At 31.2% G+C, this 72089-nt stretch overlaps 1 protein-coding gene and 1 long non-coding RNA gene across 2 annotated transcripts; one reads left to right on the forward strand and one right to left on the reverse strand.

Annotated features, from left to right (window-relative positions):
• Positions 1-10093: 10093 nt before the first annotated feature.
• LOC132736325 (uncharacterized) lies at positions 10094-10950 on the forward strand. The gene is made up of 2 exons (XR_009626566.1): positions 10094-10496; positions 10740-10950. It is a non-coding gene; the product is annotated as an uncharacterized LOC132736325 (long non-coding RNA).
• A 10027-nt stretch (positions 10951-20977) lies between these two features.
• LOC132736326 (myogenic factor 6-like) lies at positions 20978-41334 on the reverse strand. Its single transcript, XM_060723436.1, has 3 exons — positions 39921-41334; positions 32340-32421; positions 20978-23843 (listed from the first exon to the last, which is right to left on the reverse strand). The coding sequence occupies exons 1-3, from the start codon at positions 40794-40796 to the stop codon at positions 23671-23673; spliced, it is 1131 nt and encodes a 376-aa protein (XP_060579419.1). The 5' UTR covers positions 40797-41334; the 3' UTR covers positions 20978-23670.
• Between the last annotated feature and the right edge of the window lie 30755 nt (positions 41335-72089).

The following is a 72089-nucleotide window of genomic DNA, read 5'->3' on the forward strand; positions in this document are numbered from 1 at the left end:
AGACTTGCAAATATGTATAGTCTTACCAGTTTCAGAATTGTCGGCTGCTCAAGTTAAATCTTATTTTTCTTGCAGCCCACCACGTTACCTTTTTATTTCAAGTAAAATAAGTCGAATATAGGAATAATATGCGTACTTTGGTAAAAATGGTCCCAGGTTAATTGTTAATATTTGAAAACAAAGTGTAAAAATTAATATACCTTCAATATTTAATGCATGTAAAACGTTTTTGAAACGTCGTGTTTTGCAAAATTAAAATAATTCTGTCATATACAGAGAAAGAAAAGTAGAAAAATCTTAAAACTCAAAATTTTCCAAGAAATCATATATGATATTTTGTAAAATTTAAAGGACTTAAAAGGAATAAAACTGATACCCCGCTTGGTTTGCGTAACCGTTGTCGTATATTAACCAATTCAAGACATATCTTTTAGAATTAGCCTCCTTATTAATATCAATAAGGCAATGGCAAAATTTTAAAGTATATCCTTTGTGTAAAGGGGCGGACAACTCTTTGTCCCCTTCTCGTAAGAGGAGGGGAATCCTGTGATGCGTGTATGTGGTCGCACGGTCACTTTCCTTATATGTCCTCGATGCATGTATATGGTCGCATGGTCGGAAAACTAAAGAAAAACAACGATTTCAAAGGTATTGAACCTTTCTGAACAACATATTGAGCGCATGTGCGTTGTCATATGCCAGTTCAATATTTCATACTTCCAGTCGTGTTCTTGTTTGAGATATGCTTTAACATCAATGATCAATGTATAGATTATTTACATATTGAAAGCTAAAGAAAAAGTAGTAAACAGCAGAAAGAATAAATGTTGTACACCAATCTTGCGCCAAAAATGTTACTTGGCGATGAACATGTATATGTTTTTTCCAAAAAAATATTTGACTTTGAAAAAAAAAATGTCCTCAATAATAATAAAATAATGATCAACACATTTAAGGGGTCATGCCTATAATTTAACGTATGGAAAAAATAAAAACATATACGCTGTACATGAACTGAAAGTATAACACTCTGTGAACAAAAATAGAGACACTTTGCCAATTTAAATATTATAATGTTGCTACCATATACAACAGGTCTGTTTTAACGACTTTTTGATGGCATTTATGTTAAACAACAAGTACGCAGAGGACTTTGAAAAAGGGATTCTTACACTTTAAAAAACGTAGATTATACCATGTCAAAAAAATCAAATCTTATCACTGACTTTGTGGTAGACATTTACTATTTAAAGGGTGGCTACTCTAGCAGACTTCTATTCATTGACTCAATATTTGTTTCCCCTTACACTGTATAAGACTTCAGACATTTTAGAAGCGCAAAAAAATCTGAACTATTTACTTTATTTACATATACAGATATATTCTGATTCTGTTTCTTCGGTGCCATCCGTTGACAGCTTGACAAGTAATAATTTACGCCAACCAGCAGATGTCTTTTGGTATTCTGCGTTCTTCTAAAACTTCAAGTATAAAAAACTTCGAGCAAATCATAAATAGCTTCGAACAAGTCATTGTGCCCATGATTTTACATTTATAAAATTAAGTAAATGCATATTCATAAATACACGTGAAAATACCTTTGCATATCTTCTAGGGATATGTATCATTGTATGTTATGACAGATTAATGGTGTGCGATTCAATCTGCTAGAAAATGGTACATACATTAAGATAGTATCGTATTTTTGACACATTTACTAGCCCAATATTTACACTTCTGTTTCTCTCATGTATCACACACGACGATTTTTTTCTCAGAATTATTAACCCCTACCCTGTGTAATGGATTTACCCAATATTAAAAATAGAACAGTCCACACAAAATTGAAATATTCCAATTGTTAAAATACAAATATTGAGCTACTAACACTAATGTGCTTTGTCATTCTGCACGGATGTTGCAGGTTGGCCTGGGAGTGTCGATTTTAGTATTTTGGGGATTAACATACACCATTTGACGTCTGATAATGGGAGGTTGCTTGCTTTTTACAGAAGTAAGAACTGGTTATATAGTGTGCGTCTTCAAACCGTCACGATAAAAAAGTGTAGTGACAGTAACTGCATTTCTATTTTCAAATAAATGTCTTAGCTCTGATGTGACTAAAGTTTGTAGCTTATTCGAACTACTACTGTGACACTCTTCCTGTAACTAACCAGTACTAGTGTCGTATGAGGAAACATAATGGTAACCCATATAGACTGGCGCTCAAACCGACGATTAGTACGGAAGCCTGTTTGGGGCTCCGGCAGGAAGAGATATTTGCAGCAGCCGATCACTAGAATGAGAGGCTTGCGTCCAATCCACTAGGCCTCCGCTCAAAATTTATGTTAAACAATAAGGAAACTTATAAGCAATAACATTCTGAAACAATGTATCCAGACGACAATTTTCCAGCCGACTTTAGAAATGTCAGATAATATGACTCATGTTTTATGACGTATGACACGTGGTGGAACTAAAGTGACAGGATAAGTGATGCTTATTTTACCAGCGAATCAATTTAGCACCATTATCTTCACAAACTTACGTTAATATATTTGATAGCCAGAAAGAAATGATTAATAAACATACATTTTGTATTTATTTAGTACGTAATATATATATTTTATGTGTTTTTTTTTAATTCATAATCTTATTTATTATCAATGTGTTTGTTTAAGCACTACATGTATACAGAAATAATACTGATCTATTTTATTTTTTTACTTTATGGTTTATCAGAGAAATGAAAATATATCTTGCCAGCAGACGATACAGTACACTTCCGTTTGAAGCAGACGGTATTTGAAAAATCAAGAACAAAGGTGAATTATATTTTATTTAGGGATCCCGACATCTCTAACCCCATAGAAAGACATTATGGTTTTATTTTATTTCGAAATCCAGTGAATGCTTTCCCCTCAGTCCTCATTACTATTTTACGACATCGAGAGCACCGATAGTCTACGACTAAATGCCATAAACTAGTCGTAACAATCTCCCGCAAAACGATAACACTTCATGATTATCTTATGATAACATCTACAGATTTTCCTATAGATACACTCTTAACATAAATTTACTGAATTTCTTTGTATCCGATAATGTTCTTGTTTTATTTTCTAAGATAGCGATCTGGACTCTAGGGGGACGCTTTGGCTCCGTAATTCCCCTTCAAGCCCGCCAGAAAAAACCGACAAACACCAAACACAGTTCTGACAGTGATAATTATATTCTGACAAATCACTTTTATTTCTTTAGTTTTTGTTCTGTTTATCTTGTAGACTGATTCTTAGAGGTTATGTGAAAATACTGCATTATGATATAGTCAACATTGCTATTTCCTGCCTCAGTAATTTCTTAATTGTACAAACGAAAATTCAGCTAACCAATCAATTAACAGCAAATGTTGCACAGAAATCTTTCTCCATGTAATGATTCTGTTTTGTCGCAGGATTGGTAATGTACACAAAATAATATTTATAAGACGTTATGACAAGAATAAGAATGACAACGATTTCTCGAAAGCTTTTTAATTTTGTTTACTTTGAAAATTATTATCCAAAAAGTTACCCAGTGGTCATTTACCTTAACCATCTTTTTCATGTGTTGCTTTTTGGCAATAAGTACAATTATAGTGTATAAGTATTTTGTATGGAAGTCAAAATACTACTTTGTTTACATTTTGCTACTTTTATGACAAATTATTTCACATTTATCGCCACTTTCTTCAGATAACAAACTTCTAACATTTGTATAACCATTACTTAAACATACAAGTTTGCCCTTTCTGAAGAAGTAAAAGTAATTTGTTTCTGAGGCATAATGTGCGGCCTATAAACTTCAAATGGACTGTTCCAAGTATGATTATTCATATTTTTTTTACAAGTTAAGAAGTCTTAATGGTGAAGGTTTACCACAAAAATGTTAACCAGTCATTTGAAACTTTAGTCACAGTCGAAAAACAAAACAAAATGAACGATTACTTTCGATAGCGTTTCCTGCTCTCTGCAAACATGATGAAGCTTGACACAGGGGAGATAAGCGTGTCATATAAATGCGAACAACATAATGAGCAGTGATAGAAGAGTAATATTCTAGATGAGGTATCTACGATGCCATGTCATTCTCCAAATTGACGGGCCTCTCAAATCTCCACACTATCTATATTGTCGTTAACACAATGTGTCTGAATTATAATTATGTAATTAATCATTACCCTGTTATAATTCTGTAATGGAATCGCCCAGCTTTGAATTTCGGATCAGTCTATTCATAGTTTTAGAGTGGCAATGTTAAAATACTAAAATTGAGCTTACAACAGTATTGAGCCTGGTCAGACTGCGTGGATGTGCAGGGTGGTCTGGCTCTATACTGGTGGCAGAAGCAAATCACATTTGGTTACGGTAGGTGATGATATTATTTTTTGTGAAAATTTTGTATTACAAGTTTTGGAGTTTAGGGAGTGTTGAATTTAAATATCATCTTTGAGTTCGTAAAATTTAGCATACACTTTAACATTCGTTCATATTTCATTTTCACTTTTAAAGTTGTGTTACCATCTGAGCCTTAACGTTTGGCAACAAGAATTTCTTAAAACTGCATTTTTTGTAAAATAAAAAATACTCATACATATATATAATCAAACTCATGTGAAATCAAATGTTTTACACCTGGTCAAAATCAATATGGAATGGAAATGTAATTGATCAAATACTTGCCATTTTACTCACTTATTTCAACTTATTTAAACTGCTTTTTCATGGCTAAAATAATTGTTTTAACAATTCATCAGTAACTTATTTTCTTCGATCTTTACGGCAAAATAAATATGGACAGATTTGGAGAGCAGGTAATATTGAGAGGATGGGGAAAGTCGTTTAGATATGGAAGCCCATTGGAAGCTGAGTTATTTGACGTTTATTGATAATTAATTAATTGATGATGTGCAATTAGTGAAGCTGGACTCACCGCTTCTGCTATGTGTGCAATGCAACCGCGTGTCATTTTCTTGACCACTGAAACAGATTTACACGTGATTTACGTGCTTTCTAGATTAACTGGTTACTATATTGGCATCGTTTATAATTTTGGAATGGGTGTATATAAATAGATACATTGTACATTGATTGTCAATATGATATATAAAACAGTGTCCAGTTTTAAAGGCCAGTTATGCCCGAAATGCTTTCATTCTTATATTTCAAAAGCTTACTTATCGGAAAATTATCTTAACCATCTTTTGCTTCTTTTTTTTTTTTTTTTTTTTTTTTTTTTTTTTGCAATTAGAACATTTACAGTGATTTAGTATTTTGTATGGAAGTCAAAACACTACTTTGTTTACATTTTGCTACTTTAATGACAAGTAATTTAAGATAAAAAACCATTATTTAATGTTTATAAAACTCATATCATCATTTCTAATTAAGGAAAGATTTATTCGTTTCTAAGGCTTATTGTAGCTTTAACCTTAACAGCAGGCTGACAACAGACAAACATTATACTGCCAATAGATTGATACTATACTGACAATGTACTGATTTTGAACTGACAACAGACGAACATTATACTGACAACAGACGAACATTATACTGACAACAGACAAACATTATACTGACAACAGACAAACATTATACTGACAACAGACGAACATTATACTGACAACAGACGAACATTATACTGACAACAGACTGACATTATACTGACAACAGACAAACATTATACTGACAACAGACGAACATTATACTGACAATGGACTGACATTATACTGACAACAGACGAACATTATACGGACAATGGACTGACATTATACTGACAACAGACAAACATTATACTGACAAACAGACTGACATTATACTGACTGACATACGAACATTATACTGACAACAGACAAACATTATACTGACAATGGACGACATTATACTGACAACAGACGAACATTATACGGACAACAGGCAAACATTATACTGACAACAGACAAACATTATACTGACAACAGACAAACATTATACTGACAACAGACGAACATTATACTGACAACAGACAGAAACATTATACGGACAAAAGACTGACATTATACTGACAACAGACAAACATTATACTGACAACAGACGAACATTATACGGACAATGAACTGACTTTATACTGACAACAGACGAACATTATACTTACAATGAACTGACTTTATACTGACAACAGACGAACATTATACGGACAATGAACTGACTTTATACTGACAAAAGACGAACATTATACTGACAACAGACGAACATTATACTGACAATGAACTGACATTATACTGACAACAGACGAACATTATACTGACAACAGACGAACATTATACTGACAACAGATTGATACTATACTGACAACAGACGAACATTATACTGACAACAGACGAACATTATACTGACAACAGACGAACATTATACTGACAACAGACTGACATTATACTGACATTATACTGACAATGAACTGACTTTATACTGACAACAGACGAACATTATACTGACAATGAACTGACTTTATACTGACAACAGACGAACATTAATACTGACAACAGACGAAAATTATGCTGACAAAACAGACGAACATTTATACTGACAACATACAAACATTATACGGACAATGGACTAAAATTATACTGCCAACAGACAAACATTATACTGACAATGGACTGACATTATACTGACAACAGACAAACATTATACTGACAATGGACTGACATTATACTGACAACAGACAAACATTATACGGACAATAGACTGACATTATACTGACAACAGACAAACATTATACTGACAATCGACTGACATTATACTGACAACAGACAAACATTATACTGACAATAAACTGACATTATACTGACAACATACGAACATAATACTGACAACAGACGAACATTATACTGACAATGGACTGACATTATACTGACAACAGACAAACATTATACTGACAATGGACTGACATTATACTGACAACATACGAACATTATACTGACAACAAACGAACATTATACTAACAATGAACTGACTTTATACAGACAACAGACAGATATCATACTGACAATTGACTGAATCATAAATCAGCTACTAAAGGTCATGTACGTTTTAAATCTCACTGAAAGAACACTTTTGTCATTGCGTGTATATGTGAACTTTTATTTTTTCGTCAAGTTCCATATTGATACTTAAGTTCTATTTTTTAGATGATAATTATTTACATGAACTCGAAAAATGTTTACCACATATAGTTTATCTCATTTTAGCTCAAGAACACATTAAATATGGCGGGACAGATTCATTTCTTCTTTTCTTATAGCGGCAATCTATCTCATGTTATGTGTCTTTTTCAAATCTTATCCTGAACATTCATCACGTGTAAATCTCGATATAACGCGTGATTTATTGTCTGATTTATCTATTTCCGTATCTATCATTGTTCCAGCGCTATTTTTTATTGTCTACTACAAGAAATGTAGAAAATAAAACGGTGAATGATATTCATCGTATGGCGACTGATATCCGTACTTTCCTAGATTAATTGCAATACCGGTGTTACCCTTAAAATCTCCCACTTTACGACGTCATGATTTACTTTACATTCTGCGATGCAAAACACGACGTCGTGCGTGAAAAACGTACATGTTCTATTTTGAAGGGGAACAAATAATTATTTAAATGTCGAAATGATAGTTTGTTTATCAGATTGTAGACAGTTAGCTCGCATGATGATATTCTTGTATGAGGAACGATTGACGTATATACAGCCCTTTGAAAGGGTCAAACTGTTGGTGTGGGGGTGTTGTTGGTCTTTTTTTCGGTCGTAGACCGGTCTGTTTTCAGTTTGTCTTCCTGTTAAATTTACAGGGAAGAACTGAATTTATGTAAAAAATTTATTGATTATCTTAAAATAACAATCTGAAATCTCGGAATCTGATTTACTATTGTCAAATTAGTAAAATGAAATAAAGGATTTTTTTCTGACATGGTATACGCGTCTACTATCTACTTTCATAAGTTCTTTTAGTATCAAGTTAAATTTAAGATACTTAAGTTCTATGTAACCATGCCTTCTCCTACACATTATAAGTTCTATATTGCCATACATCCTGCAGATTATTTTACGCTGTTTTAAAGAGTTATAAATTTTGTCAAACATAAATGAAACCTCCAAGAACGTCCACTTTCCCGTTTACTCATGTGCATGAAAAGAGCGAAAAGCACACTACAAAACGAACTTATCTGGTATTATCAGTTATATACAAAGTTTACAATTTTCATATATTTTACATATTCATGAAGTATCTATTTAACGGCTAACAAATGAATTGTTTGTTTATAATAAATGTTTGTCAAACTATTTTAAATAAAAACACTGATTTGTCTGTTCTGTGTTGAATTTTATGGCATTGATATGACATTTATTGATTTTAATTTTATTCTTAAACCATGCTATCTAAAAAGTGTATGGTCTTTGCCAAAATAAGTTCAAAAAATATTTCTAAAAAAGAACAACTTAAAAAAGCAATGTTGAAAATATAAGTAAGAAAAAAAACATGGACATACGCGGTCTCATCTAACAATACGTGGGGTTCTCAGAAGTTTGCCCTATTGCGCTATAACGGTCAGTATAACATTTTCATAGAAACAAATAAAATTTAATCAAATGTTACTGCATACATCTCACAAAATTTACCGAACATATACCGTAGGTGCATTGATCGTGTAATCAGTATGCAATTGACAGGTTAATAAAATTAAACCATACTAACCTTCAAACACAAAATAAATACTCACAAATAGTTGTAGCAAACCAAATATTTCAGTTGTACAAGTGACTGTGTCTTATAATGAATCTATATATGAGCCTCGTCACGACAAAACCAACATAGTGCGTTTGCGACCAGCATGGATCCAGACCAGCCTGCGCATCCGCGCAGTCTGATCAGGATCCATGCTGTTCGCTATCAGTTTCTCTACTTGTATAAGGGTTGGTAAGCGAACAGCATGGATCCTGATCAGACTGCGCGGATGCTGGTCGCAAACGCACTATGTTGGTTTTGTCGTGACGCGGCTCATATATTTAGTAAAATTTTTTATCTTTTTTTCCTTTTTTAAAATCTATTGAAGAAAGGGCCCCAAAAAGGGCCCAAACCCTTTTTTTTTTTCCGTTCTTCCCTTTTTCACTGTGCTGTCCTTTTCTCATCTTTTGAATATAAAAGCCCTTTTGGGTTTTTTTAATTTTTACTTCTAAATTTTAAAATTTTTTTTTTTAAATTTTTAATTTTTTTTTCCACTTTTTTAAAAAAAAAACCCAACTGCATTTCTAGTTTATTTTTTTTTTTAAAAAAAAGGGATGTTACATTTAAAAAAAAAACAAATTTTTAAAACACAGCGGAAATTTGGAAATTAAAATTTGAAAAATGGATCAAAAATATAAAGCACTTTCCCTTTCATTAAATTTCCCGGGTTAAAAACTTTTCCTGAATGTTTTGTCGTTTTCCCCAAAACTTAACATAACTGCATATCAACCTGTGTACAAAAATATTCTATCTCATGCATCTGAAACAAAACTGGTCAAAACATAAAACTCTCAAACGTTATGGTACGAGTATCTAAATACACGAAACGACACTGACAAAGACGCTCTGCCTTTTTGCGCTATCAAGGCACATGAAAATATGACGTTTTACTTTGTGTTTTTCATTTATTAGGCAACAGTCTGCTTTACCTATTTTTTCGCATTGTTATTAATTTTTATGTAAACATAGGCTCAAGTTATTCTCCTGAGACAGTACCTTAGCAAAAATGCCCCCAGGTTAATATTTGAAAACAACGTGTGAAATATATCTCCAATATTTAATGCATATAGAACGTTTTTGAAACGTTTATGTTTTGCAAAATTAAAATAATTCTGTTATATATATAGAATGAAAAGTTGAAAAAAACTTTAAACTCAAAATTTTCCTAAAAGTTATATATTATCTTTTTTAAATTTCATAGCGGACTTAAAAAGACGTATCCTAATAGCCCGCTTGGTTTGCATAACTATTGTTGTATATAAACCAATTCAAGACATATCTGTGAAAATTAGCCTCCTTATCAATAAAATAAGGTAATGGCATATTTTTAAGTCTGCCCTTTAATAAAAGGGCGGACAACTCTTTGTCCCTTTCTCGTAAGAGAAGGGGAATCTTGTGATGCGTGTATGTGGTCGCACGGTCACTTTCTTTCAAACATGTCCTCGATGCATGTATGTGGTCGCATGGTCGAAAATCTCTAATATAATGACAACGTTAACAAAGGCGTTTTGGTCCAGATTTTAAAATCCTAAGTAGGAGAAATAAAATATTATTAGGAGTTGAGAAATAAAATCTTATTTAGGAGGAGCTTCAAAAGACTAAATACAGAGAAAAACGTTCTTAAAACTTTTTACATGCAAATCCTGCAAAGTTCTTTTGAACTCTTACAGCATTTGCAATGTTATCAGGGGAGGTCACTCTAATCAACTCTTTTTTTAGTGCAACAGTTATCTCCCTTTTATTCATTACGCCATTTGCAATGACATCAGAGGAGGTCACTCTAAACAACCATTTTTTTGCGCAACAGTTACCTCCCTTTTGAACCCTTACGCCATTTGCAATGTTTTCAGGGGAGGTAACCAACTCTTTTTTAAACGAACGCAGCAGTAACCTCCCTTTTTGAACCATAACCCCATTTGCAATGTTTTCAGGGGAGGTCACTCTAATCGACTCTTTTTAGTGCAACAGTTACCTCCCTTTGAACCTTCACACCATTTGCAATGTTTTCAGGGGAAATCATTCTAACAAACTCTGTTTTTAAACGAACGCAACAGTAACCTCCCATTAGAAACCTTACGCCATTTGCAATGTTATCAGGAGAAGTTACTCTAATCGACTCTTTTTTATGTGTAACAGTTACCTCCCTTTGAACCTTCACACCATTTGCAATGTTTTCAGGGGAGGTCATTCTAACAAACTCTTTTTTTAACGAACGCAACAGTTACATCCCTTTAGGACCCTTAAGTCATTTGCAATGTTATTAAAGGAGGTAACTCTAACCGACTCTTTTTTAACACAACAGATACCTCCCTTTTGAACCATTACGCCATTTGCAATGTTATAAGGGGAGGTCACACTAATCGACTCTTTTGTAGTGCAACAGTAACCTCCCTTTGAACCCTCACCATTTGCAATGTTTTCAGGGGAGGTCATTCTAACACTCTCTTTTTTAACGAATGCAACAGTAACCTCCCTTTTGAACCCTTACTCCATTTGCAATGTTTGCAGGTGAGGTCATTCTAACACTTTTTTTAACGAATGCAACATTAACCTTCCTTTTGAACCCATTACTCTTGTTTCAATGTTTTCAGGGGAGGTCAATCTAATGTACTTTTTAAGCACAACATTCACCTCCCTTTTGAACCCTTACTCCATTTGCAATGTTTTCAGATGAGACCACTCTAACCGACTCGATTTTTAGCGCAGTCTGGAAACGAAATATCTACATTCATAAGCTCTTTGACTATCACTATGCTTAAAGTTTATATAAGATTTTTTATAATATTGCTACAAAGTATCATTGTATATATAAAATAAACACGTTCTGACTCGCACAAAGTGGATGTGTCATGTTTAAACACTATAGGTGGGCACAATATTAATATATAGAGTCATTAAAAAACTGGCAGTTTTTTTTTAAGAAAGGACCAACTTGACTTGTCGTATTAGAAAACATAGTTTATTAATTCTTTTATTCAAATTAGACAAATTCAATAATTTTTTTATTGGTTTCAATAAATTTCTGGGATTATAATATTTTACTCAAGGATGACCTAAGTACATCTTTAAATTTCAGATAGTTAAGTTCAGTTTAACCATGCCTTTTCTTACACATTATAGATTCTATATTGTCATGTATCCTACAGATTATTTATCGCTTTTTTAACGATCGAGTTATAGATTTTGTCAAATATTAGTGAAAAAACACCACTTTCAACTTCGTCCACTTTCCCGTTTACTCATGTGCATGAAAAAACCGAAAAGCACACAAGAAAACGAACTTATATACAAAGATGAAAATTTTTATGTATTTTACATATTTATGAAGTATTTATTCAACCCCTAACGATTGAATGGTTTGTTTATAATAAATGTTTGCCAGAGTATTTTAGAAAAGAAGGCTATCTTTCGGTTCTTTTTAGGTTAGGTTTCTTTCGTTATTTCCAAACGTGTTGCAAATCCGTTGATTCTGGTATTTCGTATCAACAAAACGTTTTCATTTATAAACTTTCAATTCAAATTTCGATTGCATTACACTTCGATAACTTAAATGTTTTTCTTTGAGCTAAATCGACATTCACAATTATAGAAAGTAAAGAATTTCATGACGGTAAAAATGAACTGAGTACGAAAAAATTGAGTACGAAATAAATTGTTTTGTTTGTAGTTCTTATTTACTTCTTTGCTTTTAAAGGATTTACTTCAGACTTAAGATTTTATTTCTATTAAAATACTTTGTATTTGCCAAAATATGCACATGATTTTAGTATTTCAAAAATTTAAACGTAAAATTCAATACTAGGCTCAACATCATATTTTTTATGATTCTTTTTCCATGTTTTCTAAGATACGATATGCAAATAATCAGTTTTAATTCGGCCGAGTATCTTTTTCAAAGATACTTCTTGTTTTGGTTATTTTTGTTGTTGTTGTTTTTCATCGACTACAAAAAGAATGTACTTTGACCTATGGTATCGACCTGCCAGATTAATTCACGTGATATCCTAGCAGCTGAATTAAAGAGAATATGATGCGCAGTCCTCGTTGATATCTCTGGGCCTCTGTTGACTTGAATTATGTGTTTGTAAACTGTAACAGTATTTATTTGTTTGTTTGTTTGTTTGTTTGTTTGTGTTTTTAATGCAAAAAAATGTGAATAATAATAATAACCTTCTTTATTACATGCTATGGATAGATTCGTATCGGGTTCGTATTGGTAAATTCGTATTGTTTGTTTGTGTTTTAATGCAAAAAGGTGAATAATATTAATTTTCTCTACATTTTTGTATTTTCTGATCGCAAGATCAGTAAATACATAGCTAACATCCACGGTCTAACACAAAATTTCCTCACAGACCTAACAACGCAAAGTAGTTCTCACTCAAAACTGCTTAAAAACCAGCAATTTAAAAGAAAGAATTATTTTTGATGTAGGCATTAAACGAATTACAGTGCATTTAAAGAATTAGTCAATAGAAATATGAGGTTACAATCACAAATTTCGCGGATGAATATCTTTTTTACCCAATGAAAAATGTTCGGCTATTTCCGTAAAGCTTAATCAATGAAAATGCTTTTTTTTAACTATGTCGATTACCGAATACTCCAGAGCGTAGTACACAAATAAATCTGACTGTCGAGTAATGGAATATATACATGTCGGACTGTTTTGGCGAGAAGATTTTCGCTAAATTATTTTCATCAGTGTTTAACAACAGGTTTATCGTGAACAAAATACCTCGAAATTAATAAGGATTACAAATACGAAATGTAAATTCTCAATTTTAGAATTACAATATATTTGTTTTTATTCACGCTACATACGTATTACTTCACTGTGGTGCAGAGGTAGCGCGCTCGTTTAGGGTGTGAGAGGCCTAAGGTTAAAATCCTTGTCGAGGCAACATTTTTTTGAAGTGTTTTTTTTTTAAGGAAGTAGCCACGATATGCAAGGATAAAGTGTGGCTGTAATAAAAAATGAAAAATGATTTTTGATGCACCTCTAGGCATGCAAAATTCCATATGTATCAATCACAAACTGTTAAACGCAGTCGCTGCGTAAGATGAATAATAGTATATAAAAATAAACTTATACAGGACAGATCAGAAAATATCACAGAGCATGCAGCCCTTTGATTTAATATTCGTATTGTGCTCATCTTTGTAAAATGTGTCCCACTTGTGTCAAATGTCTAGAAGTTTGTACTCTATCAGAATAAATTATAACCACTTAAATCTATAATCGATATTGATAAATCTAAACCGAGTGAAACTACGTCATTTGATATAAAGTATATTACCACAATCTACAAGGTTTCAAATTATTTATCACTTTACCATTTTACAATATCTTAGATATTAAAACTTAATATACGCAAAATGCATTTTTTATCTATCAAGATAATGGTCCTTTGATTTTAAAACAACAATAATTCAATCATAATACAAATATGATAGTTAAAGTTTCGCGAAACAATTTAAAAATCGCGATAAACCGATTCGTAGTGTTAATTGCAAGTTGTTTGAAAATTGTATAGACGGTTTCTCCTTTGAATCTTATCTTGGAATGATCTTATCTTTGAAAATATTTGGCTCTAAAGGAATCTTTAAATATCAGCCTCAAGGGTGAGGCAAAGTCATTTATACTACCCATTTATAAAAGTCATAAAGATTTTCTTGCTCGATATCTCACGCCATTTTTATGGGAGTCGGTATGAGAAAGTCAAACAAGTTTGGTGTTGTATCCATTTAACAACAAAGGATTTTCACTAGCAAGGGAGTGGATTTATAAAAACATGTGGGTTAAAAGTCAATATGTACTCGTTTGCAATGTATGAACGTTACATTTCATATGATTTTTATTCATTTTTGTGTGTTTTTTCTCTCCCAAAGCTACTATGTACCTTCACGTAAAAATTGCGCGGAGAATATTCGCGTCTCGAACTTTTGTCTTAGAAAACATAGCAAAAATGACAACATTGTAAAATATTATAACATGTAAAATCAACATTTTAATCAGGACAAAAACATGTCATATATGACAATATAACAGATATTAATATAACATATATATGACAATATAAATATATAAATAATTTGCTATCTGTTGCAAAAGGTGAAAAAGAACTTAATCAAAAATTCTTGACAGTTGGTATGTGAGTTTAGGTCTTTATGCAACTAAGATACCAGTGTAAGATTGTTACAATACGGTGTAAGATTGTTACAATACGGTGTAAGATTGTAACAATACGGTGTAAGATTGTTACAATACGCATAAGCATTAAACAAATTACATTTTTACAGTCAAGAATGCTGTGAGAAAATTACAATTATTTAACATTTTCTGAAGAAATCAAACTGTGATAAAACGAAAAATGTTTCTTGTAAAATATTTAAGTTTTAGAAAAACTGTTTAAGGGGTTCATGAACGGTTTTTGTATTTTCTGATCGCAAGATCAGTAAATACAAAGCTAACACCCACGGTCTAACACAAAATTTCCTAACAGACCTAACAACGCAAAGTAGTTCTCACTCAAAACTGCGTAAAAGCAGCAGTTTAAAAGAAAGAATAATTTTTAATGTAGGCATTTAACGAATTACAGTGCATTAAAAGTTTAGATTAGTCAATAGAAATATGAGGTTACAATCACAAATTTCGCGGATAAATATCTTTTTTACCCAATGAAAAATGTTCGGCTATTTCCGTAAAGCTTAATCAATGAAAATGCTATTTTTAGCTATGTCGATTACCGAATACTCCAGAGCGTAGTACACAAATAAATCTGACTGTCGGGGGGTAGTGGAATATATACATGTCGGACTCTTTTGGCGAGAAGATTTTCGCTAAATTATTTTCATCAGTGTTAAACAACAGGTTTATCGTCAACAAAATACCTCGAAATTAATAAGGATTACAAACACGAAATGGAAATTCTTAATTTAGAATTACAATGTATTTGTTTTTATTCAAGCTGCATACGTATTACTTCACCGTGGTGCAGAGGTAGCGCGCTCGTTTAGGCTGTGAGAGGCCTAAGGTTCAAATCCTAGTCGAGGCAACTTTTTTTTGAAGTGTCTTTTTTAAGGAAGTAGCCACGATATGCAAGGATAACGTGTGGCTGTCATAAAAAATGAAAAATGATTTTTTGATGCAACTCTAGTCATGCAAAATTCCATATGTATCAATCTCAAACTGTTATAGAAAAAAATCTAAACGCAGTCGCTGCGTAATATGAATTATTGTATATAAAAATAAACTTATACAGGAAAATACATACAGATAGTCAGTATGATTTACATTGCAAAGATCAGAAAATACCACAGAGCTTGCAGCCCTTTGATTACAATACGCAATCTTGAACATATAATTTTATCTCTGAATATGATGGAATCTAGTTAATCCAAATCCAAATTTAAAAGCACATCATGCCTTAGAAACAAATAATTTTTTTATTCTTTAGAAAGTGCAAATATGAATTTTATAAGGTTTAAATAATGGGTTTAGAGGAATGTTAAATACTTGTTTCCTTAATATAATTTCCATACAAAATACTTATTCACTATAACTGTACTTATTGCCAAAAAATCCAAACGTAAAAATATTGTTCCGGTAATTGGCCAAGGAGTTGCTTTTTGTATACTATAAAAGTATACCAAAATTGAAAAGCTTTTGAAAAATAAATAAAAGGATTTCTGAGGCAAAATGGGCCTTTAAATATCTAAACAAAAACACTGTGGTAATTGGCAACAATCATGAGTATGGTCTTTGTCGTATACATGTGAGACTTATTTTGACTGGTACTGTATAATATAATATATATGTTTTACTATACATGTTTTACATAATACATGTATATCCCTTCATGACTAATGAATACTATAGATTAATATTATATGAAATACGAAATAGGTTTTTGAAAAGCATTTAATGAAATAATAAACCATGTTGTTTAATAACTGCTAGACATTATTAGGTACTTTATTAAGATATTATCAACTACGTTTTTTTAATAACTAAAACATCATTACCTATATAGTTGGTTGCAAAACTGAAAAATTAACACACGAATATACAAATGTTATCTAACAATTAATCTATACTACTTTCAATCGTAGATAAATGTTTGTGTGTAAAGGAAATGAATGTAAACCCCTCTACTCGCACACTTAAATATTTCTTTGAATTGTTAAATCCGCATAATCGCGAAATCTTTCATTCTAACGGCACTGATTAGATTTGAAATTGGTCTCCTGCAGGGCTGGGTTGTAGATGTGCAATTTCTCCCTCTTGTATCAAAGCGATTTGTTCTTTGAATTCACTCTTCAAAACGCAACAAACAGCTAGCTTCTACTGGGATTCTTGTGAACACGTTGATTGATTTATTACCTGATTACTAGGTCGTAACACGTCTTTGAAACGCAACATCATAGCTCCAAGATTAGTCTTTCTTTATAGTAGATTAAAAAACATGTACATGTATGTCAACAAAAACTCTGTATGATAATGTATTTTAATATATTTTCTTTTACATTTTGATCATTTCTATACGAGCTGTTTTGGCCCTAGAAATCTTTGAAAGTTAAGTGTTCGTTATTAAATGATATTGGAAAAAAAATGCAAGGACATTTCAAGATTTGTTTCATTATATCAGCCAAATAATGTTCTTATCTAAAATTAACTGTTTCACAGACAGTTCAATTCAAAAAATGAATATCAAAAATATGAATATCAAAACATGAATATCAAAATGTTTTGATATGAATATCAAAATGTGGATATCAAAATTTGAATATCAAATTGTGAATATCAAAATGTTATGACATTAATATCAAATGTGAATATCAAAATGTTTTCGTATGAATATCAAAATGTGAATATCAAAATGTTTTGATATGAATATCAAAATGTTAATATTAAAATGTAAATATCAAAATGTGGATATTAAAATATGAATATCAAAATGTAAACATCAAGATATGATTTTTATGTGTATGTGTATTAACATTAAAGAAACCACACAACTAGCTGTCCATCTAGCTTTCAGATTTGTGGTTCTCCTCCTGTAGATCTGCTCATGCTCCTTTTGTGCCGGAAATCATGCACAGAGGAGCACGCAAGATCTATGATGCTGTAAAGTCACCATATGCAAAATGTCGATGCGACCCCAAATCAGCTACAACAACGACTAAAGAAACAGATATGGAGCGTATGTCCTACATATATTTTAGGTCATATTTGTTATCTTTATTGCTGTGTGACACCAAATACCATCATATATATCATTTAAGACTTTAGACAGGAATGACCTTATGTTAACTAGGTGAAATAAATGTAATACATAGCCGGATTCCAACTCAACACCGTCAGTGGCAAAATGATTTGAATTCGGCTACCTTTACCAGTCGGTATCTTATGGAGGACCCACAGGCATTACTTTCAGACACACATCATTACATCAATAAGTAAACTTGTTGATATTACGTTTGTTTTTCCAAAACCTTGATTTTTTGTTTGATTGGCATTATTCATAAAATATTACTTATCTTTCCTATAGCGACAACGTACTTTTGCATCAAATATCATTCATTCATTCATTCATTCATTCATTCATTCATTCATTCATTCATTCACTCACTCACTCATTTATTTATTTATTTATTTATTTATTTATCTATTTTTTATTTATTTATCTATCTATTTATATATTTGTTTATTGTGTAAAATTAAATTTGATCAATAACACTCTATGTCTGACAGATCTATCACCAGATATACCCTGAAAATAGGTATAACCATAATATGCTACAGAAACATAAAACGGGTTGTTTAATTCATCTTTTTAAAACTGTGGTTTTTATATAAAACTATTTTCCACATAATTTTCTAATCATAAGTAGGGTGAGTCGGTGCAACTATGAGACATATATGCAACGTCAGTTCTGATGTATCATTAACCTCATTTCATGTGTTGTTTTAATTTTCTGTGTTGCAGTAATGTTGTATTGCCTTCATTACTTACCTCTGCTGTCGATATGAAGTATTTACATCTTTTTACTTGTGTTGTTTTAATTTCTTGTTTTGCAATGGTGTAGTTTTGCCTTCGTTACCTACCTCATCTGTGGATATGTAGTATTTAAATCTTCTTACATAATAATGTTATATTTACATCTTCTAACTTGTTTTTTTTTTTTTTTTTTCATTTTCTGTGTTGCAATAATGTAGTATTGCAATCAATATTTTCCTCTGCTATCGGTATGTAGTAACTACATCTTCTAACTTGTGATGTTTTAATTTTCTGTGTTGCAGTGATGTAGTATTGTCTTCGTTACTTAACTCTGCTGTCTATATGCCGTATTTACATCTTCTTACGTGTGTTACTTTAATTTTCTGTGATGCAATAATGTAGTATTGTCTACATTACTTATTACAGTTGTCGATTTGTAGTATTTACATCTTCTTACTTGTGTTATTTTAATTTTCTGTGTTGCAATGATGTAATATTGTCTTATATGGTCCCTGAGAGTGCATTATTGCAGCAATCTTTTATATCTAGACATTTCATTTATCTTTTAGCTCAAGGTTCATTATTTCTGCTGTGATATTCAGATAAATTGTTTAATGCTAGCATATTCTTCTTTTATAATGTGAGTTTATTTTTGATCATTTAATCTAAATAAAATCCATTCTTAAGGATAAAGATTTGAGACAATGATTTTTGATCACATAATAGAATGTTTAATACTTTTCTAGTATGTGTAATACTTTTGATCATGACTTTTATTCGTTGTCCATATTGGAACTAAGTTACCATGGTAATAGAACATGTTTCATCCATGGCTTTGCTCGTTTCTTTGGAATTCGTTAAGAAATCGGCGTGAATAACGTTTTTTTTTTATTTAAACATTTCTTCAAAAATTACTCAGAATCCACGATGGTGAAAAGTCGAAAATACGATGACGAAAAGTCATAAGTACTATGGTGAAATTCAAAATAACAATACAACGAAATTTCACCATCGTGTTTTCGTTATATTGACATTTCACCATTTTACTTACGACTTTTCATCATCGTACCTACGACTTTTCATAATCGTACCTTCGACTTTTCACCATTTCAAATTTTCACCTTCGTAATTTCGTGGTATCGTTGTTTCGAGTTACATGTGTGCCGCGATGGCCCTTTCGGAACACCGTAGTAAATCAATTCGGACAAAGATTTTGATATACAGAATAACATTTATCTCGGCTGGGTGTCAAATCTGATGGATATATTCCCACTACTTTCGTTTTTAATCAGCTGATTTATATGAAGCCGTGTGGAAAGCTTTTGAAGGTTCCTAGATCTTATATGCTAGAAGCGTTTGATAAGAACCGCGAAGAATGATGTTTATTTCGGTTTTATAAAACTTACACGAGCCATCTGCGGTCAGCATCAACTTTTGCATTTTATATTACGCAATGCACGTATATACGTAAAGAGTATTTCAGTTAACTGTGCCTACCGGGACTTTACCGAGGACTTGCCAAAAGATAATAAAAGTTTGATTTTTTAATTACGAATAAAAATTAAATTTATTTCACTATTCATTTCTATGTAATTGTCATTAAGTTAAGTCACTATGTAAATGTACGTAGCGTCTGTTGTAAACTCGGTTTTATTGAAAGTTAATCATTTATATTGAATATGATTTATTTTGAATTTGCCATGAATTTTCAATACGCTATATAATGGGGGGGGGGCATGATTGGTTAGGTCAGGGACAGACGAGTAACTAACTCATCATGGAACTTGCTACTGCTCTAACAATTGAGTACAATACTGTTTCCTTCTTACACTCCAAGTAAATCATTTCTTCTGTATTTCAGGCGTGACGCTTAAAGTATATTATTTTTCTGTCATTTACATGTGACATCTCCAAGAATATTATTTCTCCTGTTATTTATAAAGGTACCGTTAAAAGCACATTATTTCTTCTGTGTTTTACATCGTACCATTCAAACCCCATTATTTCTTCTACCTTTCAGATGTGACCGCTCATAGCGCATTACTTCTACTATTTTCCAGTTATGATTGCTAAACGTACGTTGTTTCTTCTTCTCAGAACGCATAGTTTTATCTGTCCTGCAAGATCCTTTTTTATAATTATTAAAGTATTTAAAATATACAACTGAACATTTATTTTAGTGCTTTACTTTTTTTCCATAAATAACAGTTTACATAATAATATTACAATATGTATATACAAAATGTAAATATTTTTCAAAATATCAGTTTGAACATTAAAACATTTATATACAGAACAAATCAGTGATAAATCTGGCTAAATAAATACAATTGACGATGTTATTTAAATGCAAATATTGAAGAAAAAAACGTGGCGCTATGTATTTGCTAAAACGCTAAAACACCATAGCATTTAACAATACAATCCCAGGGTTACAGCTATGATCGGCGAAAATTATATGCACACTATACTTTATAAATTTAAAAAAAACAAACCGCTGGGAACATATTCTTTCATATTCTTATATGCTCATACCTAGAGAAAGTATAAACAATAACATGTCTCTGTTGTTAAACGCTTATTGTTTATCTAAGAAAACAGAGTAAAACGTTCCATAACAAAAATTCTATTCGGGCATGCGCAATCCGCTTAAACCCCTGTTGCCGTTTGGCATCGATGCTTCTCTTTACATTTAAATATAGATATTAATTTCATCACTAGAAGTAATAATATTTCTTAAAGGCACATTATGCCTAAAAACAATTAAAATTTTACTTCTTTAAAAAGGGGAAAAATGACTACTTTTATAATGTTTAAATAATGGTTTCAGATTATGTTAGATTCTTAATACCTGATGAAAGTACCAATAAATGTGAAATAATTTGTCATAAAAGTATCAAAATGTTAACAAAGGAGTATTTCAATTTCCATACAAAATACGAATTCACTAAAACTGTACTATAAGTATATCTGTACGTATTGCCAAAAAGCAACAGATGCTTCACGTAATTGACCAATGAGTAACTTTTGGATGACATAACAGTACACCAAAATTAAAACGCTTTTAAGAAATGTAAATAAAAAGCATTTCTGGGGCTTATTGGCCTTTAACAATATTAAGGAAAATAATAATGTGTAAGTAAGTGGGATATAATAGCACGTGTATTATTATCTAACGTGTTATACACGTGCACAAACAACCTGACCATCTTCTGCAACTTGCAACTGGTACTCGCGCTGACCGCTGACATTACATAAAGACTGGAATTTATTATGCCCATCAACTGCTTCACTGCTTCATGAACAGAAGAATGTTATAAGAAATGACAATTGATGATAGAGATATTGACATGTATAATAACAAACATAATTTACGTCTGCATCGGTACCATTTTATCCAGAAATGTCAGATTGCGTTTGTTTTCTGATATTCTAGAAAACAATAATCGAACACAAACATATTACATAACGTTTACAACAATGGGGTCATTTCTCTGACAGCGTGAATTTTAAACTCCATTAAGATGAATAGCTCAACAAATTATCAGTCATAATATTTTGGTCGTACAGAAAGATTTTTTAGCATATCCAAATATGTCATGTGACCTAACATGTTCAAGCAAGTTGCCTTCTATTAGCTGTTGCATAATTAAATATTTAATAATACTATTCTATAATAATAATGTTCTTGAATAATAATGTTCTTGACAAATAATGTTCCTGAATAAAAATATTCTTTAATAATAATGTTCTTGAATAATAATGTTTTTGAATGATAATGTTCTTGAAAAATAATGTTCTTGAATAATAATGTTCTTGAAAAAAATGTTCTTCAATAAAAATGTGCTTGAAAAAAAATGTTCTTGAATAATAATGTTCTTGAAAAAAAAAAAAGTTCTTGAATAATAATGTTCTTGAATAATCATATTCTATAATCATCATGTTCTAAAATATTCACATTATACATGTATAATCATTATATTCCTGAATAATTATGTTATAGACTATATTCATGTTCTAGAAAATCATTGGTCTAGAATAATCACATGCTAAAAAAACCATATTCTAAGATATGCATGTTTAAGATAAATCGCGCTGTAGAAAATGTACTATAAATGTTCTAAAATATTCTTAAATCACGATTAATTGTATTACCATGATTTACAAAATAAATAAAAAAAAGAAAAAGAAATTAAAGTTTGGCATAAAGTTATATGATTCATTAATAAATATCTCTGTTCAGCAATGAACTGTTTCAAATATAAATTTGATGACCGGAAACGGAATAAAACCTCACTTCCGGTTATATAAAAGTTTCAAGTACAACATTACGCCATATGTTGATGTCATACATATACATAATGTGTCCATTGTAGTTACATGTATAACAATGTTGAATGACATCATGTTATTTATATTTGCATTAAAACGGTTCACTTATTATAAATATATGTAGCTAACACATCTCAAAGTAATTTAAGTAAGTAATTTAATACCACAGTCAACATTCACTCAGCATCTGTCAAAAGACGTTGACAGTACGCACCTATTAAAGTCCTCTTTTGTATCATTTCAATAAATGTAGCTCCTTTGCGAGAAACGTTTTCTATTTTCACAATTCCGGGATATGGTTAGGGTCAGGATCAAAATTCATATTCAAGAGTTCAATATTCCATCCTGATGTTTTCTTTTTGAACAAAAACCGGAAGTATGATTCTTGAGAATCAAAGCGTCGCTGAAACTTCTTTTTTTTCTTGCACTGCAGCAACATCCGAGTTTCAACTTTGTGTTGTTTTTATTTTTAGTGTATAATAGTAATACACACTAACATATATCCACTTATTACATGATGAGGGAATCACACTATAGAGGGCGCTCGCCAGGTGCCATTGTGCTCATCATCGGAGAGCCTGTAGTGGGGCTTATACTTTCTACAATCAATGACAAACAATCCAAACTGCTGACGTTTGTGTGTTGTTGTGATTGTTGTTGTTGCTGCTGTTGTTGAGGATGATGATGACTGTGATCCATGTAGCCTGGAAGTAGATAATATGTAGATGTTAGAAACAATGTAAATTGTAAATACATGTATGTGAGGAAAAAATGTAGACTTTATTTTAAAAACAATATAAACCATTCTTTTATATTAGAAACGCTCAAGGTCATATGTGTATGAAAAAGTGTTAACAATATGTGTTAGAAACGATGTAAACTAACATGCGTTAGAAATGTTGTAAACTATAAATGTTAGAAACCTTGTAAACTATATATGTTTTGAAACCTTATTAACAATTTGTGTTAGAAACGTTGTTAACTATTAAGTGTCAGAAACTTTTAGACTTTATGTGTGAGAAACATGTTAAACTAAACTGGTCTATGTTAGAAACAATGTAAACTATATGTGTAAGAAATGTTGTAAACTCTACTCTTGTATTTTAAAAGCATTGTAAACACTATATGTGAGAAACAATGCATCAAAATTAACATATATTTGTTATAACGTAATAACAAGATGCGTTTAAAGTGTATCCTACGCTACTATAATTCCGTACAAGAAAAGTGGAATTTACAACAAAAATACAGACTTTTAAAATATGATAATTTTAGAATATGTTGAAATTATTTAAAACAAGTAAAAATAAAATGTTTATTTAACAAGATGCCCCATGGATAACCAAAACCAGATGTTTCAAATCCGTAATGCAATCAAAACGGTATTACAACGGGGGTATAAAATTTCACGCCAATTTCGTTTTATCGCCTTTTATCAACTAAAGGTCAGGTAGCCCAGCGCGTGCAACTGCACACGTGCATTATGTAACCTATTAAGATAAGACTCATTGTGATGGGTCGGTTATTTATCATCTTTATATCTAATTAATACTAATAATTGTCGGTGAATTAAGCGGTGGGGGACTATGGACGGGCCACCTTTTACCAAATGTTTCGGCAAACAATATTACTTTGAAATTTAAGACGATGATACGTCTTGCGATTAGAATTGCATCGGGCGAAATATGTTGGCAGTCTGAGGCCGTTTATGATCACGAAGTTCATCTAATAGATGAACAATTCTGCGCTAACCCTTCTTGTGTCTTTATTTTCAATATGGACTCGTCCTTCTTTGGATTTGAGACTGTCCATTGTTACTATGAGGGATTTCATGTTAAAAATGCAAAAAAATAAGCAGACGACAGTAAAAAAAGTCACGTTAAACAGCACGGAAGTCAAGGCTGGTATTATTCTATATGCATATGGCAACAACAAGGCAGTATTGCCGCTGGCAAATACGAGTTAAAGACCTAATAAAATTAATAAATTCATAATATTGTATTCAATTTTATGTATCTCAAAATTAATTAGAAAAAAATGAGTTAATTAGATTTCCAAAACACATCTTATAATTTCTTTTTAGAAATGAAAAAAATGACAACATTATTCATGAAAATATAATTGAAATAATTAAATGAATAATGTCTTTCATCATTATCTCTATTGAAATGATAAATTATAGTCTGATTTTTTTGTCTAAATTGATTCAGTATTACTTTGCAAAAGTTAGCGCTGAGTAGGTAGCTTTGCAACTTTCAAAGAATAGTATTTGTGAAATAACAAAACATCAAGATGTTTTGTGTCACAATATATTATAAACCAGATAAAACGTCGAAAACGGCAAAACCAGCATTTTACGAATTATTCTTAGTGATGATGACGTCATCGCGTTAAATACGAATACATACATACATATAAAGAAAATCGTAATACATATAGTTACATTACACTGAAAACGCCATGAGTTAAATAAATTCCATGCAGAGTATTGACAAGTCACTCGAAGAATTTTAGTGAGAAATAAATATGAGCCGTGTCATGACAAAACCAACATAATGCATCCGCGCAGTCTGATCAGGATCCATGCTGTTCGCTATCAGTTTCTCTACTTGTAATAGAGTTGGTAAGCGAACAGCATGGATCCTGACGGTCTGGATCCATGCTGGTCGCAAACGCATTACGTTGGTTTTGTCGTGACGCGGCTCAGATGTACGACAGCTTTCTCTCGTAATTATGGAGTCGCACGGTGCATTATTATAAAAACATATATTTTATTCTTCTACATATTGTGTTTTAAGAAGGAGAGAGAAAAAAACATTCATTACAAATGATCTTTTTTTTCTTGTAATATTGAATAATGACAAAGTGTTATTACAGAACTGAGACTGGAAATACTATTGTCATATCTGGTCGTTTATTGGGGAATAAGAGGGCGCTAATAGCAAGTGTAATAAACATGTAGACGCTTGAAGGGTTCGTCTGAGAGTATAGTACCGTACCGTAGTTGTTACCATCGCATTCAGTGCATTGTAGGAATTATCATACTGTAATATATGTTAATCGACACACTGGATGAGCTTATAAATCCCTTATTTCATGTAATGGACTTCTCATGTTTTGAATTTGGGTAGGTCGATTGTTATGACCAGGGATTTTAGGATAATTTTTTTTAAATTCTGAGTCTTGTCAGGCTAAACGAAAGAAGATCGTTGTTGTTTTCATTTAATGAACTTTTAATTATTTAATTTATAATATAGATCTTGTAGATTGTGTTTTTTATTTGACACTACAATATGTCCTTGAACCCGTAACCGCTGTTACCAAAAGTGATAAGCCTTTTTGTCACCATTATATGTCAGACCAGCCTGCAGATCCGTGCCACTTTTGACAAATCTCTTTCATCTTAACAGCTCAATTTTTAAGATTTTGATATTGAAATCCCTTAAATTTGAATGGACTGTTCCAAGTTCAAAGCAGGGCAAATCCATTACATAATTTCAGCAGGTTTAGGGACTAAAAGAAAATAATTTGTAAGTAGTGCGCTAAGTGTAACAAAGTTTTGTCCTGAAGTGTAGTATAACATATTAATCATACGCTAGATAATTACATACATTAACATTTTATACTCGTGTTTTTATGCCATACTCGCACATATGTACTGCACCTAAATCAAGAGAAAAACGGATTATAATACGGGCTGTAGTACGGGTTTTATTGGTATTGGGCAACATTAATGACAGTGTACGTAAGTAGTTTGCCCATGCCGATGTATGCAGTCACGTTCTGAACAACACCCGGATATCATGTTATCAAATTCCTGTATAATTCATAGACACTTCAACACATTCTTTGTTCTAATAACTAGTCAGCATCAACAATATACCGCTTACAAAGACAGTAGAATGTATGCAATTAGTGTATTCTGTTCGTGACAAAAATAAATAGATGTTGCTTGTTGGTTGTTTTTTTTAAATGATTCAAATGTGTAGATTTTGGAACTGGGCGTTTGTCAAGCAACGATTTTTAAGCTTAGCTGCGTTTTACAACAATAATAATAATAATAATAAAAATAATAATAAAATATTTCTGAAAGATCTATAAAAGAAGAAGTAACACATCGCACAAAAGTAGCATCTTAATTTAAATGTGGTCTCCTAAACAATCTATAATAAGAAAAACAACAACAACAACACGAAAAACATCCATTACATGGAATCAATCAAAAGTTGGTCCTAAAACAAACCTAATTTGATTGATTTGACAAACATTTCTTTTTTAATATTTAATTTATTTTTCAATATCATTCAAACACTTTTCATTTATAAATAATTTGACAGATATACATGTACTTGCATAAAAGACATGATAACATTATGAACGCATTAACTCTTATCTTCAGTAGCTTTTGCGTCTTGCCAGGAACCAAAACTGATTGACCATTCATTCTTTATTTTTTCATTTCGAGAAAATATTGATTAAATTAAGAATAAAAAAAGCAGACGATATTATGATTAGACTTCAATATTGCCAGCATGCAAAAATGTAATAATAATAATAATAATAATAATAATAATAATAATAATAATAATAAATATAAAAATAATAATAATAATAACAATAATAATATTAATGATGATGATGATGGTGATGATGATGATGATGATGATGATGATGATGATGATAGTAATAATAATTATAATAATAGAAAGACTACAAAATGGGTTTTATATACTTTAAAATAAATAATTGTTGCCTTAATTAATAGTATGTTGGTTTTTTTTACTAATTTTCGGCTAAGTCAAAGAAATAACTTAAATTTTGCATAACCATTCTTGGTTATAATGTTGGTTTGGCATGGAATATGTAAACACACCGATACATCAAACCATACATGTCTGCCCAACAAACAAACAAAACATCAACGAAACAACAAAAATAAACGACAAACTTTGTCTCTAAATAACAAACAAATCTTAAAACAAATGGGAGCAATTCTTTTCTTTTTTTCAGCAAAAATAAAACAACAACAGCAAAAAAACGTTTGACGTGCAAAGCAGACGATATATAGCTGTAAGGAGCAGATGTGTTGTTTCTGCCCTCTTCAGGAGCTGATTATTGTCCTGTCTTTCAGCACATAGATGCCTAATTTGTGCGGAAATATATCGTACATGTGTGCCGCGCGAAAACTTCGTACATGTAGCAGACGATAAACTATTCCATAATACGGTTTACATTCCGCGCAATATTATTTCAAACATAAAAATAAAACAACACGAAAAGTAAGTTTGAAAACTTTTGAAAAATTGGATGAAATTAAAAACATTTTGTTTATTAATCAAATTAGTCGCTATATGAATATATATGAAGTTGTAATTTTAATTAAGTTAAAAATGAAAGACATATAAAAATCTAAAAAGACATCGGATTTCAAGGTTAACCTAACCTGTCTGATGCCTTTAATTTAGAATAGCCTTTTCAAAGTGTCAGGGAATTTCAATATTCAAAATAAAATAATAAATTAGCTACAAACAGTATAGAGGCTGGACAGATCAGCTCGGACCTAAAGGCTGACATGGGCGCCACACAAGTGACAAAGGCTAATAACTTTTGGTTCCAGCATGCTAATGGTTAGATTTATGGACTTCTTTGTTTTTGACATATAAAAAAGTTTGCTCATGAAAAAAACTTTGCCTGTTAATTCGTTGTTATGAATATCTGTTTGTATTTATTTATTTTTTACAAAAATCTTGCTTCAAAAGAAGATAAATATAACGAGTCTACAATTTTACTTTTTCAATCTATTAGAGTAGCAATTGGTCTATGAAATGTGTATTTTGTTGATATTGCTTCATAAAATTGTATATTTTGAGAGAATCTTCACTGCCCAATTAAAAAGATTATAATGTTTACATAATGAAACAAAAATAGGCAATAACTTTAGGTTTAATACAGATGAGATTGAACATTTTAATGGCGTATTTTCTTTGCAGACGAGAAAATCTTGAAAAACGCGGGTATTTATCAGAATGAACTGAAACTAAAGAAAATGCCCTAAGAAAAAGGGATAGTAATCAAACGAAATGTCCTTAAATTGGAGAGATAAGTTAACGTTCTACTGGTGTGAACTCTAGATAGGAAATCAGCGTAGAGATAATTGGCTGTATAAAAACCTATCTATAGCTAGTCTCTTACAGTTAAAGAAATGATATAGATGCCGGCGCTGAAGAACTACTTTTTTTTAGGTGCAAGGAATCTTCACAAAGTTCAAATATTTCTCACATCTCATTTCCTGCAATTTGTTGGGTGTTTTTTTTTCTATCGTAGTTTTACAGTGTAATGAGGCAAATTAATATTGTAAGTTTTATATAAGTCAGTGTATTATATGGTGTACCAACAAGACCCTTAGCCGGCATTTTTTTTTCAAAACAATTTGAAACTAATCTTATCAATTTAATCACACTACCAAATGATATCAGTAGTAAAAAACAAGGAACAAAAATCATCAGAATTTAAAGTTGATTAAATGATAAATGTTGCTTAAGTCGGTGCTAGGGGGAGTGGACGGTAGTTTGTATCTATTACTATTGTCCATGAACAGTGTCAATCAAACCGACCCTGCATCTTCACATCTTCGTTTTTGGGATTCTTTAGAAACCCCGTTTTTTTCTGTTTTTAATCGCTTCAAGAATGATTCTCGTAAAGAAACAATGCTTCTTTTGTACTTATATTTTATGAGAGAAAAAAAGAAACAAAAATAAATGTTCATCAGCAATGGTCAACACTTCACAAGGCACAAATTTCCAAAAAAACTGAGATCTTGCATAAAAAATAGGTCAATTAAGAGACATAAATTTGTGCACATTTCATAGTAATGTTTCAATTTCAGCAGCAAGTAATCTCTTCAGGTTTTGTTGAAAACTCTTGCATTTATCATATGTATCTACAGATGTGGAAGTATTTATTCTTAAGAAGTTACACCATTATGTTTAATAGTCCCTTCAGGTGATACATACGCTTGTTTCTATATAACTAGTTATGTAAGCACGTCGGGAATAAAAGTTCATGCGTTAGATCTAGTTAAATTATTTGACTGTATTGTTTTCTATTCAAAACGTACATTTTCAAAAATTATCAGGCGTTTTCATTTTGAATATTTCTTCATTATCTATTATTGTTATCTTTATCATCTTAATTATTATTATTATTTTATTATTATTATTATTATTATTATTATTATTATTATTATTATTATTATTATTTTATTATTATTATTATTATTATTATTATTATTATTATTATTATTTGTTGTTTGTTGTTGTTGTTGTTGTTGTTGTTGTTGTTGTGTTGTTGTGGTGGTGGTGGTGGTGAAAGTATTTATGTTTATTTAGCGTTGTTATTTGTTAATTTCAAAAACGTTATAACAGAAAAACGTTTATTACATGCTTTTCGGTGGTTTATAGAAATATATCAGTGATATAAAACTGGTAATTTCACTGTTTGAAACAGTGAAATTACCACTTTGATAATTTCACTGTTTTGAATTTAAGCCCCTTACGTTGTTTCAGTGAAATACCAGCGTGCACAGTACTGGGTACCAACTTAATGACGTCACGTCGTAAATGACGTCACGTTGTATTATTATTTGGCGCGCTTTTCATTCAGTTATAGGTTTAATTTCTTTTTAAAACGTTTCTGTGCATGTAATAAAAAGAAAATTTGTTTAGTTTAGTGTAAGATTGAAATATATTTCACCTTGTGAACACCAAAAGTTCAAATTTCACTCGTGGCTGCGCCACTCGTGAAATATACCTTTTGGTGCTCACTCCGTGAAATATATTCAGATCTTACACTGAACTAAACAAATATCCTCTATTTGTTGGTGAGGAAGATCAAACTTTAAAAATAATAAATAGTGTCAACGTTTGATTCTTTCGAACGTCAAATTCGTTTTAAGGTGTGAGTTTGCAATTTTATTTCATATAACCTAAACCTCAAGTTAGATAAAAAACGAACGAATATATAACTAAATTCATTTATGACAAGTAAATTATAGTTTTAAAAAATTATCTTACATTACTGTGCTACAACTTCTGGTAATAATAGATTGCCCAGAGATAACAGCCATGTACCGTGACATAACAAATACCAAAAACTTTAGAGAGCGCGTATCGTCATACATAAGATAATAAAATTGCCATGGTACCTTCGAAAACCCGGAAATACACTTGAAATTCTTTTGATTCTCTAGAGTAGAGTTCATTTCCCCATTATTAACTCTCCAGTTTCCACTGGGATCATATTACATTCAATTAGAAACATGCAAAAATTCTTGATTGCTCGTTTTCAACCCCTGTTGATGTAATAATTATACCACTAAGGGGGGATTTTTTTCTTGAAAATAATTTATCAAGCGCGTTTTCTTATTCGTTGATATATTATTTAATTTTTTTCTACTTCGATGGTAAAACTTAAGAATATTTTGTTAATTTTCTAGTTGATACCGTTTCGTGAACAGTAAAAAACAGTTATGCATTAATACAAGTGATGTGAAAGAAAAAAAGGAAAAAGAAAAGTCTGGAAAAAAATATGGAAAGGAGAAGAACAATGGAAAAAAAGAATATGTAAGACGAAAACGAAAAAAAGAAATGAAAAAAGGAGAAAAAGAAGACAAAAATACTGAAGAAGAAAGAAAAAGAATAACTAGAAGAATCAAAAGACGATGATGAAGATGAAGAAGAAGAAGAAATAAAAGGGCAAATCAAGAAGAAAGAAAAGAAGAAGAAGAAAATTGGAAAAAGGTAGCAGAAACAGTAATAGGAATCTAGGAGGACGAGAACTTTGTCTTATGTTTGAGATGGACAAAACTTTTTAAAAGGGAAATGAGTGCAGCGGGAGTATGAAATCCGTTTTTCATGGTTAATTTAACACGAATCGATGTGGCGAAAGTGATATCTTCAAAAGCATATGCATATTTGGTAGTTATAAATATGTAAATATGTATTTTAATCTATATGAACCTATTTTATTTTTGTTGTTGTTGTTGTTGTTGTTCTCAACGTTAACATATTTGTCATCATCATCATCATCATCATCATCATCATCATCATCATCATCATCATCATCATCATCATCATCATCGTGATCGTCATCATCACTATCATCGTGTTGTGTTATGGTTAGACAAATAAATATATACATACCATTTGGATGTGTTTGGTAACCATTGGTCATATCCGCCATATGATGAAGTTTATCCGGATAAAAATGTGGACTGTTCACTGTCTGAAACACGAAAAGGTAATAAATTAACGAAAAGTTCTAATGAAGTTAAAAAGCAAATTTTAAAGTGGTATAGTGAAAATGTCTACATCAAGGAGCCAGGCGTTGATGAGGACAATTCAAAGTTTTTAATACCATTTTTTATTTAATTTTCGTGATCCCTTTATTCTGTGATGTCATAATTAAAGACTAAGTGTTTTTTATCTTTATACAGACTATGTGTGTAACAAATTGTAACTGGTAAATGTTCCAGAAGAAACGTGGGGTAGAAAGAGACGAAGTGTGTTTTAAACAAGTACTTGCTTATTACTACGGATTATTATTGCAATAAAATTCATTATTTTTATGTTTTACACACAACAGAAATACAGAAATGTCTGCAAAAACAACAAAGATTCGGCACTAATTATGATGAAATAAAGCGTCTAAGATTATCATCAAATAAAGCGTCTAGATGCTCTTAGACTGGTTTCGTTTCTCACTGAAAACTCATTATCGTCTACATCAAAAAGAACTGCAACCAGTCCGTAATGATTTTAACATAATTTGAAAGATGTTCATCTAATTAAATTTTCGGCTGCAAAATTGTGAAATGTGAAATGTTGTGTTAAGTCCTAAGCGACGAAATGAAGTAAAAGTTTTGAAAAATGGTGAAGAATCCTGTGTTATTTATGACCGTCTCGTTTGTTTTCATTCCACAGAGTTTCCGTTAAAAATTTAATTTTCACTTTCAGGTCAAAGGTCGTTAAATGCTTTTATTCTCTCCAGTTAATTCATGATCAAAGCTTTGATGGAATGCCTTAAACTGTTTCAGTGCCTTAGTGGAGACAAGATGCATGTCGAGTTATATGTTGGGTCTCTGTGAAGAACGCTATAAACAAACATTTAAAAGTGGTTCATTAACAGATCTTTACCGTGTTTTATTGATGTTAACGGTTCTTGACGTGTTGACGCTAAGAACTATTCCAAAATTAAGTGAACACAAAATTTTATTCCGGCAATAATAAGACATTCCAGTTGAGTTAAGAAAAATATTCATGATAGAGGATGGACAATCTTTTTACTTTTATTTTATTTTTTTCTCTTCCCGCTGCATCTGCAATGCAATGATAGACGTGTTATAAATTGAATACAAAGAAATGAGCCGTTTTGTCAATGATGTTCTAGAAGAGACATAGAAGATGAATTTCATTTTATTCATGTCTGTCCATGTTAAACGATAATATTATGGTATTTCTTGAAAGGCACAATAGACGTCAGTTAGCAGTTTATTACATAAAAGTCTTGACTATTAAAATTTTAATGTTAAATAATGTTCAATAAAAGATCAAAATGAAGATTTGGCCAAAATTTTTAAAAACATGTTGACCCTTATTTAACTGACGCTTTTTAATAATTATCAAGTTGTGATTGATTACAAGCAATTATTGCATTGATTGGTTCCTCGGACATGTACATATTACTTGAATATTATGTTTCCTATGATGATGTTCTATGTGCAAATCAAAAACAAAAAAAGTTCAGCTCTGATCGGTTCCGTTTTTAATGCGAAATATTTTAAGTATCAAGTAAGACGCAAGCTTGCGGTTATAACTATTTTAAGCTTATTACTCATCATTTGTTCAAATGCCATCAATAATGTTCATGTTGCCAATATAAAAATGCTAGAATTTTACGATATTGATATTAAGATGATTTTTTAAACATTGAACCAAAGTAAAGAAATTTATCACATAAACCCAGTTAATAGAAACGATATTGCACTATACACTCATTCAGTATCCTCTATATATTAAAATAAAAAGTGTAACCATAACATTTTTATTATATTCTTAACATGCATGTCTTCTAAATATGTCTATATGAATGTATATTTTTTAAGAAATACAGGGAAACCGAAGCAGCTGGCGAGAAGAACGAGAAATATAATGTATTAAATTTAATATAATGTATAAACAATATTTGTCATATTTCTTATTTGGGAAAGATCTGAATACAAGTCATTTATTTCATGATAAGTCATGTGAAGTTCCTCAAAGATTCACCACATTTGGCTATTAAATGATTAATTACAGTATATAGTGCAGTATTTTGAAAGGCCATCATTATATTTACTGTTTTAGGATAATTTGATTTCGAGTTTTAAAGGTAACATATGTGCGATAAATTTTAGAGTTAATAATTAAATAAATATATAAATAAATAAATAAATAAATAAATAAATAAATAAATAAATAAATAAATAAATAAATAAATAAATAAATAAATAAACAAATAAATAAACAAACAAATAATAAAATCATTGATGAACTTTCTCTGCTATGGATTGCTATTTGCTCCATCCACGTTCAACTTAAATATTTCCCTATGGATGAAAAAGGACAATCAATCAATCAATCAATCAATCAATCAATCAATCAATCAATCAATCAATCAATCATATTTAATCTACTTGTATTTAATGATGACAATAATGATAATAAATTTATGACTGAAAATAGAAACATTGTTTTTTTTCATACGTCTTTTAGATAATCGACAATATTCATCACTAGTTCTATTATAATATATACATGTATACAGAACTGTTATTATATTATCTAATCAAGCACCCCCATGGATCTCGATGTAGACAAACTTGATTCATGCCCATTAAATCTCAATCAGTGGGTACGGTAAGCGAACGTATAAGTGGAATATACCTTTTGAAGTACATGCTATTTTGATAGCCTGTCAACAGTGGCTCTTCATTATGATTCAATTCAGGGGGAAGAGAAGAATAAATGAAAGGAAAGCAAAATGCCATGGCAATGTTTACCGCGAACCATCAAAGCAACTAATACATTTTCAAGAGACAGTGTTATTGTTTTTTAATAAATGCTTGATGGCTAGAGTAAATTATACAAGTCTATGCTAAACATTTACAAAATTATGTTATTTGTCGATGTACTTCAAGTCTTAAAGAACTTCTCTCTTGTATGTGCTTTGAATAAGTACAATGTTTGTAACGTGTTCGTACATTTCCTGATTATTTTTTCTTCATGAAAACTGAGACTTATATACAGAATATATAGCTCTATGATGTAAATGAATATATAATATTTTATGAACAAACATAATCTTGACCAAACATAAAGGAGATATTTGTACTGATGTCCAAAGATAATTAATGAATGACAATTCTATTTTTAGATACTTAATAATGACTGTTACGGTATAAAGAAGATTTTAAAGATGATCATGTATTTTTTTCTATCTTATTCGTAATTATATTATACAAAGTAATTGTAATTTTATTGTTTTTACATTAAAACACAACATGAGGATGGAGTGTTTTTTTATACCTAATACGAGAAATGTAGTTTAATTAATTTTTACATTGTGTATATGTCAGTGTTTATAAGTAAGCATTTACAAAATTAAATTGGTCAAGAACGGTTCAATTTAGTGTTTGAAATTATTTTCATGAAACTGTCGATTTACTAGACTGATTAAATTTAGCCGATTCACTAGAATAAATGTGTTATGATTAATTTGAAATACATGTGCTGTAATTCTATTGGAGAAAAAATTTATTTCAAACATCAAAAACCAATAAAAAGTTACATTAATTGTTGGGCTTTTTAATAAATGATTGGGTTTTACTACTTTTATAATATACAGCTTTTTTATTAATTTATTTCAGTAGCTATTCCATCATCACCCCCAAGATTTCAGACGTGTCACATTGATAATTTCGCTGATAAGACATTCTCCAGAAAATATTATTTTGTGTCTTTTATCTTAAGACATTTATATAAAAAGGCGGCCAAATTTACAAAATGACAACCATAATTATGGAACCCACCCACTGACCGTGATATTCACCTAATCGTAATCATCACAAGGCGTCAACACGAATCACATCTCATCTAGGAACGTTATCTGTTCACCCTCTACGAGATAAGGTTAAATTGGAGAGCTCCTCGGAGCTCCTGTTTCGCCAGAATAGAACAATGTGATTACTATGGTAAATATAGTGTATTATTACATACATACAAACAAATGGAAAATGTATACAAATGCCGAAATATGAACAAAATAATCAAATTAGTAACAGAAGTTCCCCTTAATCTATTGTTAACTGTCAACACCTTTATTTTGAAAATATAATAATAATAATAATGATTTATAGGATAGTTAACTACATATTAACCGTTAATTGTTCTAAATTATCTAACTGCATTGAAGTTATTTGAATTTGTTTTTTTATCCCAACACTCTCCCAATTAGAAATATATCTACAGTATTATATTTTAATGTAAACATTAAGCTACACATATATATGTACAAATGTATTTTCAAAATGACTAAAGTTTAAAAAGTGTAAAAATTCAAAGTCACCCATGATGTCATTGTGAAAATGGCATATCCAATTTTCACTTATTGCGATTCAATATGGTATGTTCTGTTCTTTTGAGAGAGAAAAAAGCAACAATTAATGCAATGTTTTTTACTTAACTGTTCTTGATATAGATAGTTCAATATGTACATTAGAAAATTTAATTGTATTATTTTTCTTTACATTATTGCTGACATCACCAGAACAGATAATACATTTTTGTTTTATATTTTAACATCGACAAAATTTGATATGATTATTATTAATACCGTAACAAATATAAAAAAATAATTCTACATCAAAATGCCTAATAGAACGAGGTAAAGTAGCCATAGTCAAAATGTCATTTATATACCTCTATGACACGGCGACCTGTATCGAAAAACGTCTCCAAAACAATACATCTAACAGAAAAGATTCACCAATCTAACTTAAAATGTGTATAGCTCATGCATTTCCAGCTATGAATTGTAAAGCATTTCCAGTCACGAATTGTAAAACTCGTACAGTTTTTAAATTTTCTAAAATTCGTTCATAATAATTAAGAATATTCTATTCAACAAATAAGTATAAGTTGAAAAAATAGGTATAAATATTTTTGGAGAGCTAAAATATAAATAATAATCAATGAAATAATTATATAAATATATTACACAAGTAGAACTCAGTGTAAGTAGTTTAAGTCTTTAAGTTCTTAAAGATGGTGATTAAAGATAAACTATTGCAATCAACTACCAAATTAACCTATCAAATTGGACAAATGAAGGAAAATACCACGTGATGAGATTTTATAGTGATAAATGATGCCCTTGAGGGAAAGATACCGCCCATACTTTCATATAAATATCTTCTAAATGAGACTATCGCCGTCTAAATGACCTATGGTCAAGTGACGGCCCCTAAAATCACAAACCCCTGCTGATAAGTGCTGTCGAGGAATTAGGGGTTTGTTTAGAATCGCGGTAACATGATTGCATTGTAATGACGTTGATCAGCGCATCGAAAGTTAATAATGTTCTACAATAATGACGTACGCCAGCTAATTATTTTGACATCATAATTAGCGGATAATCTGACGTAATATCTTGTTGAGCAAAATAAAACAGAGCTCAATTACGACAACGATTCTGCTACCTCTTCTTCGCAGAATCGTTTGGCGCTAATATTTCAGTATAAGAGGCTATGCAGGCACTGATAAAAGGAAAAAAATATACAACAAAGCACATTAATGCGACTTCTGATTTATTCTTAGAGTATAATTCAAATGGCTTTAGAGTAACTGTTTGTCTTGGTATAAAATCTAAGCCTACTAAAACGTAAAGTCGAAAATTATATAAAGGTTATAGCAATGACCATACCAAAGAGATTGTGGCTAACAAGAGAGTTTGCTAGGGGTTGGGGTGAGGATTGGGGGGGGGGTGCTTGTTTGAAAACAGAGAGTTGTTTCAAGGTCTTTGTTAACACCTTGTTAATATGAAAATCATCTCAGAGACACCATAAATGTCGCTGGTTATTTCGGAAATCATTTAAGGGTCATAGAAACATCTTGAAAGCATATGAAAAATCTAAGAGTAAACAGCCCTCGTAAATGTATTTTGTGTGTCGGTGTATAAACATTAAATTATAAGCACATGTTGGTAAAGTCGCGGTTAACTAGAGTTGAGGGTATTTTCAGTAACTGTCATAAGCTATGTTTTGACACATGAGAATTAATAATTCTCTCGTTTCCACGGAATCTCTAGCATTTCTCACAGAAAAGCTCGAGTACTCTTTAAGCAAGGAGAAAATAAATTCCAGATCTTATTAAAAACTTCGAAATGAAACAGTGTTGTAATGTGGTCGTAACATATTTGCGTTTGTGAGAAAGGAACTTATATAATTGTTTCATTACGATTCGGAATAATTATTCAGAAATTTTAATGAGTAATTTAGGCCCACGGCGAAAAGTCTTAGAGTTCTAAAAAGAGGTGTGTGCCCCCGTAAGACGAGATTAAGGTTTATTATCCATAATTGTTTCTATGTTACAGTCGTAATTCGTTAAACAGTTTATACGAACCTAGTTTTCACGATAATTCGTCATTTCCATGATACATGTGTTAATCAGATCTTTTAATCCAAAGAAGGCTAAATCAGAATTCGGAACTTTTTTTTCGATTTTGTTCGATTTTGTCTATAAATTAATCTTTTTATATGGCAAGAGCCATAATTAATATTGACAAATCGATGATAACGTATTTATAGATAGCCATTCAATCACACCTTTAAGCTGTTGGCTTAAATTCTATAAAACAAACTTAATAATACTCTTCTAAACCCTCCAAAAATATTTTTTAAATTTTAACGTTATATTTTAACCCAATTTAAGCATATACTCGCTTTGGTCGTTTTCACATCATGTATTCTCAGTTAGGGTCGTGTACATTACTACTTCGGTGTACTTCTCCCATTAATTTCTAAGATTTGAACAAGATTTCTCCCCCCAATGTTTGACTTAGTTCAGACTCCTCATCATAGAGATAACAGTATCTACAGTAATGTTATATTTATGGGAGGTTATCATGGAAATTATATATGTTTTACAGTGTCAAAAAGAGAATAATTTCCAAGGAAAAGAATACACAATTACTGGGCTTTAGTTTGATGCTGGGGGTAAAATATGAAACAGACGTACGATAAGCCTGCAAGTTGATATGTTAACTCTGTTAAATTTACGAATGTATGCGGTGTAAATTTTATTAAAGTGTCTAAAATTACCGTACGTTTAAACGGCTTGGCAGTTTTAAAAGATATTTTGTCCCTTTTCCCTCGAAACTGATTCAAGACTGAGGATATATGCCGTTGTTTACGAGTAGATAAATAATAGAATGCACTTACAATTATTTAGGAATGCCAATAAATAAGTCATAAGACAAAACAAATACGAAATAATGATTACTTTATCATCAACACGTCGGTAATAAATGATACATAGAATTTGTAAAAGAATTACTTCCCCAATTCATGCATTTCACCGCCCTCTTTTCTTAGGAAATGGTTGCATTTCATGTAAACAATTAACCGTGCAAATTATGATGACAGCAATATATAAAACAATAAACAGATTTTTTTTTAATATATTTACCATATAGTCAGAACCATTTGTAGAATTTGTGTCATTACAATGGTCGTCTGCTCGTACTATTCTGTTCCCATGAAGCATGTCTTCTAAACTTTCAATATACTCGATGGCGTTCCGCAAAATTTCTACTTTTGGAAGTCTTTGGTTAGGATTTGGGCATGTTCGTTTCTTTAACACCTCAAACGCCTCGTTGACTTTTCGCAGACGCCGGCGTTCCCGCATTGTTGCGGCTTTCCTTCTGTCAATTTGAACACTTTTTCTTTTACAAGCTTTACAAGCCCATAATAAACAGCGTCTATTTTCACCATGGTAACCCGGAGCGAGCACGTGCGTGAGATGTTCTTCATTGTCGTCTGCGGAATTAATGTCATCTCCACTTTTGTCCGAAATTTCGTCTTTAAGAGATCCTCCACAAGATGACATAGGACTATTATGTTTTAAATCCATGATATGATCTTCGTTGTCCACTAAATCGTCACTGCACTTAGAGTCCTTTGACTCAGTTGTTTTTATTGTTGTCGATTTTTCATCTTTTTCGTCTTTGACAGACTTTGTGTTCGCCTGCTGCGTCTTATCCCCACTGTGAGATCTGCCTTTACTTCGTTCATAATCCGGACTTGAATTGTTGTAGAAATTTGAAGAAGACGAACTTGAAGTGTTTCCTGGAAACTGATAGTGTTCCGAATATGCCCTGCCCGGATATCTCTGGTACGGCACAGCGGATGCTGTAAAATAGTCTCGAGCCCCTGTTGTCCCGGTGTAAGAAGATAATTCCGATAGGTATCTGTTATCGAACATTTCCGGATTCGAGCCTCCACTAAACTGTCCGGCCACATTATGATCGAACCTACAACTTCTGTAATCTGCAGTCATCATCATTTTGCAAGAGTGTCGTCTGCTAATTTCCAAAGACCAGAGAACAACGCCAACTTCACATGTAATGTAAGCGCTTATCTTAAAGCATTGTTTAAATCATTGTTTGTTGGAAACAGAGTCTGATGTCTGCAAATTAACTCCCTGACTAGAGATAAGAATTTGTTTTGTGAGAAAAAACTTTCTAATGACATATCATACCCAGTTATCATCAAAATAAAAACAAAACACAATTTTTCTCTCCCACGTGTTCGTATGTAATAAACTACGCCCGAACGTTAGTTGAAAGATGAATTGAAACTTAAGAAATAATTTAAGCCTCCTGAAGTCCCACTAGTCAAAATAATTGGCTTCAAGCATTGAGCTGATAAGTCCCGTGCCTTGTATCGTAAGAGAAACGCTGTGTCAACATGTGTCCCTGCGGCACACCGAGAGAAAATCCGAATAAAAATCACAGAAAATAGGATAAACACACACTTATCAAGTCTCTGTTAAGATTTTGACGACTCTGGTAGGCCTTCCTCATCAGCAGCAACGAGTTTTTGATCTCTGTTAACATCCAATCAAAGCCGGAGTCATATTTCCTCGAAATGTTTATCTCCGCCTACCGGTAATTTTGACGAGACGTCCCGCGCTGATGAGCGCAGATTTCTCGGGTACCATCTGCAGATAATTCGCAATGTATTGTAAATATATGGGAGGTCATGACTTTAAGAATCAAAATCATATGTTGAATTGCCGAGTTATACTAAGTGTATGGGCGTAAGAGGAGTAAACAGGGGGGCTGGTAAGTCACGCCTACATATCATATAGATACAACAAAGATATATATATAATATAAATACATAAACGTTGGAGTAAAGATGAGTTTTCTTACAATATTGCTTGTTAAAATATTCTGAATAGTAAAGCTCTGTTAACGGTCGTTTTAGTTAAGCAAATATTTATTATAATAAAGGCATTAACAAATCCAATTATTTAAAACAGTTATTCAATATACCATATTATTTGTGTTTAAAAGAAACACACCAATTTTACGTTATTATATTATAATTATATAATTTATCAAGGTAAACAAATCTTATTATTTCCTCCCTAAATTTTAAGTTTTCTGAATCAGTTTTGAGCTGAATATCTATCAATAATCCAAAAGCCCCTTACAAAATACAAATTTTTTCCTTGCTCGACGTTAGGTTGAATTCAATTTTAATTCAATTCTGATATCAAATCAATCTAATTCCACATGTTTCATGTTAAATAAAAATAATTACATGCCATAATCATTCCTTGATATATTTTACATTGAATACAAAGTACAAAATTTACCAGCCCCTATATCGAGGAATACTTTTTCCTCCATAGATTTTACGTGAATTATAAATCAATTATATTCAACAGCTCCTTTCATCAAAGAAATACTATTTACTTCATAGATTTAACATTGTATATGAATTAATAATCTCTATCAAAGAACAGTTTCCTCCATGGGTTTTACGTTGAAAATAAATCAATAATTTTACCAGCCCCTTCTATAAAAGAATACTATTTCCTAACATTTTACATTGAATACAAATCAATTATTTCGTCAGCTCCTTTATCAAAGAATACTACTTTCTTATATTTTACATTGAATACAAATCAATAATTTAAGTGCCCCTTTATCATAGAATACTATTTCTGCTACAGATTTAACTTTGAATACAAATCAATAATTTTACAAGCTCTTGTTTTAAAGAATATTTTTTTATCAATTGAATACTGTTTCATGGATAGAATCTCACATTGAATACACGCCCTGAATCAAAGTACGTATTATTATTCTTTGATAGATTTTATGTCGAATAAAAAAGAAAGAAAAAGGTATCATCCCCTATATAATACGGAACCATAGTCTCCATAGATATCGAAACTGTTCATCTGCATTTTTACCAAATCTTAGAGTTACACTTCGGTAGCATATCAATAATTTTACCACCTCGAGCATCAAATAATATTATTTTACATAGTTTTTCGTAATGAATATTTATTAACGATTTTTTGTCCCCGGATAAAACACAAATTATTTTCTCGTTTGTCTTAAATTTGAATCTATATCAATAATTTTTATCATATTTTATATATGTTCTATATATTGCATGTTGATATATCATTTTACCAGCCCGCATATGAAAAAGTCTCCCATCGCTCTAACGTTTGATCAGATATCAGTAATTATTGAAGTAATCTACATGTATTTCCATAGGTTTTAACTTTGCAGGGTTAATACAAATACGATGTGGTTTTTATATAAATGAAGCCTGTTATATACAATTTATGTCATCCTTTAAGATAAATGTAGATATCAGCATATCTCCATATATCTATTCCAACTGAAATGATTGTTTAACAAATGATATTTGCTTTGACATCATATTTTGTAATTTATCGTACATATGTCATGCTCTTTTATTGTTTGTTCGGTTTTGTAAATATGTTTTGCTCTTCAATATTGGAGGAATAAAAAGTATCTATCTATTTCATATTAAAAAAGTCGATAATTTTCACTTGCCATTACAAATATACATTTCCATATATATTTTATGTTGATCATAATTTTATCAACACTTCAACGTCCCCAAATGAAATACAAATTAAAATGTATATTCTTTTTCGACTTTAATTTGTGCTTGAATCAATGATTTAACAGGCCCCAAATGAGTTTTTATTTCTAGATTTTAGGAAACATATATTTTAATTTTGGAATACAAACCTCTTTCTTGTCCGTTTATATTGTTAATAATCTATATAAGTAAATATAGCAGTTCTTAAAATTTTTCAAAGTATATTTTCCTGTTTGATTTAAATTGATTTATACATCAGTATATAAAACCAAATTATGTAAAGATCATTCAAATAACTTTTCGCATTATATAAAAAGTTATTAAAGGCCCATTTAGCCTCAGAACTGCAACCATTGTTATTTTTTCAAAAGATTTTTATTTTTGTTGTTCTTTTATATACTCATTGACCGTAAAGCTGAATTATCTTTTGCTTCCTTTGCGTTTTGCCAATTATAGTGATTTAGTATTTTGTATGGAAGTCAAAATACTATTTTGTTTACATTTTGCATTCTTTATCACAAATTATTTCATATTCTGCATTCTTTTCACGTGATAAACATCTCTCATGTTCTAAATTCCCTTTAACAATATTATAAAACGCATTTTGCCCTCTCTACAGAATGTAGAAATTAATAATTTCTGAGGCATTATGTGCCTTTAAAAGAAAAAAAAAATGAAATAATATTAGAACGTTTGCTATATTTTCTATTATAATACTTAAGTTAACTCATAGTCCAAATCTCCCCGATGTTATACTACATGTAATTCGCTTACATATCCGGACCGGAAGTCGGGTAAATTAGGCGTTTTTTAGACACGTGACAGTTAAAACACACGTGCAGTATCGAAACTCATTATCTTTTTAATAAGATTTACAGAAAAAAAAGAAAAAATAATGATACACTTTACTTGCACATTACGAAAACATATCACGATATTTCCAAGCAGAAACTTACGAAAACAGAGATGTCAATTTACGCCTTTCTGAAACTTATTCTACCATGAAAGCACGTTAATAATTGGCCGTCTCTTTTTTATGATTATTTACTTAGTGATGAGGCATAAAGTTCCGCTCGTCACCCACCAAAAACATTTGTTTTCATTGCGGGTTTTCTCTTTTTGCCACTACGAAGTTGATAGTTGATAACCTAGTATCTATTCTCAGACACAGAAATAAGAGTAAAATGAAAAAACAAATCTAAAAGAGATATAATTTATTGTTTATTGTAAAAAGCTAAACAAAAATATTGTATATTCTGAGATGATATATTTATCAAGACTTCAACTTGCACAAATTGCTTATTTAACACCGTATTGTGAAATAAATGAATATATTTGGATATGCACACAGCTGCCAAGTGAGTCCAAAATGAGTCCCTAAATTGTGCGTGAGTCCAAATATATATAGATTTTACCCTATATGCAGAATATGTTTCAGGAACCATAAGACGTGACAAAATATTTTTTTCACTGATTGGTTTGCGTGTCTTGTGCCAAATTGCTAGCCAGTTTTGCTTTTTGCACTACACAGGCGATTTCAGTGCATTTTAGATATGTTTCGAATAACTTATTCTTAAAGGTTACAATTCATAAGCTCTAAATTACTAGAATATTTAACCCTCTAAGGGCATGACTGGTCACATGTCCGGGGTTCGTACTCGACAACGAAGCTGCTTTGTGTACCTTTTATGGGCGGATGGACCCTCATTAAACATAGACTACATACATACATTGTCTGGTACAGGATATATTTTATGCAGTGTCCAATACAAGAAATATATCGGATGGTACCATGACAGCAGCTAGGTGCGAACAGCAAACAATGACGTTTCAGATACTTGACTGTGTCCAACGAAATGCACTTTCATATTTAATTCCTTTTCTAAAGAAAAAGTAACAGCAGTCATTATTCAAACAAAAATCTTTAAATTAGACACCTAAATTCTTGGAGTCAAAATATTACAATATGTAGAGTTACTTTAAATGATATTGCAGAATGGACATTTTTCTTCAGTACAGTAATACTAGTATTCATTTAGATAATTTAAGTTCGGAGCATCTACATTGTACGGAAGAGCATTAGTGCCAGGTGTATGTTTTTTATTAACTCGAAATTTCGAGTTACTAACTCGAAATTTCGACTTACATTGCACGACTTTCATTGGTTGCCGGTGAAAGCAAGGATTGAATTCAAGATACTTTCTTTCGTGTGTAGTTGTTGCACATTGACAGAGCACCTTTAACATTTATTTAACAGAACAATTTTATAGGGTCAAATTGTCCACACATACTGAACATATCCTTCGCTTTTTTGTGGAGGGGGGGGGGATGTAAAATCACACTTTCCACATTTCCGTGTTAACAGGGTGTTTCTTTTTCTTAAGCACACATACAACCATCATATGGAGAAACAACAAGTCCAAAACCCACCCTATTGTAAACTGTGCAATATCATGTGTTAAATAAGTTTTAAATGACGTGTATAGACCAGTTAGTCTGTCATGTTTCTTTATACTAATAATCTTTTTGTAACATTATTCATTATTTACTAATACTTTGATTATTATTGTGTTGATTAAAAGTTGATAAAAGTGATACTTGTTATAATATATATGTTGGGAACAATATAAAAGCATCCGATTTTTACAAGAAATATAGTCAGTCCAACAATTTTGACAAAGGCCTCAGCACGCCCTATTTTTGGCCACGCCGCGATACTTTCCTCAGATGTCCGACACGTAAAGTATAGGATCGGTTTTTTTACAGGGATGAGAAGAATATGATTAGTGAAAAGATATGTTCGAACAGATGGGATACAATACAACGTCTGAAGAACGCCTGAACGTACAAATTAAAGGAAGCCTTGTATTTTTTATGTCGGGTGTGTACATGCCATTACTAAGTTTAAGTTAAATTTCAATAGTTTTTGTCCAGGCACCCGTTTCTCCATCTCCATCGTTCAAAGGCACTGCCTACTATATCTTATACTATCTAAAATAACTTTGGCCATTCTTGTAATGTTAATAAGTCGAAATTTCGAGTTACTAAGTCGAAATTTCGGGTTAGTAAGTCGAAATTTCGAGATAAGTAACTCGAAATTTCGAGTTAGTAAGTCGAAATTTCGTGTTAGTAACTCGAAATTTCGAGATAAGTAACTCGAAATTTCGAGTTAGTAACTCGAAATTTCGAGTTAGTAACTCGAAATTTCGAGTTAATAAAAAACATACACCTGGCACTAATGCTCTTCCGTAACATTGTCTATAAAAGATGTAAATCGACCATTTTTATTCTTATAATTGACTAACTTAGAGTTGATATAAATTGTCATTTCGTCTAAGTGTATGCTAGGTTTCCATTTGTATTTTGTAGAATTTGGAGTAATATGACGTGTAAATTTTAACATCATTGGACTTATCTAAATAATAATAGCGATTCTAACTTTAGGCTGTAATGGTGTTAAAAAAAATACTAAAATAGTCGGAGAGAAAAGGGTGGGCGTCCTTGAGCCACTTGCCTCTAACTGCTTTGGATTGAAATCCCGACAGAGACTTTGGATTCTTTCATGTGTGGAAGTTATTCAGCTTACGGAAGATCGGTTATTCTAACTTAGGTCAACCTCCATCAGCAGAGCTGAAAGGTCGCCTTCTATATCTAATATTGAAGTAGGCAAAGTCTATAAACAGGAAAGTTAGATAAAAAAAACGTTCATTTTTATTTTACATGTTTCGTTTTGACGGTGTCATTCGACGTTTCATGCATCGTTTTCATTTTCAACCGAAAATTTGCGATTGTTCACTGATCGGTATACCTTGCCGATTACCTTGATTTACATTTAAAATTGCGGCCCCTTACAACAGATGACACTAAAAAAGTAATGAAGTAAAAAAATTGAATTTCCATAACTTTTTTAAAAATTCTGTTTAATTTGATTTACATATACTGATGATATGCACGTGTAGTCTATAGCCGGACAAGCCAAAGCCTAAGTAAAGCGAAATGGATTCAAGTGACGGTAACTCCATTCTTGTATAGTTGTACTGTCGCTGTGTGCAGTAGTTCTAATCAACTGTATGTGCTAATATTCTATTTCGTTTTTTTTAAATATGTAAATACTTTATATCATTACGAATAAATTAAATTTTGCAGAAAAGATTGTTCAAGTTTTTGAAGTATGCGCACCTGGGTAATCTTCAATTGAAATCATTTTTCAAACAGATCACGTAACGTTGCTTGTCAGGCAAACTCATCTGCTTCTAACCTGATGCTTCAGACTGATAACTCTACATCAAACAAACCCGTCTAATTTCTCGGTTCTCATAAATAGTGATATTTGGAGGAATCAAACACATTACAACTTAAAAGAATATCATAACAAAGTATTTAAATGATTTAAAATTGCCGACAAGTATTATCTTTTAATAAGCCATCTTTTGAATGAAACGTGGTTAATGACTGGAAACACAAAGTTATCTAACTTTTTTCCCCAATCTTAAGATATTGCGTAAAATCAAAGAGCTCGTGCATTAGAATTTTTGATTGTATCGAAAAGCTATCGGAGTTCCAAGAAAGACATGTTCTGGGGAATATGTGGTGTAAAATATAACGTATATAAATCAGAGTTATGTCTTTAGAACATGGTGGTTTTATTCGGCTTGTATCGTAAAATAATTAATAAACATTATGATTGGGCGGTGCTTGAAATTAAATACTGGTAATTTAGCGCAGGTGTTTTATGGGCAAATGAACTTAGTGTGGTCATATTTTTTATCCGGAACCCCTTTGTCGCAGTGTTCATGTTTTAAGCAATAATTATTTCAAAGAATTTTACTATCATCATTTATTAGCAAACTACGTACAAGAACTAAGATTTATTATACGTGTTTATGATAGTTTGAAGATCTTATGGGACAGTTAGATTTGCTGATATATTTATCTGTATGTTAATTAACAGTTTAATATATTTAAAGTACCATTATAAATAAACTTTATGCACGGACTTCCAAGGCTAACTGGTTATTTCTTTCTAAAACTTGTACCTAGACATGTGTGATTTCTTGGTTGAAAAATTATTTCCGATCAAGTGGGGTATTATATTGTTGTTGTTTGTTGATTTCGTTCGGGTTTTTTAAAGTTATTTTGGCGTACATTGAATTTCTACTTAGATTCAGTGATCTATGAAGCTTAATGAAATTCGTTTTGTCGGCTTACCAGTCCATGCCTGAAATGATGAGAAGCATTATATGGTTAGTTTCTTAGATTGAACAGATTCTAGGACGTTTCACTAATTCATATGCAATAGAGATATTGTACTGTTTTTGAATTTTCCGCGTGCGGTCTTTTACTTTGTTCAAGTCTTCGTATAAAAAGAAACGATAAATCCAAAATCGTCAAAAAAACCAAACAATTTATTTGTTAACGTTTGGACTGAAATTAATCAATGATTTTCCAAACACCGCGTTAATATTTCCAAAAGTTATGCAGTATTACGCGTCTGCAACAAAAATATATGTTATATAATATTGAAAAATTGTGATAAGCTAACTTAAAAACTTAATTGTATTTTTGTAATGTAGTTATTATTTTATCGAAATAGAATTGTTTTATGTATTTAATATTTTTGTTTTCACCCAAACCATGTACATCAGCGTTTGACCATTTGAAAATGTTATAAGTTTTCTTTTTATTCGTGAATAGGTAAATATGTGAAATGTATATGTATCACATATACGTTAAAAATATGAAAGATATACGTGCATGAGCATCGTCACCATAAATGTCGGTATGTCATTCTTTGTACCTAAAGTGATATCATGGTATGTAATAGAAGTAACAGTTTATAAGCTTAAATGAACTTAAAACGTTATGAATTTATAATTTTGGAAATTGTTCTTCTAACTTCTGTAACTTGTGTTTCAATTAATTAATTTGAAAATAATAATATTTCAACTTATGCAATAAAAATCTTTTGAAATGCATGTATACATAATTATGCAAATAATTTAGCTAATTTAGAACTATGTTCTTGTTTATGATTTTTTCATCACAGACTTTGAATATAGGGAGAATGTTAGATATATTTTAAAAAAAGAGCAATGTGCTGTGATGTGGTCATCACAATAGTGAAATTGTTTTCCACTTTTAGTTAATGAAAATGTCTTTATTTATTCGAACTATGTAATGAGATTCGGTATAGCATATCAAATGCAAAGTGTCATTTTAATGGTCAATATGTATATATACATTTTAATTATCAATATATTTCTAAGTTTTTTTCTTATTTTTTGAAAATGTCTAAAATATTTAGTCATCTTTAAGCGGGCAGCTAAAAAAATTGATATTTAAACATATCATAGCACGGTTAAAGATAATTTGCTGGCAATGTCATTGTTTTCAGCAAGACCTTTTGGTCAAGGTGTTGAATTCATTGTCCATACAATTGTTTACAGAATATTTACATTTGTTAAAAGTCTTAATAATTTTTGCACCAACTGAAAGACAATATATGTAAAGTTGCAAACATTTTATGCTTGCTGAGTAAGTCATGAAGGTGTCTAAAGTTTATCTTTATGTCTAAAAACCGATCAATCATTCGGGTTCGATTAATGATTATTGTCCGATTTTGATAATGTACAGATTACACGGGAAGCACCGTGTGATAGCACTGCTGTGATAAACACTTGATGTATAACCCATTTAACAACGTGAACAACTCGTGCAAAATAATAACATACATGATACCAGACAGCCATAACCATAAATTATATTGTTGTATTGTTAAATAAAGTGTTAATTTTACATTTTGAGACTGTATATTTAGACAAATTTAATGTTTTATTCAGGATGTAGTCCCTCCCATGTATCAACCATACTGTTTCTTTACCTATCCTCCATTTTGTACTAATAATGCTGTCGTCTTACATTCCTCCATTTTGTATTTATAATAATGACGTCTTACATTCCTCCATTTTGTATTTATAATAATGACGTCTTACATTCCTCCATTTTGTACTTATAATGTTGTCGTCTTACATTCCTCCATTTTGTACTTATAATAATGACGTCTTACATTCCTTCATTTTGTATTTATAATAATGACGTCTTACATTCCTCCATTTTGTACTTATAATGTTGTCGTCTTACATTCCTCCATTTTGTACTTATAATAATGACGTCTTACATTCCTCCATTTTGTATTTATAATGATGTCGTAGTGCATTCCTCAATTTTGTACTTATAATGCTGTCGTCTTACATTCCTCCATTTTGTACTTATAATGATGACGTCTTACATTCCTCCATTTTGTAATTATAATGATGTCGTAGTGCATTCCTCCATTTTGTACTTATAAAGGTGTTGACGTACATTCCTCCATTTTGTACTTATAATAATAACGTCTTACATTCCTCCATTTTGTAATTATAATGATGTCGTAGTGTATTCCTCAATTTTGTACTTATAATGGTGTCGTCGTACATTCCTCCATTTTGTACTTATAATAATGTCATCGTAAATTCCTCTATTTGTACTTGTAAATATGACGTCGTGCATTCTTCCATTTTGTATTTATAATAATGTCATCGTACATTCCTCCATTTTGTACTAATAATGATGTCGTAGTGCATTCCTTCATTTGTACTTAAAGTGTCGTCGTACATTCCTCCATTTTGTACTTATAACGATGCTATCGTACATTCCTCTATTTTGTACATATAATGATGTCATCGTACATTCCTTTATTTTGTACATATAATGATGTCATCGTACATTCCTCTATTTTGTACATATAATGATGTCATCGTACATCCCTCTATTTTGTACATACATTTGTATAATGATATCGCCGCACATTCTTCCATTTTTTACTTATAATGATGAAGCCTTTCATTCCTCTATTTTGTACTTATAATGATGTCGGCAGGCATTCCTTCATTTTGTACTTATAATGATGACGTCAGGCATTTCTTCATTTTGTACTTATAATGATGACATCAGGCATTGCTTCATTTTGTACTTATAATGATGACGTCTTACATTCCTCCATTTTGTACTTATAATGATGACGTCGTACATTCCTACATTTTGTACTTATAATGATGACGTCGTACATTCCTCCATTTTGTACTTATAATGATTACGTTTTACATTCCTCCATTTTGTACTTATAATGATGTCGTACTGCATTCCTTCATTTGTACTTAAAGCGTCGTCATACATTCCTCCATTTTGTACTTATAACGATGCTATCGTACACTCCTCTATTTTGTACATATAATGATGTCATCGTACATTCCTTTATTTTGTACATATAATGATGTCATCGTACATTCCTCTATTTTGTACATATAATGATATCGCCGTACATTCCTCCATTTTGTACTTATAATGATGTTATCGTACATTCTTCCATTTTGTACTTATAATGATGACGTCTTACATTCCTCCATTTTGTACTTATAATGATGACGTTTTACATTCCTCCATTTTGTACTTATAATTATGACGTTTAACATTCCTCCATTTTGTACTTATAATGATGACGTCTTACATTCCTCCATTTTGTACTTGTAATTATGACGTTTTACATCCTCCATTTTGTACTTGTAATTATGACGTTTTACATTCCTCCATTTTGTACTTATAATGATGACGTTTTACATTCCTTCATTTTGTACTTATTATAATGTTGTCGCCGTTCATTCCTCCATGTTGTACTTATAATGATGTCGTCGTACATTCCTCCATTTTGTACTTATAATGACATCACCGTACATTCCTCCATTTTGTACTTATAATGATATCGCCGTACATTCCTCCATTTTGTACTTATAATGATGTTGTCGCCGTTCATTCCTCCATTTTGTACTTATACACATGACGTCGTACATTCCTCCATTTTGTACTTATAATGATATCGCCGTACATTCCTCCATTTTGTACTTATAATGATATCGCCGTACATTCCTCCATTTTGTACTTATAATGATGACGTCGTACATTCCTCCATTTTGTACTTATAATGATGACGTAGTGTATTCCTCCATTTTATACTTATAATGATATCGCAGTACATTCCTCCATTTTGTACTTATAAAGTTGTTGTTTTACATTCCTCCATTTTGTACTTATAATGATGTCGTTTTACATTTCTCCATTTTGTACTTATAATGATGACGTTTTACATTCCTCCATTTTGTACTTATAATATTGACGTCTTACATTCCTCCATTTTGTACTTATAATGATGACGTTTTAACATTCCTCCATTTTGTACTTGTAATGATGACGTCTTACATTCCTCCATTTTGTACTTGTAATTATGACGTTTTACATTCCTCTATTTTGTACTTGTAATTATGACGTTTTACATTCCTCCATTTTGTACTTATAATGATGGCGTTTACATTCCTCCATTTTGTACCTATAATGATGACGTTTTACATTCCTCCATTTTGTACCTGTAATTATGACGTTTTACATTCCTCCATTTTGTACTTTGTAATAATGACGTTTTACATTCCTCCATTTTGTACTTATAATGATGACGTTTTACATTCCTCCATTTTGTACTTATAATGATGACGTCTTACATTCCTCCATTTTGTACTTGTAATAATGACGTTTTTACATTCCTCTATTTTGTACTTGTAATTATGACGTTTTACATTCCTCCATTTGTACTTATAATGATGACGTTTTTACATTCCTCCATTTTGTACCTATAATGATGACGTTTTACATTCCTCCATTTTGTACTTGTAATTATGACGTTTTACATTCGCTCCATTTTGTACTTGTAATGATGTCGTCTTACATTCCTCCATTTTGTACTTATAATTTATGTCGTCTTACATTCCTCCATTTTGTACTTATAATGATGACGTTTTACATTCCTCCATTTGTACTTATAATGATGTCGTTTTTACATTCCTCCATTTTTGTACTTATAATTATGTCGTCTTACATTCCTCCATTTTGTACTTATAATGATGACGTTTACATTCCTCCATTTTGTACTTATAATAATGACGTCGTATATTTCTCTATTTTGTACTTATAATGATGACGTCGTGTATTCCTCCATTTTGTACTTATAATGATGACGTCGTGTATTCCTCCATTTTGTACTTAAAATGATGTCGCCGTATATTTCTCTATTTTGTACTTATAATAATATCGCCGTATTTTCCTCCATTTTGTACTTATAATAATGACTTCGTGTATTCCTCCATTTTATACTTATAATGATATCGCAGTACATTCCTCCATTTTGTTCTTATAAAGTTGTTGTCGTACATTCCTCTATTTTGTAATTATGATGATGTAATAATATATTCCTCCATTTTGTACTTATAATGATGTCGCCGTACATTCCTCCATTTTGTACTTATAATGATGACGTTTTACATTCCTCCATTTTGTACTTATAATGATGTCGTTTTACATTCCTCCATTTTGTACTTATAATGATGACGTTTTACATTCCTCCATTTTGTACTTATAATGATGACGTCTTACATTCCTCCATTTTGTACTTATAATGATGACGATTTACATTCCTCCATTTTGTACTTATAATGATGACGTTTTATATTCCTCCATTTTGTACTTATAATGATGACGTCATTTTGTACTTATAATGATGACGATTTACATTCCTCCATTTTGTACTTATAATGATGACGTTTTATATTCCTCCATTTTGTACTTATAATGATGACGTCTTACATTCCTACAATTTGTACTCATAATAATGACGTCTTACATTCCTACAATTTGTTCTTATTATGATGACGTCAGGCATTCCTTCATTTTGTACTTATAATGATGTCGACTTGCATTCCTCTATTTCAGTTTACAATAACTTTCTTTTGAAAGTCAGTTTATTTAATTTGTTCTACGGATACTCGCATATAATTATGTAGGTTTTACTTTAATTATGTTTGTTGAAAACATTTCATCGGAGACAAATACATTAATTATGTTAATTTCTCAATGGCCAACGTGCGTTATTCTTACTGTTAATTGAAGTGCACCATGTGTAACAGTAAAAAATCTGAAAAATAATATGCAATTATTTTATGGGTGTTTGCGGAACAGCGAAAGCTGTTGCCCAGAGGTATCAGGGATGACATTTCAAACTGTTGCCGTTCATTTACTGCTGGTTTGACATTAAAAGTCGGTGATTTCTAGTTATACCATTTTTGATAATGAACTTTTAATATCATTATATTGTTTTGCTTCAGAACATTTCCTTTGCTTTGAATTGAATTAAATATGCTATTCAAATGTGAATTCCAATTTTTGCGCTTCGTCTCAAAATTGATTCTTGTTTTGTTCCAAATAAAATTGTTATCTAAATTGCTATTTCTGAACTTTGTTCTTCAAGCGAGTCAGTTTTCAAGTGAATAAGAAGTTATTGACACGTACAATATTGTTTAAATGTTTTAGCTGATATGTCCAAGGTCAGCTGAATATATCAATAAAAATAGTTCTTGTGAACATGTAGCGAGGATGCCAAATTATTATATATGCACTTGTCCTAGACATCATGTGAGTACATTTGCAAAACTTCTATTATTAAACTAAAGTTAAATGATTTATTGTCGCGTCAATGTTACAAAATAAAATATCAAGAGCATAGATATAAATATACATATCAGTTATACAATCATTACTTTTTTATCACCTGGCTATTTTTTTAGTTAAACCAGGCAAAAAAACTGAAACTTTTGAAGCTAATTTTCTTGGTGGAGAACACATACATCTAGGAAGTATAAGTGTCATAATTATTTAAAAAGACATTATAGCATCATATTCAAAAGACTAATTTTATAATTAAATAACGCGTGGACATTTTCAAATATACGAAAATGAGGCGGCAAATTTCTTCTTGATCTTTTTCGAAGATAGATACGCGCAATTTAATCAGAGGTCAAAGTGAGGTAGAAAAAAATATAATTAAAATATCTGCAAGATAGCTTCATTTCGATGGCATATAATTTTCTCAAGAATGATGTAAGAAATTGCGCGGAACGGGCAGAAAAAATAACTCACAATAATAATCGGATAAGCATGGTGCTGCGGTTTTCTCAACTCATGACGTTAGACGGGCTACGCTAAAATCCGTTTCTCGTAATCCGCTTTATCGCATGGCGTTGTGGTTAAAACTTAAAGGCTCATTATGCCTCAGAAATGCTTTTTTATTTTTTCTCAAAAAGCTTTTTAATTTTTGTGCACTTTTGTAGTATACAAAAAGTTACTCATTGGCCATATACGTGAATCATTTTTTCTTTTGTTGGTTTTCGGCAATTAGTACAGTTATAGTGTTTTAATATTTTGTATGGAAGTCAAAATACCGTTTTGTTTACATTTTGCTATTTTATTGCCGTTTATTTTCGCATATAGCGCTACTTTTTTCAGATAACATGCATCAAACATGCTCTGAACCATTTTTAAACGTTATGAAATTCTCCCTTTTCTAAAGAAGTAAATATTTATTCGTTTCTGAGGTATAATGTGCCTTTAAATACTACTAAGAACTTTATCACCGTCTTTAACTTGCACTTTGAGCGGTTACCAATATTTATGAAAAATAAATTCATAAATATGTGTATGTACATTAATTAAAAATTGTAAAAAAAGAATGTTTGAATATAGTACCAGAAAGGGAGGGAAAAAAAGAAAGCTATTCTATAGATTTATTCATTGCGCAGAAAATCTGGTACACTGTTAAAATGTTTGTACAAATGTATGTGTAACAAAATGCAATGTATATGGGTACTGAAAAACCAGGATGCTCATGTACTTTTACCGTATACATGTGATTCAATGTACATGTCATGAAGACGTACATGTACTCGTACTTATATAGGTAATATACATGTGTGGTTAGTGAAAATCAAAGGTATTTATTCACTTGATGTAATAACATATTACAAAACTCGTATATTACAACAACAACAACAACAACAAAAAACTCACAAAAAAAACATATGGCAGTATATGAATAATGAAGTTTATAGCCAGGAATCCAAGTCCAATATTGAAATATAAAGAAATTACACAATTACCAGCTATATAGCTAACTTCATTGCATAAATATTCATGCGTTTATTATATCAAAATTGTTCGCATAAATTTATCATTTCTTTCATTTTTACCTAATGTTATGGTTGCATGTCTTGTCAGAACAATTTGAAAACCTGAACACTATAATTTTGAATGGTGTTCAGACAAAGGTTTCTTAAAATACCTGGAACGAATGAATACACATTGTCTTTAAAAACTCTCTTAACATTCTGTTTCCTCAGGGCACTATTTTCTTTCTTTTCTTAATTACTTTATACAAAATTAATCTAAAGAACCCAGGTCCATAAAATTAATAAAATACAATTTCAATAGTCCCATGTATTTGAAGATGCAATTGAATAAATATAACATTAAGTTCCGTTTCCAATTTCAAATAGTACTTAACGCTTAAGTATAACTAAAATTGTAAAAGAGCGGTCGATCAAAAATCATTATTTGACGTAACGTCGGTTTTAAGCATGGTATCGTTAAAAATGTACAAGTATTAATGAAGCAGAAATAGTAACTTCAAATCAATTGAATCATTATATCATTGTAAAGGTATTCCTTAGATCTCTTTTAAGTGTACCATTTCATTCTCAAATCTTACATCTGCATTTCAAATTAAAAGAAGAATTATAAGGCATGAAATAATAATAAACTTTGCAAAAACCTCTTTAATTCCAATCCCGCATTAAACATACTTGAAATGTTCAAACGGTTTCAGTCTAGTATACCAAATGTTTCGTTTTATTTTATTGGTAACACTTCAGATTTTACAACATGGTGCGACATATTCATTCCTACAATACATCATAACTGATAAGTAGGTAAAATTTTGAATATTGGAAACTCAAGTTTCACACGAATAATGACTTCCTACTAAAACAATTTCGAATAATGGAAACGTTGTTCCGGAACGATAGGTGAATCCGTGTGAAGAGCACTTCTGTAAGATTCACACACGCATAGTTCTTAGAGGTCTTTAATCTTTAGCCATTGAAAACATAAGTATCTTTTTGATTGCTGTAAGATTAAACGTTTTTCATTACTTTTTCTTCAACACCTCACATCTTCTAATATTGCATTTAGTATTAATACAAACCGATTTAAAGAAAAGGAGTAGAAAATGGCCATTGTTTTACCATTCAGCTTTCTCTTTCGTAAGCCGTTTGTCAATCATTTATAAAATTTCAAAGGGCTTGATGAAAATTACGCCGGAACACTCCTTTCGTACACTTCAAACTTAATGGTAGTTTGAAAAGTCTTAACTGCGCATGTGTGGTAGAAAGTAGTCTCAGAATTAATACAGGATATGGGTTTTAAAATGAGGAAATGATAGTAATTGTTATACATTGTCAAAAATCTTTGTGAACTTATAATTATATGTAAAAAGATAAATATATTAGGTCTGTTGTTCATTTGCTTAAAATTTAGAATATATTTCAATGAAATAAGAATTTTACCAGTCTCCACCGAGGTTGTTGTTTGTTTCTTTAAGAATATTGAAGATGTCTCACCGAAAACAAGAAATTTTCACCGGTGTCCTGCCAGTGAAATAAAAGGTGACATGTTCATGAATGTGAGTAGAATGTCTTTCTATGGTGGAAGACAGTGTTGTATTCTATGGTGGCTGATCTGTGCCTTGTCGTATTTCAGTGGTTACTTTGTTTCCCCTGGCGCCCCGCGGAGCAAAATCACGGTATGGCACAAATCAGCCACCATAGTATTCAATTAATTAGTTATAAGCTGATAGTTTAAACATGTTTCTTTACTATGTACATGCTGTTCTAATATGCAAACATCAAATATTACAGTACAATACTACATGGGTTTGGCAACTTTTGCTTTCAACATCATTTTAAACCATTCCTAGATAAGAAAATTGTAGGTGTGTTGGGGGCGTATATACCACAATAAGTATTTAAAATGCATCAAAATTATATACCTGTAAGAATTGCATTCTGTAAATGAACAAATTCACAATTCAAAAGAAAACTTCTTAAGTGTGCTCATTATTTATTATGCGTCCCTTACCCACATAATGGCATTTTCGATTTTCAGTAATTTCAGCGATATTTGAAATTATTTTTATTTGACATTAACAGCACTACTGTTAATTTGAATTCTTCATTCTAACCAAATAATACTACTGATTAACGTTGTATGTGTACAGTTTATAAATGGAAATGATTAATAAACAATCTCTTAGTTTCAAAGAATAACAATAACAACTCACTCCGAGGTGTACAATAAAAACATAAATCTCCGGGTGTACAATAACAACTTATTTCCTGAGGAGTACAATAACAACTTATTATCTGGAAGGACAAAAACAACTTATTTCCTGAAAGGACAATAACAACTTATTTCCTGAAGAGTACAATAACAACTTATTTCCTGAAGAGTACAATAACAACTTATTTCCTGAGGAGTACAATAACAACTTATTTCCTGAGGAGTACAATAACAACTTATTTCCTGAAGAGTACAATAACAACTTATTTCCTGAGGAGTACAATAACAACTTATTTCCTGAGGAGTACAATAACAACTTATTTCCTGAAGAGTACAATAACAACTTATTTCCTAAAAGGACAATAACAACTTATTTCCTGAAAGGACAATTAAAACTTACTTCCTGAAGAGTACAACTTATTTCCTGAAATGACAATAACAACTTATTTCCTGAAAGGACAATAAAAACTTACTTCCTGAACAGTACAATAACAACTTATTTCCTGAAAGTACAATAACAACTTGTTTCCTGAAATGATAATAACAACTTATTTCCTGAAGAGTACAATGGCAAATTACTTTCCAAGAAATACAATAACAAGTTACTTTTCGAGGCGAACAACAACAAGTTACTTTTCGAGAAAAAATGATATCAGGAAGTGACTTTCTGAGGAATATAATAATACAAGTGCATTTTCTTGGAGTACAATTACATGTTTCTTTCTGGGGGAATATGTAAAGGACATTCAATGAGAATATGTCCAATACGGAATTTATTCCCACATCGAGCCTCATTTCCGTTCGTAGGGTGTAGAATTCTTCACAATTCCTAAATGTTCTAGAAGTAACAAAGTTCTGTCAAAATGTCAAAAAAAGAAGAAATCAAAAGGGCATGATGTATTGTTGAGAACAATGCTGATTCTATTGGACCCGTACACACCTGCAAAACCTATATCAAATTCGGCTTGCACCTCGTCCAATATAAGTTCGACAGTATTGTACTCGTCCAATAGAAATCAACAATATTTTTTTTTGTAAAAAAAATATATATTTTGTTTAAAAATTTTAATGCATGTGCTCTTACCAGTAAAAAAAATGTACGAAATTATCAAATAACCTCCGTGTCATATATTATATGGTACCACATCATAATACTAATATGTTATAATAAATGAATATGACATGCACGTTTGTAAGGAATATATTCTAAGTGAAAACGAAAAAAGTTTGCACGACTTTTCGACAATTCTTTAATACTGGTAATTAATTATTTTAAGTTATTTCCGTTAATTATTATTCATTAACGTGTCAGAATCTGTTCGCGTAACCGTGAATTAATGATTCTCAACACGTGGTTCCGTTTCTCCGAATCACCCGTGCAGCGATTTTCACACCAATTTTGAGATATTTTACTGACCCTCATCCCTTTGAAGAGCCGATTATGAGTACTATAGGGCAATATTAAGACTTCCCAGTAATTCTGTAACCCTTTAAGCCTTTCAATAAAACCTCAAATATCATATCCGAGTAATTCTTAAATGCCCAATTTATATTAGCCGTCCAATTATTGGGTGATTATGTTAAATAGATTTGGTTATGTTAATAAAGGCGATTAAGGTTATAAGATTAAATGGATTGAGGTGATGATAAAAGTTTAATTTAGTATTCATGATAAATGTAACATTTTCCCACCAGAATATTTGCTCAAGGTAGCCAATGGAAGATGAAAAATCTTTATAAATTGAAAACGCAAAGAAACGAGTATCATTCAATTTTATTTTTGTTTATTGTTTCGTCATAGGTATGAAACTGATAATTTGGGTGTTCGATTATATTTTTTTTTAAATTTTAAACTTTTAAAAACGTCACAAAATTGTTTTGTCTTAAGTATGAAACTAATATTTGAGTATTGGAATTCTTTTTTTTTTATTCTTTACCTTTTAAAAATGTCACAAAATTGTTAGAACAGACTTTTTTTGTCTTGGAATTCTTTCAAAAAATCTACAACTTTTAAAACGTCACAAAATATTAGAAACTGAAAGTTACCAAATTGCAGTTTTATGATTAACATGTTTGGTCTTTAACTACATATTTAGAAAATATCATTGGGCAAAAAAAAACAACAAAAAGAAACAACAAACAAACAACAATGATACCGATTGTCCAAAGGTATCAACGCTGAACAGAATAGAATAAAGAAGCCCTAATTCCCACTTCTTTGGGTATATAATTTGAAAGACCCTGATATAATATGCTTGAAGGAACTCCTGTAAGGGCTAAAACTCTGAAGACATGAAATTTTAATTCCTTACAAAAAATACTCACAGTTACATGAAAATTGTAGTTTTGTGCGATTCCATGCACGATATGCGTTAAAGGCGTTTAAACGCTTTATTTTTTTTTCGGTCACCTTTTACAATCAAAATTATCATTCTGGGAAAAAAACGGAGCGGACAATGGTATGAAATTTTTCACATAAGACTATTGATCCAAACTTTCATCAAATGTTGCATAAATTCCTAAAGAATTTCAGTCCCATCATGTCTAAAAACATCAGTGGAATACCTTGACTCTTTCATCTAAATGTGTGCGCTTCTTGCCGATTTTAGCAAAAATACGGCTTGAAATTAAAATATTTCAAAAGACCCGACAACAACTATCAAGTATTTTAACGGGTGTTTGTCTGACAATTCCTAAGTAGAATTCTTGCCTGATTGAGTATTTATTGTCAATTTATCTCACTAAATACCCAACAAACAAAATTAAGCATCACTAATTACAAGTAAATTAACATGTGATGGGGAATAATTGACCGGCTAAAAAAGACCCTTAGTACACACCATGGAAGCATCTAAAGTCACGGATAATAGATTACTGTACATAAACAAAAACTTAGCATTAATGAAATATCCATCAGAGCTCGGTGGGAAAATACTTAAACTTCTGTGCGTCATTTAACATGTTCTGGGCGCGTTCGATTTCTGTTTTTCCATTTACGAAAAATAAGATGTCTTTACCGAATTATCAGTCTAAGAAAAGGTCCCGGACTATAAAATAATGAAGCCTACAGGCTGTCTATTTAATACTATATCAAAAACTCAGCTGGAAGGCACTTTGTCTTCTGTAGCGATTTCTTTATCAATTACTTTTTGTATTTTTATTGCTACATGGTGTTTACTTTAGGTAACCTGTAGAGGATTATACAAAAGTTTATACCATTTCGAAACATGCATAGTATGTTCAGTATATCACTGTGAAGTACCAATAATGAAATTTAGCTATAACTAAAGACTTGCCCTTTTTACTTGTTGTTTCAGTTATCCTTATTTACAGCAGAAATTGCGCAAGTTTTTAAAGTTGCATGCCTCTAGATGAGCCAAAATATTTCAAGAAAATCAAACATGAGAATAGTGTACTAAAATCATGAAAAAAGTAAAAGGTCCAAGATTCGAGTAATAATTTACATCTTATGTCCAATTCATGACCGATTTTGTAGTATATCTCGCCATACTTCCTCTGCGTGGCAAAACAGTATGAGAGCTATTATTGCACATTTTGACCTCTTTTTGGTAATTAACGTGAATTTTAAAAGCAGATTGCATGTATAAAATACTGTTATGTTCAGTTCACAATATTTTACCTTTAAAATTCATTTTCAATTTTTCCTGAAAATAAGCATGAATCTGGAGGATTGCTGCATTTACTGCCAAAGTTGTCTCATAAACGACACCATACAATCAAAGCGGGCGTACTATATAAGTACATCTAACTAGAACCCATTATAAATTAATGCGTCCTTGATATTTAATTTTCTATGAAATATTAGCAGAAGAAACACACAAAACAGGTTTAATTGCCCAAGTATCAGCTATTAACAAATGATTTATAAACAAAAAACAATGATACTTCTCTTTCACAAAGGATGAAAATTGTGAGGATGGATTCGTAAATGAATAAAAATAAACATTAATGACCACGTTATACAACCAAAATTTTCAGTCTATTTTGGCAATGCTGAAAAACTAAGGAGGTATTTAGAGGCGATTGTCAAGGCAATGAGACCCCTGAATGCAGGCAAGTGTTCAACAATAAATTAAAATGTTAAATTCAATCAAAATACCTTTATATACAAATTTTTCAAACCGTTTGCGTCTATCTCCTATCATAATAATTTGATAAGCAGGTATTGGACCACCTTGCCAAACACCAACATGTTCATGAAATCACAAAATGTTTTTTTTTGATAATCTCAAAAACAATAATGAATGCCCTGTCATAGTTACCTAATTCTCTGCAATTACAATTGTCAAGAAAATGTTCGGGAAATTATTTTTTCCGTTAGTCTTAATTAAGGACGTAAAATGAAGAAAATTCCTATACAGAAATAATTGTAGATTTAAACTGTAATGGCGGTTGATTAACTGAACGAATGTAGTCTACCGCCGGAGTTAACGCTTCCCCGGAGATCACTGCATATTTTATATCCAATGATTGATTTTACGCGCAGCTGATATGCCAAAATACTTGTTCACGGAAATGTCAGAAACTAATTTGAGTTTATGAAAGATGTAATTGGGAGGTATTTCAGACATTTACAACGTTACGTTTCGTTTATTTCAGTGAACGACTGACCAAACACGATCTCGCTGACACGCTGTTCATAAGTGACACGACTTTATGTTTGATACCTACACTTTCTGTCGGTTTGATTAACACTTTACTTGCTATATTTCTAATATAAAAAAAACTCGTTCAACTTCCAACTTTAAAACTGTACATTGTCAATTTTGTGAATATTAAGATAGTAATTCAACTTGCTCGAGTCTGGCCAGACTTCATGGTAGTTGATTTAATTAAAATAAAGGATCAGTGAGAAGCCTAAACATGCATGAATTTATTTTGCTTAAATGTTGATGTGTTTTTATATACATGTATTTAGATTTTGAACAATATTGACCTGGCCTGTGAAATTAATACAACAAAAAAAAACAACAAGCAAACAAGTTTCAATATTTTCAAACACCAACCTGAAAAAGTAGCATGTAAATATATAATATATAACATGTAAACCGTTTCGATCAGTCTAATAATATGAACACAAATTGTTCTGTAGAAACTTACCACAAAATGGACCTATGAACACCTTAATTAACCCCATATTATTATGTTAATCTGTCGACAACTTGGCCAGTCTGGTGTGTATATATGCTTTCTTATAATTTTCAAGTACCAAATTGTCAGTAGCTAAACTTATGTGCAAATAAACCAATCTTCTACGTAAGCTACGTAAGATATGTAAATACCTATAATATTTGTAATATAATTATGTAAAGTTATATAAGTTTTAAGATATGTGGATTTAATCTGTAAGTTTTGTGAGAAGCGTTTATTTTTTAGTCGTTTTAGAAAATGCATATGTGCGAGTCGCTACAGAAGAATGCTATCCAATTTATGTATTGTGGGATAGTACAAAGAATTTTCCGCGTTCGAGAAGTAACAACTTATAATGTTATATGCATAGAAATTAAGCACCTATGTTTAAAGTCGCAACAGCGGCGATTCGTAGTAAGTAATGTTAGCTGAAGGAGCGGGGTATCAAACTTGTACTTCACTTCAGTGTTGTTATATTTTTCTGGTCCTTCGGGATCATTGATACCAGCACTATGAAGTGTTGAGAATTGAGTACCGCTCAAGCCGGTGCTAGGGGGCGTGAGGGATGTTGCACTTATCCATTATCCCTCATGTGCAGGCTCAATCAAACCGAATCTGCAATTCTTATGTTATGTTGTTGTGATTAATGTTCCCGAGGGATCACTTTGTTTCCAGATTTTGAAAGTTGTGGTCAGAAAATAGATGTCGATGACCATTTTGGATGTTTTATGGAACTTCCTGTCATTAGAAGTTTGATACTTATTTACTTGAATTTGTATAACTGGCCTGTTATGCTTAAAGTTTGGAAAGTCCTTTCGAATTTTAAGAGATTTTATTTTCAAAATACAAAAACAGAAATAACAACAATAAACATGTATATCGCGGTGAGACCGAGGTGAGTCAAAAATTAAACAATGTATAATATTTCTCAAAGAAGACATTCAAACGATATGAATTAATTTTATTAATCTTGATTTTGATAAAAACCGTTTTCCAAAATATTATTGCAACTGATAGAATTAAAAAATATTCATTGATTTTTTACTGGTGCTGCCGACTATTTTCAAAGCAAAATGCTGTGTTATTTAAGGTCTTTTTGTCCACACGATTTGTAGTGTTATTTCTTTGGTTTTTGTTTGTATATTTTGTTGATGCTGTGGTTACTGCTGTTGTTTTTGGTGTTGTTGTTTACATAAAATGAAATATTCCTGTTCTTTTAAAAATGGGTCCAAGATAGAACCCACTTTTTGTTGTAATTTTTTTTCTTTTGTTCATAACATATTTCTTTTTTGTTATTTATTTGTTTTGAATACTCTTGTTTGCAAAATATCCTGCAAAATGTAAATCTTTAAATGATCAAATCAAACAATGTTGTATAATTTGGCGGCTTATTGTGTCTGCTTTCATAACTTTTCGTGTATATCATGTTGATGTACTGGTGGCACTTTTGTATTTTATACAACAAAAAATGTGAATAATACTCACTGTTACTGCGATAAATAGTAGAGAACGATGGCAGATAAACAGAGAAAGACTCATTTATCATGTAAATAGATAAGAATGAGCTTCTTTCTGGTAATTTGTTCAGAAACCAACGTCAGATTGAGCGTAGATAATGGTTATTATCACCTTTATTCTAGCAGTTAGTGTCTACGGCGGCCATCTTTAACGGAGAATGCGCGCGACCACGACATTCGGCGCCATTCTGTTGTTATCGCGGTAATGGGGACAAAGGTATGCCGCAAATTGTCCACGCTTCCGTGAATATGGAATTGTGTGGAAATAATTTCTGACACTAAATGGGCTGTTTGATGTTGCATGATGATATTATTATTTATCACATCTTCTAAAATAGATTTAATAAAACATCAGATTGGGTATATTCTCTCTCGGGCATGACGTGTCAACACTAAAATAAAGTAAATAGACATGGAAATCCATCATAGAATTGTAGTTTTTAAAAAGATTTTAGATTAAATTATTTTGAAATGCCTGGTTAAGTGATCAGTACCTATGAATGAATGTATAATGCTCAGTTTGATTTTTGTTGATGTGTTGTTTTGTTGTCGTTGATGTTGTTGTTATTGTTTTTTGTTATTTTTACTTTTATTTTTATTTTTATTATTATTATTATTATTATTATTATCATCATCATCATTATTATTATTTATTTATTTTCTTCGGATTGATTTAACTTTTATTGAAATACTGAAAATCAAAGTAATGTTAGAAGCTTCCTTTACTACAAGTCAAACAAAAATCTTGCCTCGTAATGATATAAGGGTATATACAGTACCATTTTACTCACTTCTTCCGTGTAAAATCGTATCCTTAATTCATCTGATACATTGATTGGCATTCGTTATTTATTTTCATTGATGCAGGTTTAATTTGATAGTAACCTCAAAGGTCTAGAATTGATAAGAAAATGCGAAAACTTCGGCCTTTGAACGAATCTTTGCTGCTAGATATACCCACATTTGCAATAAACATTAAGATACTGCCATACAAGAATAATGGCGTTTCTTTCATCATTTAACTAGACTACTGTAACCCAAGTCTTCTTGATAAATGTAGGAATAACATTCAAATTTGTGCTAGAATTTAGTTAATGGGCTCGCCACTTAATACATTTGACAGATGTCCATTTGTCTTACATATAGAAGGTGTCGATTCCCGCTGTCTAATTATCAGATATTTTGAATGTTAATGCACGAGGAGCAATGAAAAGTTCAGATTTTAACTGCAGAGTTCATAACGTGGTAGAGATGAAATCTTACCTGGAGGGGAGAGCTACGTATCCTGTCATTTTATCATTTGCAAAGAAATACAATTTTGAAAGATTTAAGTGTGTGGATGTTGGAATTTTCAATTCTGTTGTCTTTCAGAACCAAGCCATACTGTAACCACTGCGTTAATTAATTATACGTATATAGCCTAATGATCAGTCACCTACTTTACTTATGTTATGATTACATTTAATTGTGTTAAAATGTTTTTTTGTACATAATCAATTAAAAAGTTTTTTGACAGGTTATATGACCCTATATAAATGGTTGTTTGGAGATATAACCCGAGTTTTAGGTGTGTGTTATATTGCAATCAACGTCATATAACCTGTCAATAATCTTAACATGTCAATAAAATTCAGCAAACGCCCTTTGTTTGTGAAAAAAAATTAAATTGATTCGTAAATTGACAGCAGCCCTGTATATAGTTTATATAAACGTAATGATTATCCAATGAAATTTGACGTTACAAACGTGCAATATTCCAGTAGATAGAACCTAATCAGACGTTAAAAGAGGGTATCAGGACAGTGGTTGGGGTTACGTTTTTATTTTCGATGATGCTATGGACGAAAGAATGCTGCTCTTTTGATAACTCATTTGATACCAAAATACGTATGCGCTCATACGCGTTTAAGTTTTCTAGTTTACCCTGAAAAAAAAATGATGCTCATAAGGTGCTCTATATTTCCTTCTAAAATAAAGAAATATATTTTGAATATATAAATATGTGCTCGTTGGCCCGGTACTGAAAAAGGAAATTTGACACGCCATATGACGTTGATATCAATATACGTTTGATATCAAAATGACGTCATGTAGACCACTTCATGGATGTCAACCGCTGCCATTGTACGATTTTCAGTATTAATTTTGTTTTGAGCATACAAGAATGGAAGCATGATTCTAGCATGGATATAAAATATTACAAGGTTTATCGTTAAAGTGGTTTATAATATTTTTACCTTAGCCAATGCACTCAATGTTGAAAACTATTTACCAACAACAGTGGACATTCATGTTAAAAATCTTACATAAAACGTTAAATCTTGCTCAACGAGTACCACTTGGTGGGCAATAGACGTTAAATCTTGCTCGACGAGTGCCACTCAGTGTACAATAAACGTTTAATCTTGCTCAACGAGTACCTCTTAGTGGACAATAAACGTTTAATCGTGCACTTAGTGGACAATAAACGTAAATTATTGATAAACGAGTACAAATAAGTGGAAAAGGTAAAATCTTCCTCAACGAGTACGACTCCGTGGACAATAACATAACTCTCGTACAGTGCAATATTCAATGGACAATAAACGTTTAACCTTTCTTACCGTGTAACTATGCTCTTTGGACATTTAACTTTGTTACTGAGGTCCACTAAGTAAATAATTTACTTTGCTCATCAAAAAGCATTCAATAGACATTGGACTTCGTTTACCAATCAACGAGAATTTTGCTCATTGAATAAACGTCAGTGGGTAATACATCTAACACCACTCTGTGGAAGTAAAATATCCATATTGAGCATTACCCAGTGAAGAAGTTACCTTTCCTCGGTGGATATAAACTTGTTCTATTTATGATTACTCATAGGTATAATATATCCTATTGTCAACAAACTTTACTTACAGAGCATTATTCAGGAGAAATAACTTAAAATAACTTTATTGAGCATGACTCAGAAAAAGTAAACTTTTCTTATTAAGGAATTACCCAGTGGAAGTAAACATTTCTTATTGAGCATTACTCAGCGGAAATAAACTTTCCTTATTGAGCATTACTCAGTAGAAGTAAACTTTTCGTATTGAACATTACTCCGTGGATGTAAACTATCCTTATTGAGCATAACTAGGTGGAAGTTAACTTTCCTTGTTAAGAATTACTCAGTGGAAGTAATCTTTCCTTATTGAGCATAACTCAGAAGAAGTAAACTTTCCTTGTTGAGCATTACTCAGTGGAAGTTATCTTTCTTTATTGAGAATTTCACAGTGGAAGTAAACTTTTCTAATTGAGCATTACTCATTGCATAGCTCTGTGGATGTAAACTTTCCTTATTGAGCATTACCCAGAGGAAGTTAACTTTTCTTATTGAGCATTACTCGGGAAATATAAATTTTCCTTATTGAGCATTACTTGGTGCAAGTTTACTTTCCTTATTAAGCATTACCAAATGGAAGTTATCATTCCTAATTGAGCATTACTCAGAAGAAGTAAACTTCCTTATAAAGCATAACCTAGGGGAAGTAAACTTTTTTTATAGAGCATTACTAGGTGGAAGTTTACTTTCCTTATTAAGCATAACCTAGGGGAAGTAAACTTTTCTTATTGAGCATTACTCAGTGGAAGTAAAGTTTTCTTATTGATCATTACTCAGTGGATGTTATCTTTCCATATTGAGCATTACCCAGTGGAATTAAATTTGCCTTATTGAGCATTACTCAGAAGATGTAAACTTTCCTTATTGAAAATTACTCAGAAGAAGTAAACTTCCTTATAAAGCATAACCTAGGGGAAGTAAACTTTTTTTATAGAGCATTACTAGGTGGAAGTTTACTTTCCTTATTAAGCATAACCTAGGGGAAGTAAACTTTTCTTATTGAGCATTACTCAGTGGAAGTAAAGTTTTCTTATTGATCATTACTCAGTGGATGTTATCTTTCCATATTGAGCATTACCCAGTGGAATTAAATTTGCCTTATTGAGCATTACTCAGAAGATGTAAACTTTCCTTATTGAGCATTACTCAGTGGAAGTAAAGTTTTCTTATTGATCATTACTCAGTGGATGTTATCTTTCCATATTGAGCATTACCCAGTGGAATTAAATTTGCCTTATTGAGTATTACTCAGAAGATGTAATTTTTTCTTATTGAGCATTACTCAGTGGATATAAACTTTTAATGTTAAGAATTTCCATATTGAGCATTACCCAGTAGAAGTAAATTTTCCTTATTTAGCATAACTCAGTAGACGTGAGATTATATTATTGAGCATTACTCAGTAGAAGTAAATTTTCCTGTTTAAGCATTACCCAGAAAAAGTAAACTATCCGTATTAAGCATTATTCAGAAGAAATACACTATCCTTATTGAGCATTTCTTAGAAAAAATAAAGTTTCCTAAAGGCTTATTGAGAATTGTTCAGAAGAACACATTCAAAACATCACGAATTTTATTCAATGAATGTAAAAAGTCTAGAAACGGTGATGATGGCTTGAACTTTCATAATCAGTGTTATGTTTATAGAGCTAGTTACTTCGTATACAAGCTTAACATTTTATCTTCTTTTATTTTAATTTGAATATTGTACATGTGTATCAATACTAGGTCTATAAAACTGAAATAATTTTATTCAATACCTTTAGATTTGTATAAAAATAGAATCTCAGTAACTTTTATAAATAAATTAATGGCCATCGTGTTTTAATTTCCAACAAATGGAAAAAAAATCATTGTAATATCACATCGTTTTATTCAGTAGTTATGAATAAAATGGTTGAAAATATTGTTCTCCCGAAACACTGTGTTTTATCTCGCTTTTTTTTCAAACTTTTTTCAAAAACCATTATTACATTCGGCAGTGTAGAAGTTTGGTGATAAATTGTAAAAAGTTGGCTTATCTTCAAAATCGACCAATCATTAAGGCTATAATTGCTGCAGGAAGTGAAGCGGCATGCCGGGAAGGAATGTATCACTCCGCGCGCGCGAAACTTGTCACTCAATTATTTGTGATATATCACTAGTAAATAGTTCCCCCTATCAGACGCTGTTGATGTTTTCATAGTAAACTGGTTTATTTATCATTCCATGGCCTGTCGATTTTTTCTTGACAGGAAAGATACGTTTTTGCACAAACTGCAATGCATTCTTGGTAGTTTTTGTATTGTGTGACGGCCTATCGTACACTTGAGAATCCATCTCCATCTTATTTACCTCCTTCTTTGAATGAAGAACTTCTCACGTCTTAATAGGATCCACATTGTCTCTTGTCTCGAAAAAAAGAATTTCTGATATTGGCATATTTAAAATGAGCCGTGAAAATGGAATTTTTAAGGTTAAAAGCAAATCAATGAATTGAGTTTTTTCGCAACAAACATTCCGACAAGATAATAAATATTGTTTAACGAGGTAACTTAAGTAGGATTCATTTCGTTGCAGCTATTTTCTTTGTCAAAATAAATCGTTCTTTTCCCTTTCTTCACATTCGCTGCGGGAATGATTTTTCCGAGCATATAGCTAAACGTGAAAATAAACATTGATGACGTTGTTATTTCATCAGATTGCAAGGGTAACGTTAACTTAACGGAAATTCAGGAAAAAAGTAACGCTGAGTAGAATGATTCGATGAGTTAAAAATGCAAGCTGTGTTTAAATTAATAAAAGCTGGAAAAGAGATCTTCTGAGAACAATTGAAAATAGAAAAGGTAAAACTGCTGGCGCGGATTGATTACAGTTATACCTGTATATGGCAGGAAAAAACTCGTAAAAGTAGGATCTACGATTTCATTTATTTCAGCCAGTTGTATCTTTTTAAAGTGTAATTAATAATATGAATAAGACAAAACCTCAAAGCATGCTGTTTGACAGAATTTTTGATACCTTAAATTGTTATGGCCATATTTTGTTTTATTATATATTTGTAATGTTAATCATTTTTACTGTTATTTATAAAAAAATATACTATATACTTGAATCAGTCAAAATTTTACGTATTTTATGATTAATTTACTAACGATGAACGCGGGAAAGTACTTTTGCGAAATTTCGTATTTTGATGTATGGAAATCGGCAAGGTGTTCAGAATGTCAATTTGAGTTTGAGCCTGAATGAAGCATGAAAACCAGAAATACTGGTCCCCGGCGTGGTTCGATAAATTACAATGCAGGTAACCTGCTGGCTTTGTTTCCGGCGTGCTTCAAACATGATAGGAAGTGCGGGCAAACGTATTACCCATAATTTTGATGTACTTCCGGCAAAAGTTTTCCAACTATCGCTTTTGAAAGTAGACGCTCGCTATTCGTAAACATTACCATTTCTTTCCTGGGTAAACAACATAAACGTACACTATCAGTTATTCTTAGGGTAAATAACATAAACGTACTTATCAGTTATTTTAAGGGTAAACAACATACATGTACATTATCAGTTATTTTAAGGGTAAACAGCATAAACGTACACTATCAATAACTTTAAGGGTAAACAACATAAACGTACATTATCACTTACTTTAAGGGTAAACAACATAAACGTATATTATCAGTTACTTTAAGGGTAAACAACATAAACGTACATTATAAGTTACTTTAAGGGTAAACAACATAAACGTCATTATCAGTTACTTTAAGGGTAAACAACATAAACGTACATTATCAGTTACTTTAAGGGTAAACAACATAAACGTACACTATCAGTTACTTTAAGGGTAAACAACATAAACGTACACTATCAGTTACTT

This window comes from Ruditapes philippinarum, unplaced genomic scaffold (assembly GCF_026571515.1).
Source record: "Ruditapes philippinarum isolate M1 unplaced genomic scaffold, ASM2657151v2 ctg2998_1_1_1_1, whole genome shotgun sequence".
NCBI lineage: Eukaryota > Metazoa > Mollusca > Bivalvia > Venerida > Veneridae > Ruditapes > Ruditapes philippinarum.

What these genes read in the sequence shown, in the direction of transcription:
- LOC132736326 (XM_060723436.1), bottom strand. Translation starts at nt 40,796, where the DNA reads ATGATGATGACTGCAGATTACAGAAGTTGTAGGTTCGATCATAATGTG. An exon ending in CAAATGGTTCTGACTATATG is followed by an intron (nt 32,422 to 39,920) that starts GTAAATATATTA and finishes TTCGTGTTTCAG; the next exon opens with ACAGTGAACAGTCCACATTT. An exon ending in TTACCAAACACATCCAAATG is followed by an intron (nt 23,844 to 32,339) that starts GTATGTATATAT and finishes ATCTACTTCCAG; the next exon opens with GCTACATGGATCACAGTCAT.